The 72,089-nt window shown below is 45.0% G+C and overlaps 1 protein-coding gene across 3 annotated transcripts; it reads right to left on the bottom strand.

Annotated features, from left to right (window-relative positions):
* Window positions 1-4,815: 4,815 nt before the first annotated feature.
* On the bottom strand, window positions 4,816-37,603 carry TFAP2C (transcription factor AP-2 gamma). 3 transcript variants are annotated; one of them, XM_081867901.1, is made up of 7 exons: window positions 37,443-37,603; window positions 22,139-22,618; window positions 19,880-19,931; window positions 17,234-17,456; window positions 15,431-15,549; window positions 11,675-11,816; window positions 4,816-6,948 (listed from the first exon to the last, which is right to left on the bottom strand). In XM_081867901.1, exons 1-7 carry the CDS (start codon window positions 37,470-37,472, stop codon window positions 6,663-6,665), a joined length of 1,332 nt encoding a protein of 443 aa, XP_081724027.1. In that variant the 5' UTR covers window positions 37,473-37,603; the 3' UTR covers window positions 4,816-6,662. The 3 variants fall into 3 exon arrangements, with proteins under 3 accessions (XP_081724027.1, XP_081724028.1, XP_081724026.1); XM_081867902.1 differs by lacking the exon at window positions 37,443-37,603 and adding an exon at window positions 28,171-28,435 and having other exon boundaries at window positions 17,234-17,423; XM_081867900.1 differs by lacking the exon at window positions 37,443-37,603 and adding an exon at window positions 28,171-28,435.
* Window positions 37,604-72,089: the final 34,486 nt, after the last annotated feature.

Here is a 72,089-nt window from a genome sequence, read left to right on the forward strand (position 1 = left end):
CCTTGCTCATTCACACAAAGCCATGGTTTGGATTAGCTTTACATGCAACTGGGCCATGGCGGTTACTAATATCTTATCTCCTACATGGACTATTCCTGGTGGTAACAACATTATTTAATTACGTAACTGTGGCCATGTTTGGACATCACCAACAGCCCTTTTCCTCCTCAGGTACAACTGCAAGGAAGAGATGAGACACTTGATCTTCCATTTCCGATTAACCACGGCTTGTTGTGTCTCCCGTACCAAACTATGGTTAATCTTCACCAGGGTTATCTTGAGATCAGTTGCCTTCAAACCATGGTGTAGGAATTTGGCTTATTTCAACAAATCATAGTTAAGACTAACCACAGTTTAGAGTTTGGAAATAATGCTAAATTGCTTCCAGTCTCCTCCTTGTGACTGTGCCAGAGGACTCATGCACCAGTGTATGAGTCCGGGCTAGACTTGTTCCTGTCACAATAAACCATTGTTTACTGTGACATCCGAAGGCAACATTAAAGAAAGAGTGGGAACTTGAATTTGTTTCTTTTCCTAGTTCTTCCCTGGCTCATTTTTCTACATGACAAGCCATTATTACAGAATTGCTTTGAGAGTAAGGCAAAACGGGAGGCGGGGGGGGGGGGAAGGCTGCTTGAAAAATCCCTTTACAGCAGTGCTGTAAGAAATAAAATTTCTAATTTTTTTAATTAGCAGAGTATTTCCTCTTCTTCTATTGTTATTACTTTTAAGAAAAACAGAATAAAAATGAAGCCTCTTAAGTATGAGAGTAGACGTGGTTGTGCTATAATCTATATCATTAGCACAGTCATGCATATTAAGACGGGGGTGGGGAATCTCATCTATACAATGCACCAGTAAGTCCCACTAGATAATCCACTGGCTTGGCTTGGGTACATCCTGAAATAAATGGAAACAAGCCTATTCCTTCTGCCAGACGGCAACCGCAGTGTCTAGCTTGATACACTAATAAAAAGCAAGCTTTTTCTGTTCAGCTAATTTAAAATATTGTACTACAGTATGATCAAAGTCTCCTCCTCTCTCTCTCTCTCTCTCTCTCTCTCTCTCTCTCTCTCTCCAGCACACAGCAATTTGAAGAGGGACAGAAGTTCCTTCTTAATCTTTTCATGATGCTCGGTTTTCCTTATGGCCAGCATTTCTCACTCTGAATGAGAATGCCTGTTCCTCAAGCAAGATTTGGATGTCTTCCTTTTATGTAAATCTACAAAAAGAAGTTAGAATCTCATCCTTCTTTTTCCATCCTTCACCACTGACCTACTACAAAATATTAACTAATGGAACTTCTTGGCAGTTCGTAAGTGTTTTAATTGATCAACTATACAATCCTTTACATGTCTGCTCAGAAAAAAAGGATCCATTGAGTGTGTACAGGGCTGCAGCCTAAATTTTCAGCCTTTGGGGGGTGGGGGAGTGCAGGGGGAGTGCAGGGAACATATACCTGTTTGATGATTTATGCACTTGCCACAGGTGGCATCACCTTGCAAGGGGTATTCCTTTAGCCTCCTGTGTGTGAGAAAGGAAAATAGATCCTCAGTGACTATACCTGCCATCTGAAGAATGCCTGTTGAAGATAACTAGCCTTTAAGGTAGCTTCACCTAGGAGAACTATGTCATAGGTCTAAAAAAAAAACAAGGTAAAGGACCCCTGACAAGTAAGTCCAGTCGCAGACGATTCTGGGTTGTGGTGCTCATCTCACTTTACAGGCCGAGGGAGCAGTTTTTCCTGGTCATGTGGCCAGCATGACTAAGCTGCTTCTGGCTCAATGGAACACCGAAACCAGAGCACCACACGGAAATGCCATTTACCTTCCCGCCGGAGCAGTACCTATTTATCTACTTGCACTTTTTGGCATGCTTTCGAACTGCTAGGTTGGCAGGAGCAGGGACTAAGCAACGAGAGAGAGCTCACTCCATCGCGGGGATTCGAACCGCCGACCTTCTGATCGGCAAGCCCAAGAGGCTCAGTGGTTTAGACCACAGCGCCACCCACATCCCTTATCATAGGCCATGGGTCTACTTCTTGTCATAGGTCTACTTCTGTGTAAATCCTGCAGTGAAAAGTGTACCTGGAGTGCAATTTTCCCTCTAATGATCTTGCTTAGTGTGAAGCTTTCAGAACACACATCTTTTTAGTATCAGTTTCATCTTTCAGTTTAAAAGCAATTTTCAAGGTTGAATTCTAGAGGAGGCATGTCTTGCAGTCATCTGACTTCAGCTGCTAAAAATGGTGGAGTCAGGCTACCTGGTGAGTGCTCTCTTGCAGACCTTCCTTGCCACAAAGGTACGCTGCCCAGAGCACACCCTCCATAAAGATGGCAGCAGGATATGGGGAGAGGAGGTAGCGCAGGCTGAAGATTTTTACGAGCTTAAAATCAGCACCTTGGATCCAGGAGGGCAAACTGGTTTGGTTTCAGCTCCGACACGTCAAGCAAACAACTCCGTTGCGTTAGAAGGCTCCTCCTGCAATCCCCCACAAATCAGGTCACCAATTTGCACTGCGCTCATCAGGCACTAAAACAGGTGAACTAACTCACATGGCTTTGGAAAATTACAATTTGGGTTCCATTTTAAGGGAAAGTGAAAAGCTTCCTTTTGGCCTGATCTGCGGAACCAGCACTGAAAACTAGACAGAACCAAACCTCTGTACTCCAAACTCTTTCTCCTCGGCCCTCCCCCCCCCCCCCCCGAGAAGGATGTGTGACAGGAAGATGTATCCACCTAGCAGGAGCCAGATCTCTGTATTTTTGTGAGAGATAGTGTTCCTGCTGTGCTTCCTTAATGGAAGCTGGTCAGGCCAGAGCAGTAACTCAGAGAGAGTTGCGACAGAAAACAGAAGACAATTCCTGATGCGTCCTCGCAGCAGGAACAATTCAATGATCTGAGCACTTTCAGTGCCAAGGAAATGACTTTTTGCCAGGTTAACAGCTAGCTGGAAGGGGGAGCAGGGAGAAGAGGGACAGTTAATCCTCCAGAGGAACTGAAGGCAATCTGGTGCTTGGTTTGCTACAGGAACAGAATTGATGTAACTAGGCCTTTTCCCTCCCTTGCAGACATTCAGCCACCTCTGTATCTTCCCCTTCCCCATCTTTACTGGGATTGCAGCCCCCCTCTCCCAGTCCTTGGCCCAGACACGTAATTCCCGAAACCTGCCTCTCTAATCACCCAGATACAACGCAGACAAAGAGAGACTGATCCAAACATCTCAACTCAAAGCTACCCCACCTCTCACCTGGATTGATGCAAACACTTCCCCATGTCTAGTTTGGCCATATTTCAAAAAGTAAAAACCAGGACACCCCAAAAGTTGCTGAGCTTTTCAAACAGCTGATAAAAGTGGCTCCCTTGCCCTTGGACCAGTCCTTCCAGGGTCCCAAGGTGATGTACAAAATATAATAAAAGGAGCACAAAGAACCAAAGATGGGTTTTTAAGGGCAAGATGAAGAGGGTGCCCATGGCAAAGACCTATTCATCCAACTGGGAAAACTTGTCAGAACAAAAAAAAATGTTCCATAAAGTATGGATCGTGGGCACCTGACATATCTCATCAGAAATATTATTCCATGGAGCAGGGGCAGCCACTGTGAAAGCCGTGCTCTGAGTTGCCATAGAGTGGGAAACTTAGAGCAGACCCAGGGCCTTACTGGGGATGTAAGAAATAAGGCAGTCTCTCATGTAACTAGATTCCAAGGGGTGCAGGGCCTTATAGATCAGTTGGTGGTAGTTTGACCCCACAAGCACATTGCTGTAATCCGACCTTGAGGCTTTCAATGCATGGAACTGCGGTTACGCTCTCCCATTTCAGGAATCGCCACATTAGAAATTGCTGGGATGGGCATAGAAACAAAACATGCACCATAGGCCTGTGCCTTTGGAACCCTCAGATTCAATTCACACAGAGCCAGCCCAACCATTGGACAGAGGGAGACAAGTGCCTCAGGCGGCAGAAGCTGAGTAGTGGCAGCAGCACCACCTCCCTGGCTGCTCCCCTTTGTTGGAGGGCAGAAGCCAGGAATGCCCTGTACCCCCTAAACTAGCCAGCAGGCCCCACCCCTCATATGGTGCAGGGGTTTTTCGCTATCCTGTAACCAGTGTTGAAGCTGGCCCTCAGTCACCTTCTGACCGCGGGAGGGAGGTACCACCTTCTCCTCTGCCTCAAGCAGCAAAGTGCCTTGGGCCAGCTCTGGATTTATATGCTTAAGTGATTAGACAGAGCATTTTATTTTATTTTATTATTTTTAAAAGGAAGCTTTCAGGCTCCTTCTTTGCCTTGGCACATCGTTATCCGTGAGGACGGAGGTAGGGGAAGAGAGCAGTCATGGCAATAGAGAGATGGTTCCTGATATAATTGAAACCATTAGCTGCGCTGGCACTCAGCTTCACATGTCTGTTCCATTAGTTCGATGCACTATAAAGAACTGTGTATTCAATTACAATGTCCATTTTCGGTATTCTGCTGCCCATCCCCCATAAGAAGCAAAAACACTCTTCCTCTTCCCGCCCCCCCCCAACCCACTTCCAGTTAAACACCATTCAATACTTTCTATCCAGAATATTTTTATTATATGGATTATCCTATACAATGCCTTTTAGGTAACAGGAAGACATTTACAAGTGAAGTGGGATGTAAGTTTTTTTTTATGACTTCCATTCTTCTCTCCCCCCCCCTCTCTCTCTCTCTCTCACACACACACACTCACACAAGCACACTCCTTTTGAATGAATACCAAGTACACAAAGTTATTGCTTTGTCAATACACACCTCAGATCGGATACAAAAATCTACAGTGGCAAGAATTGAGGATTTTCATTTTTATTTTTTTGTAAAAAGTCACTTTTAAATACCCAGCATAAACAAACCTGTGTAGCAGTGTATTTGAGCTTACCCATTACCTTTTTGGGGGAGGAAAGGGGGGGATTTTAAATTTTGAAGCCCATTTATAAAAAAAAGTATTAAAATGTTCACCATTATTTACAAGACCCATTAAATTACACATAAATAAATATATACATTCCAACACACTGTTTTCCCTTATACACATAAAAACCTCCCTGGATATATTTATATATATTTATATATATTCATATATATATATATAACTTTTTGGCCTATATAGGCAAAAAAAATTTAAAAAATGTGCCTATTCTTTCAAGTTTTTTTCCTATTTTAAAAACACAAGACCTGATGACATATATAAAGCTGCAATATCCTGGCATTTAAAAAACGGAAGCAAGTTTATTTTGCATTTATTTTTTTTTAGCTTGAACTAGTTTTTCCTTGTGTAAGAACTGCTACAGTACGCTTTACTGCAGGGATGGGAAGCCTGTGGTATCCCAGGCACTGTTGGACTCCAAGTCCCATCATCCCCAGCCATGATGATGGGAACTGTAGTCCAACAAGATCTGAGCAGCTGAAGGTTCCGCTTCCCCACTTTAGTGCTGGCTGCTCTGTGTTCATTTGAGTCCAGCAGAAGCTTAGTCTGCATTAGAATAACTTCCAGGATTTGTGCCTAGAAGTCTGAATCACTCTCAAAAAGCCCCCAAGAGGTTGCAAGGTGTTCAAATAACCATCAGACAATTTATTTCACTTTATACCAAGTTCAACTTCCCTTTGGATAAAAAATTCCCATTACATTTATAGTCCTGGGTGCCTTGTCAAGGCTTCAGGTACCCTGGGGTTAATACTGAGTTATGTTGTTGCTGGTTTCCAAAGATTTCCAGAACGAGGGAAATCCTGCTTATAACCCTGTTGATGGTCCCATTCTTCTCTTCTTAATCTCTGGCACAGCCATGAGAAGGAAACTGGAAGCATTTGCCTTCTGTTTAACACTAACCTTAGTTTATTGTGACATCTCAGAATGATAAACAATGATTTGTGTGTAAACATGTGATTTATTGAAGCAACCCGGGTCGGCGTGGGGTTTATAGTCCTGGATTGTTATTATCAAACCATAGCTTGCACCCAATCTTGATGCCTTTCAGACATTTTGGATTACAACTCCCATAATCTCTTACCATGGGCTGATGGAAGCTGCAGCCCAAGACAGTTAGAGAGCATCAACTGGGGCAGATTAATTTACACTAATGATGGTTTGTCCTTTTTTAACATACGGATAAACTATACTTGGTGTCAGGCAGGAAGCAAACGCTTCCTATCTCATCCTTGCAACTGCAAAGAGGGAGGTTCTCGATTCCAGGGCTTAGGTAACATTAAAAAACCACGGTTTAGTGTTCCATCTGAACGCTGCTATCAGGATGTACGCAATGAAAAAGAGCATCTTATTCAAAGTTTTGAGAAACAGCACTAAACAGACTTCCATACAAGGGAAAAAAAATAGCACCACTTTGTACTGTTTAAAAGATGTTTTTTTCTTTCTTTTAAAAAATGAAATTAAAAGCTTGTACTCATGTTTATCTTCGGTTCCCTGGTCCCACAATGAATGGATAACAGCAGCTTTAAAGAAAGGAGAGAAAGAGAGACACATGTATCTCATGGAGGAGCCTGAAAAGGATGCTTAAAAAATGAAAAGCACGCCCCGAAGCAAGTTGTAACAAGATTATCTACATGCCCTCTAGGCAAGACGATCTTAAAGTCTGTGTGCGAGAAACAGTATACAAAAGTCTGGCTTCTTCCTCTTTCTCACTCACTTCCGGTGCTTGTCCATTTTCTCAATGCTTTTATTGGTTTCCGCAGGGCTCTGGTCGCCGGCGTTCATGTACGTTTTGTCTGCTATCTTGAGCGCTTCGTTCAGGTAGTTCTGGACGGACGTCATGGCAGCACAGATCGCAGCGCTCCCGAAGCCGTGGGTGATTAGGCTGAAGTGAGTCAAGCAGCCCTGGATGCCAGGGTCTAAGATGGGGCTCGGCCTCGCATTGCCAAGAGGGGTGCGGTCCTGAGTGAGGAGTTCAGTAAATTCTTTGCAGATCTGCCTGCAAGAGACAACACACTGAATTAACTTTCAACAAAACCATCGGCCACCACAGTTAAAAAAGGGGCACGGCTTGCCAAATCAAAGTCAAGAGTGATATTACAGTGGGCAGGTGTGTAGGTGGGTGTGCCTAATCACTTCCACATGTATACTAAAACACAGAAATATATTGTAAGGTCAGCTACCTTAGTGTTTAGGGACGTGGGTGGCGCTGTGGGTTAAACCACAGAGCCTAGGACTTGCCGATCAGAAGATCGGCAGTTCGAATCCCCACAACGGGGTGAGCTCCCGTTGCTCGGTCCCTGCTCCTGCCAATCTAGCAGTTCGAAAGCACGTCAAAGTGCAAGTAGATAAATAGGTACCGCTCGAGCAGGAAGGTAAACAGCATTTCCGTGCGCTGCTCTGGTTCACCAGAAGCAGCTTAGTCATGCTGGCCACATGACCCGGAAGCTGCACGTCGGCTCCCTCAGCCAGTAAAGCGAGATGAGCACCGCAATCCCAGAGTCAGTCACGACTGGACCTAATGGTCAGGGGTCCCTTTACCTTTATCTTAGTGTTTCTCAGACTTGGGTCTCCAGCTGTTGGTGGACTACAATTCCCATCATCTCTGCTAGCTGGAGATGATGGGAGTTGTAGTCCAACAACAACTGGAGATCCCTGCCCCCAAGCATGAGGAACACTGAGCTAACTGAAAGAAATGAAGAACGCAGCTGCCATTTCCTGTGTCACACAAGTCAGCTGTTTGTACAGCTCAGATCAGTGTGTTTGTTATCCTCAGAGCAACCCTACAAGGTAGGCTGAACAAAAGCAGTTATCTTATACCGAATCAGACTGTTCTTCTGTGTAGCAAAGCTCAGAAGCTGGTAGGGGAAAAGAGGTGGTAAAAGAGACGGCAGGAGCGAAGGGAGGCTGGTTTTTCCCACCAGCCACCCCTCCAGCACACTAAGAGCACCACCAAGGAAGGAAGCAAAGCAACCCCAGTAGAGTGCAAGTGTGGGCAGAGCCTTTTGGAGGAGGGGTCTAAGGAACAGGTGTTTCTGACATCACCAACGCACTTGCCATTGGCACCTTCAAGACCACCTCAAGAGGGCAGTGAGAAGCCAGTATTCATTTTATTATTCCTAGAGAAGGCTACAATGTCATACACTGGCTCTCAGAATTTTAAGAGGAAGGGCAAACTACTTTTGTGGGGGTTTTTTAACTGCTTATTTTGCACCGTGTTATCAATTTGAGACCGTTCATGGCTAAACACTCTTAAGCGCACCGTGAAAGTTTCATCAAGGCCCTTGGGGGCCTTTGAGTCACTCATTCCCGCCGCAAATCTGACCCCACAGTTGATGCGGGTCCTGTGAGGGCCTTTAGAGCACCATCTGCTCAGAGTTTGAAATATGAGCTTCAGTTATTGAGGCCCAGGGATGTGGGTGTGCTCTCTCGACCCTTGTGCCCACTATGGCTTTTATGATGTGGCAGGGAAGGTCTGACTGATCCAGAGAGTAGTTAATGCCTCATTTAGGAAGAAGGTGCCCATCGTACTGAAGGACTATCTTCCTCAACAGGACACCAAGTTTCTATGCAACTGCTGCCCTGCCACACACTCACAAACAGACAAAAGCACCCTTTCTTGGGCAAGGGGTTTGAGATCCACGGGGATCCGCCTTGTTTCCCATGTTAGTCAGCGTGCATATGGAATCACTAGGAGATGTCCTCTGGGGATTTGGAGTGCAATGGCTTACAGGTGACACCCAACTCTATCGCTCCATGCCACCTGAATCAGAAGAAGATGTGCAAGTCCTGGACCAGTGCCTGTAGGCAGTGATGGGCTGGATGCAAGCCAACAAACTGAAGCTGAATCATGATTAGATGGAGCTGCTGTGGGTAAGTGGCTCATGGGTACAGAAATTAGTGAGATGGCCTGTCCTGGATAAGGCAACACTCCCCAAAGGAGCAGCTGCATAGATTAGAGGAGTATACTCCTAAGCTACCTGTGAACTGCCCTGCAGATGAAGGGTAGTATACAAATTTAATAAATTTAAAATTTAAAATTTCTCTGAAAGCACAGGTGGGTAATGAAAGGGCCTCAGCTCAGGGGTGGAGTGCGTTTAAAAAGGCCCCGGGTAAAACCCTTGGCTTCTCCAGAAAGGTCTGGGGAAAACTGTTCTCCCAAACAACAAGAAATTAATGGTCTGACTTGGTAGATAAGAAGCTGCTATGTTCCGTGACGAGCACTTCCTGGGCTGGGACAGTCAGGAATCAGTGAACCAACCTCTTAGCTGGGCTACTGCAATGCACTGTGTGTGGCTGCCCTTGAATACAGTCCACAGGGTGCAGCTAGTGCAGAATGCTGCTGCCAGGGTATTACTTGGGCAGCAAGAAAAGATTGTATTACGCCAATCCTTATAACTTGGCACAAGCACCCACATAGCCACCAGGCTCAATTTTGGAGGGTGGTACTAGTGTACCAGGCCCCAAGTACTGGAAGGAAAACCTTCCCTTCTGTATGATCTTCTGCCTAGACCTGCTTTATTTAATCTGCTTTTAAGGTACAGTTGCATGACAATTTCCACAGCTTTGGTTTCGCAGAAGGTATGGAAGGCAACAAAACAGAGACAGTGAATTTAGCTAGCTAGCTCTCACTGGAAAAATAAGTTTAAATACCTACAAATTCCAAACCATTCACCAAGTTTGCAGGCTGTAAGTGGAAATGTGTTGCTGGATGCACCTAAAATGCTTTTGGATGTTTCACATCTTAAAACCCCCACAGGGATCACTGTATTACTAGGATTTGATGAATCTGTGCTCCAAAAGGCACGTGTTGCCTTTTGATCTTGCAAGCATTCGCCAAGACATATTAAAGCTAAAAGGTCCTTATTTCCTCCTATTGACATTTTAAGCACCATTTAAAAATAAAAAGCGTTTTCATCCAGCCCCAAATGCAGAAACATACATAATGCTCTACTTTGGAAAGCTGTCATCCTGAAACAATAGCCTACATGTGATGCATTCTGGAGCCTTCAGATTTCTTCTAAAAATCCTTTCTCCATTCAAAGAGAATTTCATCACTGGATTCAGTAAAAATCGGGCTGCCCTCCAAACCTCAAAATGCTCTAAGCAGACACCATGGTACCCCAACCAGATTTTGGCACAAATCACCATAAAACTCTATTGTATCAGGAACTAGCTATGCAATCCTGAGGTCCATCCAACATTTTTTAAAACACAAAATAGCTACAGCCTCCTAGAGAAGTCCACTATTCCATTAAACACACACACACACACACACACACACACACACACACAAACTTAGGACAAAACAAATGTGGAGAAACAAAAAGCGAAAGGTTGGTTTAAGAATACTCAAAATAAAAATATTTGATAGATTTAGACATCAGACAAAATTCACCTCAAACACTTTCTTTTACTACCCTTCAATCTGCGAGTGTCACCCCCAAAATGGAAGTCTTTTAAAGAACTATTGTCTTGAGCTGAATGGTGATTTTGCATGGATGAGAAACACACCCATTTGCACAAGGCGAGTCCCACCAATTTTCTAACATTCTCCACCGAAGCCCTCTTACCACCACCACCAACCAAGCCACATCCCATGCTGTGCTGAAAAGGTCTTCCCAAACCTTGAGGAGCAACTTGTTCTTGGACTAGAGATGGTGGGTGATCAGCAAAAACCAAACACAGAAGCACCTTTGAATGCTGTGCATGACTTTCAGTTGGGGAGGGAGGAGAGATGAAGCATGCAATTAACTCCACCACTCTAATTTGAACTAAAGCATTCACTTTGGTGAGTTTGAACCCAACTTTGCTGAACTTTGGAAGGAGCACAGGAAACAAGCTGATTCGGAGTCAGAGCCTTGCCCAGTCTCAATGAATAAATTGCCTACAAGCAGGGATGATGAACCTGCTGTTTGACTACAACTCCCATCTTCAGTAGCCACTGGCCATGCTGGCCGATACTGATGGGAGCTGGAGTCCAAGAACATCTGGAGCACCACAGGGGGTCAATGGAGATCAACCGACAGCAGCATTTCGTAATGAGTCTTTTTCTACCCTCCCTGGAGCTGCCAGGAACTGAACAGCCCTGACCACCCAAGGAACCTTGCATGTCAAAAAGCATAAGAATTCAGACAATTTGCTCTGTTACTATGAAAATCGCCCCGATATTCTGTAGCATTGCTTAAGACAGTATCAGGCAAACATATACATTCAACATCTTCAGAAACCTAAGCTTGCTTTAATTTAAAAAAAATGCACTGATGCGGGAGGGGACCCATCTGTGGATACTAGGCAGAGGGCCCTTGAACTTGGAACCAGCCCTTGTAGGAGCCTATAGGCTGTGGACAAGGAAACTTTCAGGTAATTGTTCGATTCCCATCAGCTCCAGCTAGCATGACCCATCCAGCAATATCAGGAAGCCTTGCCTTAAAGCAAGCCTCAACAACTGCCACCATCCTCTAAATCAGGCATAGGCAAACTCCGGCCCTCCAGATGTTTGGGACTACAATTCCCATCATCCCTGACCACTGGTCCTGTTAGCTAGGGATGATGGGAATTGTAGTCCCAAACATCTGGAGGGCCAGATTTTTGCCTATGCCTGCCCTAAATCTTTTAACATGCAGATCACAGTCCTCCTTTACGTAGAACTAAGGGTTATGATACAAATGCTAAAATACACACTGGTCATCCAGGATGCTCATGTTCAAAAAGAGAATACCTACTTTGCAGCCAGCAGCATGTTCTTCCTGTTAGCCATCTCATTACGCCCCAGATGTGGCCGAGTTAAGTATTCGGCCACAGCCTTGGAAGGAAACTCAGTTTCACAGACGTAGCCAAAATCCCGGGCAAGATGTACAGCTTCGCCTGGAAAAGATGAGAAAAAACCACAAAAATAAAGCTGTGATTATCATCCTCTTCTCATTCATTTTATTAATTACCCACCCTTCACGCCAAGGTCCCAGGGTGAGTTACATTAGATATTAAGTTAATATCTAATATTAGTTTAATACCTCCCCTCCAAAAAAACAAAAGCAGTTTGCAGCACAAATTTTACATAATACACCGTTTTCATGATATGCCCTACTTAATACCATAAAGTCCAAGTTAATTTTACAGCAGGCTCATAATTTACGTTAAGTGCGACTCGATATCAAAATCTGTCTAGAAGAAACCTGAGCAATTCTGCCTTGATATCCAAAGGCTGCAATAGGGGTTTCTTTGTTCTTAGTCTAAACCAGTGACTGACAGATTTCTGTCACAGGATAACCCTTGGGGGTGGCCTGTCAGGGGCTGCGTGCGGACAGGGGACCAAGCTGGTGCAACCAGTGGCCAGAGTCAAATATAGGTGGGGTGTCCTCCATTTCTCCTTGCTGCCCAAGGAAAATTAGGCCAAGGCCTCACAAACCTCACCCCCCTTGTTCTAGCTAGCCTATTGGTTTGTTCTAGGGTATGGATCAGCTAGTCTAGGAATGGGAAACTTTTTCACCATCAAGGACTAGAATCTCTGGGGTGAAATGAGTAATACATCGAGAGCTACAGGCTGGCACAGCCAGACCCAAGAGTGGACAGGGCCTGTCTCTTTGTGAGCGCACCAACTTATCCCCCTCCACACACACACACACAAAAACACACAATGCAGAAGAGGAAGTGATTTTCAGCGGGGAACAAGAGAAGGTTCACACCATCTTGAAGCAATCTACCATTTGGACTACAGTTCCCATCAGTTTCACCCAGTCTCTGATCCATGATGGGAGCTTCTGTCCCAAACATCTGGAATGCACCAGGTTGACTATGCTAACTGGGTTGCAGGCTGACCTAATGAGGGTTTCAGCAGTAGCATTGTCACCCTATAAATATGTGGAACTAAGGCGGCGCGAGTCCTCACATACCATACCCTCCAACACAACGTGGCCCAAATCCGGGACACCATTTTCCAGGTCCAAAATCCTGCACAAGTCACGTGAGCCACGCGAGATCACAGGCTAGGAAAAAGTATTTTCTTCGGGTACAGCGCCAAAAACACATAGACATTTGGGGGTGCCTTACAAGATCGTGGACTCCCCCCCCAAAAAAACCCCACTTTTCGGGGGGGAGATCTTTTCCCGAAATCATGCAAGAGACCAAGGTGTCCCAAATGGCTGCCATGCTCTCGTGGGGGGGGGGGGAGATGGCCTGGTTTTCCCATGGCATACATGTTAGGCTAATGGTGGGTCCAGACTCCAAAAAGGGTGGAGACTTATTGAGCTACTCTATTGATCAAACAAAGCTCTCTTGAAAACAAGTTTCAGCAAGAAACCCTTTTTGGACATTTGTCTATACAGAAACATCCTCTTCGGACTGGAGCTCTAGGGATTTTGTTTAGGATTGAGGCAGAGTTTCTTGCATCATCCTACGTCCCCGCCCCACCCCCACCACAATAATTAGCCAAATTCTACCTTCTCATCTGTAATTGGCCTCTGTTCCCAGACTGTTTTTGGAAGATGTCAAAAGAGATTGCAAAATATTACCTCACAATTAAGTAGCTTGGATGAACACAAAATTCCGAGGCGCTTAGATATTTGTAAAGCCGCACAGCGACAGAAGCTACCACGGTTGGGTTACAAGTTTGGCGCATCCCCTCCCATACGGTTGGTGCAGCTTGAACCAAAAAGACACTCATCTAAAACTTGAGGACAACTCCCATCAAAACAACTAGCAAAGCAACTATTCATTTTAATGGATCCGGATTCCACCCAGACAATCCAGTTAAACAAAAGATGTGGGATGCAAAGCATATTTCACCCATTTGAATTCAATCGACCCGGCATTCCGGTGATGGAACACATTTGCTCAGAAAATACAGGATGGTTCACCTATGTTGCAATAAAAGTGATGAACATGCACCAAGTGATCTCTTGCAAGTGTTGAGTGAACCATCATAGATTAGCTGCTACAGACAGGTGGTGCATCATCTCAGACATGCTTGTTTTCAATGGACGCCATTCATACATTCATTTTCCATTCATCAAAGTTAAACATCCATGCACATGTGAACTAGCTCAGCCCCCCCCCCCCGAGTTATTTCAGTTAATTATTTCAAATGGGTGTACACCATGTGCTTAAAGACATGGAACTGCAAATCCATCTAATCCAAAATTTGGAATCTGTGGCCCTGCAGATGTTGTTGAGACTCAAACCAGCCCGAAATAGGATGGCTATCAGTCATGGATGGTGGGAATTGTAGTACCAACACGTTCTCCCTTCCTCCTTCATGAAAACGTCGGCTATCCAGATCTTTTGAGAAGCACTGCCATAAAAAATTCTATGAATAAAAACTTGGGATTGTTGATTACTCAAGCACAGATCAGCTGCTTGTTCACACACAGATGAGTCACAAGGATGGAGTTACAGCAGCTCAGTTTCCAGTTTAGAGTCTGCGCAGTCTCAGATGAACGTTAACCCCCACAAACACGCACAGCCTACATCCAGCATTACATCAGTGGCCCCACCCCCAATTTAATGCTTGTGAAATTGCACCCCCACATTTATCTCTCTCTCTCTTTCTCCCTCCTAATGATTTTGGAGCACTGGGCTTCAACAGGGATGGGGGGGCGTGCAAGTCTCAACAGCAGCACTGGCACACCATGCGGTAGTGGTAAAAAAATAAAAAACAAAAAAAATCAAGTTAAGCACACTTAGGGTAGAACCAGATCCAAACCATATATCTAAAGTACATCCAGTGAATATTTATAGAGCACACTCCTGGGAACTGTAATTAGTTAAGAGTTTTAGGGACGCTGGTGGCACTGTGGGTTAAACCACAGAGTCTAGGACTTGCCGATCAGAAGGTCAGCGGTTCGAATCCCCACAACAGGGTGAGCTCCCGTTGCTCGGTCCCTGCTCCTGCCAACCTAGCAGTTCGAAAGCACGTCAAAGTGCAAGTAGATAAATAGGTACCACTCTGGCGGGAAGGTAAACGGCGTTTCCGTGCGCTGCTCTGGTTCACCAGAAGCGGCTTAGTCATGCTGGCCACATGACCCGGAAGCTGTACGCCGGCTCCCTCGGCCAATAAAGCGAGATGAGCGCCGCAACCCCAGAGTTGGTCACAACTGGACCTAATGGTCAGGGGTCCCTTTACCTTTACTGGGGATTTGGCTCTGCAAATGGGGAAATTCACCCTTCCCAGGATTCTTTGGGGGAAGTCAGGAGTTTTTAAAGGTGTGCTGGATGTGCTTTAAATGCATGGTGCGGTTCTGCCCTTCGTCCTCCAAATCATTTTGGACCACAACTCCAAGCAGCCCCAGCCAGGAATTGCAATCCAGAAACAACTGGAGAGAAACCATGTTGGCAAAGGCTGAAGCAAAAAGTCCAGATATGCGTATTTGGGCTAAAGTCTGAAAATGGAACAACACTGCTTTAGAGGACATGCTCATCCAAGTCACCTCATTTGTCCTTTACCCAGAAAGGCTCTTTTTAAAAAATAAAGAATTAAGACTGACCTTCCACCAACGATGTCAACAAAGTCACATTTGCAGCTTTCCTTCTGCCAGCTGGAAGGTTGAGACCAATTTTGTCCAGCTTCTCCCTTAGAGATCGGCCACCATTTTTAGATTTGGCTCTGCAAATAGCGGGGGAAAGAGGTGGACAGTGTTTTATTTAGCCGCACCCCCCCGAAAGAGGCCACATTTCAAAGCAATTGAGAAATGCCAAATTACTGACATTCAGTGCAGTTCTGTTGTGTTGCACGGGGGTGGGGGGGAGAGGAATCGAGGGCGGGGGGGTCAGAATGGAAAAACAAGCTTTGACCTACTTTTTAATGCTGCATCACATAAACATCAGAAAGCAAGATCAAAAAGAAAGGAAGCGGGGGGGGGAGAATACGCTTTGCCTTTGCATTCACACTATCAAAGATCATTACGCTTACGGCAGGCGTAATGAAAATTGAACCTTTTACAAGCATGGAGCATCAAGTTGACCATTTGTTGCGGCACAAGCATAGATATATTAACCAAGATTGCAATCCCAGCCCAGGCCTTCGAAATCAGGAGTACCATTTGAGAAGGAGGAATATTGGGGAGGGTGGGTCTGAGCTGGATTCACCAGCACACCCCTTTGGTGTTTCAAACCACATGCTTTTGATTATTCCTCAAGGACGCCAATAGCTCTGGTTCTTTTTAGAAAGTAACCACAACAGATGCTCTTAAAACACTCTCTGTGTGTGCTTTAACCTATCCAAAAACCTTGCTCAGAAGATCTCTCCTCTCTCTATCCAAGTTTGAATTATCCATGGGTGCAGTTAGAGGTCGTTTTTAGCCCTAGACTTCATGATCTTGGGCAAGGGAGGGTCCAGTCTTTAGATAACAATCTGTGTTAGTTAAAAATACAGTTAGCCAGGCATAGGCAAACTCGGCCCTCCAGATGTTTTGGGACTACAACTCCCATCATCCCTAGCTAACAGGACCAGTGGTCAGGGATGATGGGAATTGTAGTCTCAAAACATCTGGAGGGGCGAGTTTGTCTATGCCTGCAGTAAGCCAACTCTAACTGCATTGGAGACCCCCTTGCTTGTTCCACTGAGCAGGAGCCCTGGACATCTTTCCAACAAAGTTCTGCTGCCCTGATGATCCCCCTAGGGGTTGCCAGCTTATTGATCTGTCTCTGTAGCTGTGCCTTTAACAGCAGCTTGGTGCACAGACATTAGAAGGGAGCATGGCTCACTTTGCTTCAGAAAGTTTCACCCGCCGGGTGTTTCACCTATGACTTGCTATTAAAGACACATGGGTGTAGGCACGTATCTATGTGTGTGAGAAGTTTGGCCAGTTGGCATCCTTAACAGCAAACTGGAAATTGTACCCTTGGGTTGAAAGGTGGGAGAGGAATCAGCCGATTATTAATTTATGTGAACGCCATTTAAACACTGTGGTACACAGGCGGCCGAGTGAGTAAGAAAACCTGAAAATAATGGGTGCAAGCTTCTCTTTTTGTAGACTGAGAAGCAACGTGTCATATTAACAGGAAAAAGAGAACTTGTTTCTAGACTTGTTATAGCACTTTTCATTTCTGGAAATGCAAGGGGTGCTAAAGAGAAAGAAGAGCGTGAACACAGAGCTTGGAAATAAACTGCATTAGGATGCAGCGTTTGGGTTTCACTCTCTCTCCCTGCGCAAAATTGTTGAGACACAAAAATGGTATTTACATGCCGTTTGGCTTAAGAGGTGGTATGAGAAGCTCTAGTCACTGGAATAGTTTTGACGGGGCAGGGGGGAGGAGAGAAGAGGGGGGTGGAAATCACAGCCTCCTACCTTCGAAGAACCCCTCCCAGCAACGAAGCGTTGAGACATTCCGGAGGAGAGAGCCTTCTCTGAACCTCTGCTACTGTCACTTTGTATTTAGACGTCGAACTGAGAAGAGAGAGCCGCCCAGGAACAGAGCAGAATACTTCGTTGGGGTTGATCACGACGCCGATAAGTCCATCCTTCTGGCAAGGGAGACCTAATGCATTGTTTTTCGTTAATGAAATAGGACCTAGGAGAACCAAGATATACAGGGGGGGAAAGAGGATGGTGTGTTTTTTTCCCCACTTTGGGGTTTTCCTTTAGGGAAGTCTAAATCGCTTAACATTTAATAGATCTATTAGACGTCATAAATCCACTGTATTTTATTAACCCATTAAGATGCATTTCCCAATGGGGTTCTCATGAAACTTTTAACTGCAAACTATACAGCAAGAAAGTGAAAAATGTAGAAGACCATCCACATTTGATGCACTCCTACTAAGATTATTTAATGATAAAAGAATAATACATACATATATATGCATGCTTAACTGGTTTTCCAGTTTGCAGCAATGCAGCCTATTTTTCTCTGGCAGAAATGCTCAGTTTTATTGTTGCTATAAAATGCAAGCTTCATTTAACTAAAGGAAGTTTCCTTTTTCTGAAACCTGAAATGGCATTGGGTGGCTGCATGCCCTACTTGACAGGGGAAAATCCTCTGTCTGAACAGCTGCTCCGTCTTTAACAACAAAAAACCGTAAGGTGGGAGAATATCAACCTGGAATCTGCCCCTCACCTGGATTACAGACTGAGCAAGCATAAAGGTCACCGTATTTCCCACTATCATGAGATCATTGCATTTATTTAACTTACAGTAATAATTTCTCATATCTACATTTGCATATTTCATGCAAATCTATATCCTCTTTCTTTAGTTATGCATTCCCTGCTTTTTTGCGTGGGGAGGGGGGATTTGTAAGCAGCCACCATAAATGCACAGTTGCATTGCAGGAATTGTAGTAAAGTAAGCAAGTCAGTAGAACTTATCTTACGTGTGCCTGAGAAACAGTCATGTTTTGCCAAATCAAAGGCCGGTGTCCCCTCCCCCCCCTCCTTATAATGTATGGACCAGGAAACGGTTTAACAATCAGGCCCAATACTTTTCTTTATCAAAAGAGGAAGATTCTCTAGCGGCATGAAGCTGACAGCAAAAAATAAATTAAAAAAATACTTCTGCCGTGAGCTAATTCTCAGATCGGCACAGATTACAGCAAAACAACATTTCTGCTTTTTCTCAGTCACATTTTTCCTTTCCAAGTCACCCTGGGGTTTTTCAGGAAAAACTCTCCTTTGATTATTATTTTTAAACAAAGTAGAGGGAAGGAAGGGACAGAGAACAGGATTCAAGGAGTTCATCTACCCTGGTATCCCCCACATCAGTCTCCCCCCCCCCAAAAAAAATGCCACCAATGAAAACTTTTCACTGTGGATAAATCCTAAAGCCCATGCATTTAGAAGCAATAGGGCAGCAAGGTTAACCCATTCCTCCCTGCTTAGAAAGCCTGAAGGCAATTTCACTTTTCTCCCTCCATGCCTGCCTGTACCTATCTGTGTATTTGCCTGTATCTTTCAACAGAGATCTCCCCACCACCCAGGTCATTAATGAAAGTAGTGACAAGTCTTCCCTTTCTAATAAGGAAAGGAAAGCAACATGAGCAAACTCGTAGATGCAGGAGAGAATAAAGACCTTTGCTTCAAAACAGTGGCATTCCCTGGTTAATTTGATAACAGGCAAAAGCTCTTAGCCTTTTCTCCAGCCTGTATTGTAATACTTAGGATCCACATCTACTCTTCCCTGGATTAGATCAATAGAACATTCCTTCCCGCTACCCAATCAGCTTTTGACAATTCTTCATTAATTCACCTGCCTTGCCAAACACTCCTGCTTCGCTTCCAAAGACCATATGAATAAGGAACCAAAAATTCAAAAAGTATCTGCAATAGCCTTAGATTTTTGCCTTACACGCTCAGGGATAGAAGCTCGTTCATTTCAGAGACTCTTGACATAATCATACTGTAATCTGCACAATGCAAAACCATAACTTGGTAATAATCTTAAGAGGGGAAGCAATCACTTTCCCATAGAATAGAATATTGAGGCTTAAAAAGCAACAGTTCACCCATGTGAATGTTGCATCAGGATATTTTTTTTCCTGGTATGGCAGGTACAGTTATTTGCTGTTGCTGGGGAAATTACAGCTCAGACTAGTTTTTAAAGTTTCCACAAGAAAATTTAATAACCCATTTTATTAGTCCCAAATTCCACATCCTGGATTTTTTTTTTAACAGCCTTTAAAAGCATCTGTATGTAAACAAATGCACACTCCAGTCAAACCCACAACCTACTTACTTTGGAGTAAATGGGTTACAGTATATGGAATACAGCCTCCGGCACACATGCTAGCTCATGCAGAGAACTGGAAAGGAGTAGGGGAGCTCTATTTTTCATTTACAGAAACTTAGTTTTTTAAAAAAGAAAAAAGCCACACGGAAGAAAATCTTTTTTCCAAAACAATCTACCACTATGAAACTAGCCTTTATTGGTTAGAAATTCTTATCTTTTTAAAAAGAAGACAAGAGGAAAAACCAACAGGAGAATGCAGATTTACTGACCTTTTCTAATGACTGTCTGGTCATGCATTAATAAATGCTGATCTTCCACATGCTGGAGAGAGAATGTGAAATTTTTAGAACACAATTGTGGAATAAAGAAAATACACACACACACACACACCCCACTACACGAAATGCACATACACAATGCTATTTTCCTCCAAATGGCTATTAACCTACGGATTAACTTTAAGGCTAAACCCTAAACATATTAATTGCAAGAAGAGCCTTTTATTCCAATAGGATACCCACGTAGTGACCAGAGACCAACAATCAGGTGTACAGTCTTCTCTTCAGAATGCATATAGAGGTGCCAGCCCTACTGAAATCAGTGGCGCTTTATTTTTATGCAAGTTAGTGTGTGTTGCCCATTTCTGATGCTAACTCAGAATTCAGTCCCATTAAGTTAGCTTATTTCTCAGAGGGTATCTGCGCACATTTAGGACTGCAGCTCCATGCACTTAACTGCACACCGATTTCACCAGGACTTCAGGACGACTAGTAAGAGATAAATTTCACCCAAGGCTTTTACGGATTGCAGTGTGCACAAGAAATGAAACTGCAGTTCTGCTGCCCTAATTTGGCTTCCGAAATGGGGACCATTATAAAGTTTTGTGGACTGATTACCTTCTCTTCAGTCCGGAAGAAAAAGATGTTGGACAAAAAGGAAGGCGAGCCACGCCATACCGTTAAATTATTAAAGGACACCTGACATACCGTACATTTAAAACACATGACTTCCCCCAAAGAATCTTGGGAAGTGTAGTTTGCCCCTCACACCGCTACACATTCCTAGCATCCTCAACAAACCACAGCTCCCAGGACTCTTTGGGGTAAATCATGGGCTTAAAATGTGCATTAGGTGTCCTTTAAATGCATGGAGTGGATCTGTCCAGGGTTTGTTCTGCAAATTAGTAAACGGATCTAGCTTCTTGCTGAGCAAAATGGTGGGCTCCAGTCTCCAGTGTTTCCCACCCCCCAAAGAGCCTGTTCTGTATGGTCTATTCATAGCGGTGATATTCTGCAGATTTTGGAACACAGTGCAAGAAATGGAACTTTTAGGTGACCGGATTTAATCTATAAGACACTGCAGTCTCTGTGCGTTGGTCAATAATGCAGAAGTGGGTTCTCTTGCAACGGTTTTGTATAACGACCAAGCATGCAACCCTGTGTGTGCTTAGCTGGGAGGAAGTCCCATTGAACCCAATGGATCTTACTTCCAAGCAGGCAGGCATAGGGCTGCTCTGTAAGAGAATGAAGGAGGGACTCTCCAAATCTCTCCTTGCAGTGAACTCACTAAGCCAGCCACTCCTCAGCAATGCAGGGATAATTCTGACCTAACTCAAAAGGCAAATTATTGAACTAGATGTGAAGTGCTTTGAACTAGGGTCAGGAGTGGCTGTGCTCCTCTAGATCATCCTCTGACCACTGGCCATATTGGCAGGGGCTGGTGGGAGTTTGAGTCAATGAACAAGTTCTCAATTCCTCAGTTAGGGGACTAAAACCCTGTTCACATATCCAACCAAGTAAATCATCCTCTTCCTCATCATCACTGAAGCACTCTATGGATGCCAACCATTTATGGAACAAGAGACAGGGCACATGAGTCTCCTCCATGGCTCTTCCATGCAAGAATGTGGTGTGGCGACCCTCCAGACATGTCTAGACTCCAGCCAGTATGGTCAATGGTCAGGGAAGTTAGGAGCTCAGCAAAATCTGGAGGGCCACAGATTCCCCCAACCCTGACCTGGAAAGGTTCAGATCCCTGTTCAGCTACAATTCTCATGGAGTGATGTTGGGCCAGTCACTATCTCTCAGCCTAACCTACCCCAAAGGGTTGTTGCGAGGACAAACTGAGGGAGGGGCATGTATGCTGCCTTGAGCTCTTTCAAGGAAAGTCAGGTATAAATGAAAAGCATAAAGAAGGATCAGCCCTTAAGTTTGCCACGTTTGACTGATGCTCACATTCCAGGTGTTTGCTTTTCTGTTGGGCCTCATGGAACTTAGGAAGCTGTCTCAACAGAGTCAGGACATTGGTCCATCTAGCTCAGTATATTGTCTACAATGATGGGTAGCAACTCTCTAGGGTTTCTGACAATATTTTCTCCCAACCCTAATTTGGTGGTCCTGGGGACTGAACCTGTGGATGCTCGACCACCAAAGAAGACTCCCTTTGGTGAGGCAACCAAAGCTTTTCTTCTAGGCTACAGGGCATCCAGAACTGCAGAGACACCATTTATCACTTTCGCCAATCTTTACCTGCACCTCTTCCATCTGGTGGGCCATTTCATGCAGTCCTAGGTTCTCTGCCAAGCTGGAAGCATCGAGACCGTGGCCGTGAGGCAGGAGCAGCTCAGATCGCCTGTAGGTTTCCCTTCTCACCCCAGCAGAGCCGCTTTCCAGAGCCGGGAGATGGGGCACCAAACCAGACCGAGCGTGGTGGGACAAACTGGAGTGGTCCTGGCTGGTCTGTCGGCTGGGCCAACTGGTTTGCTGCTGGCTGGGGGGAGGCGGTGGTGGCTGGTGGAGCGGGTTGATGGAGAAAGGATCGCCCAGGTGAGAGTAAGGATCACTGGACTGGGAGTAAGGCAGAGGCTGGTACGGGGGCGGGAAGTAAGGGGGCTGGAAATCGGAGGCCCCCGAGTGGGAAAGGGGGGGTGCCGGACTGTACAAGTGCTGGCTGACGGCTGAGAGGTGGGGCAGTCTGGGGTTCCCATTGCTGCTGCTGTCGTGACGGTCCTATAGAAAGAAAGATGCTGTGTCAGTCCAAGGCATCATAGGGTCTGGACTGGGTGGGAGAAGCAAAGAGGAGGAAGTTGATTTCTATAAAAGAGGTACCAGCCTGAAAGGAGGATATTTGGAGAGGGAGAGGTCATTGGTAGCCCCACTCAAGGAGCCAACAGCACATTTGCATCCCAAGGGAAAAATCAGGAAGCAAGGTCCACTGTAAATTGACAAGTCTCAGTGTTACATTCTGTAGCATTGCAAGTTGGGCTGCAATGTTACACTTACCTGGCATCAATGGATCTTACTCCTGAGTAGACGTGCATAGGGTTGTGCTTCAAAAGCCTTGCAGGCTTCAATTTATTATTCTTTACTTGGCACACAAGGATTTGTAGTCATAGTCCTCCAAATGACCCATTTGAAGTAAGAAAGTAACAAGGAAACTCTCTGGATGAGTCTAAAATATCCTCTCCGCCCCCCCTTTTTTTAAAAAAAAGAACTTTACTTTGAAGCAAGCAGTCTGAAGACTGCAATCTAACCCTGAATGAGGTAGGGGGGATTATATGCTAGCACCTGATGGACCAAAATTAAATTTTATCTGAGGACTGCAGCCTCACTCACCCACTTAAAGTTCAAATGATCTTATTTTCAGCAAATGTGTTTGGGACCAGTTTGGTTTTTAGGAACCTCCTGCCTCATTCATAAATACAAATACTTTTTAAGTCAACACACTAATTTAATTTAAGTTCAGTTTCAATTCGATGGAGATATAGGGGAAAGAAAGGGAGGTAGGAGAGTAAAGCCAAGTCACCCTGAAATCCTTAAATGTGCGCTCCAAACCTACAACTTGTTTACTCAGAAGTAAGTGCCACAGAGCACATGGACTCCCAAAGTGTACATAGGATTGCACTTTGGGCTTCCTGCCATAGAGCTGGGAGGCTTTTTGCATTTACTTAGATCAAAGTGCATGTCCTTGAAGGAAAACCCCATTTATGTCAATGTATCTTACTTCCAGAGAAAATTTGTTTAGTACTGTAAATTTTGAGTTTGTTTTTTATTTAATTTGCTTAGATTTGGTGGGGGATAATCAATTTGTTCAATACTGTGGAAAGAAGGAAATTTCCCCCATTTGATATAAAGAAAGATGTACTCTCCTTACTACCTAAAAAGCCCAGAATTGAAATTTGGTGACTACAAGTTTGATGTCGACTGTATTAGTGTTCCCTTCCTTAAAAATAAGCAAATGCTTGCCTTCACATTGTCTTAAAGTACAAATCCACTGTCTTGGGAAATGTCTTACAACACTCCTATGCCCATCACAGAGTTAATTTAAAAAATACCCCCCTCCCGTGGCCATTGAAAAGTTAATATAACTCACTACCCAGGGCGCCTGTTAAGGAGGGAGAGAACAGAGTATTAAAATCTGCCAAAAACAAAACAGCTACCTTTCCAGTACTGATTTGTTTAAAAAGCAAACATGTAATCTTGAAACCCACCGAATCATTTAGCAAAAAAAAAAATTCTCCTGGACCTCAACGCAGCATTAATCAATGAATGAATGAAATTAAACTTTTCGACAAAAACACCAAGCAATTTAAAGCATGTCTAAACCACACTGATAAGCCTGGGGTTTTTAAAAGCCGCTTCTCCCTCCACGCTCGTTAAACTAACAGGGGCGGGTTAATCAGAAGAGAATGGAGATCCCGACCGGGACCCTGCGGGAAGGGAAGCGGGGGCGGCAGCGGATTCTGGAAGGAGACAGAGACGCTGCGGTGTGACCAATGGACCAGAGGAAGGAGGGAGACGCTGCCACCTTCAAAGGCATCAGAAATAGAATGACTTGGGGGGGGGTGATTGAAGGATAACCTGACGGTGCCATCAATTATTTTATATTTATTTATTTTCTTTTTTATTATTACTATTTTCGTGTCCCTCTGCACATTTCTCTGGGCGTTCAACAAAACCTGATCCCAGGGAAATGAAATAATGCCGAGAAATAATCTGTACCCACTCCGAGTTATCTTTGCTTTTTCCTCTCTCACCTATCGCAGGCACCCAAAACAGAAGCGAAAAACAGCGCTTAGCAAAGACTTGCGCTCTAGAACTCGCGCTCAGGATTTCATAGATATTGTTAAGCCAAAGCGCACTTGAGATGACTTTTAGATGCTGGATTTCACCGAAGCCTTCAGGAAGGAAGCGAAAGCGGACCTCATTTCAAGAGGAAGAGAAAGTTGCACACCTCATCTTCCAGATATCTATCCAGGCGACCCTGCCATTTTCTTATACTGTACCAATAGTAGGGCAAATCCTGGCCATGTCCACTCAGAAGTCAGCCCCGCTTAAATCCACGGGACTGAGCCCCAGGTTCAGTGTGTATAGGATTGCAACTCCGGCTGCGCTCCTTTGCACTCTTTACCATTGCACGCAGAGTAGGGCGAGAGGGATTTACTTCCAAGTAAGCATGCCAGAGGCTCGCATTGCCCCTTGTCCCTATCTGGGACTCGCTCCGAAGCTAAAAGTGAATTTTAAAAGAGGCGCAGCTCTACGAAGAGATCAGGGGATCAGTTCAAATCCGTAGGATCTCCCTCCTGCAACAAAGACTGCAGAAGCCCACGGGATGATTTTCCGCTTCCCCGAGAAAAGGCCATTTCAGATTGGGATGCGGACTTTGCAGTAACTGGCCTGGGGCTAAAAAGTCCTAATGTGGCCTTTCAGCTCCCCCAGCTTAATCTCAAACGGTGTCCTCCTTGATTCCAAATCCACCCTCCCCCTGTGCACCGATCAGCCAGAGGGAAGGCCTCGCTGCACACGGGACTTACTCCCGAGTAACGCTGTTTGGGCTCTTGCTGCAAAGGTTCTGTGCACACTTTACTGGGAAAAGCCAAGCAGCCTCGTCGATTGCTGTGGGGCAGACGTGTTAAAGAGGAGCAGGCTACTGGGCGTCCCTTAAAACGCCCAAACAAATTCCACCTACATGAGCGCCTTGTGGATCGCACCTTTTCCTGCAGCCTTCTGCATCATCGCTGGGAAGGGAAGGCCTGAATTCCCAGTGCAATACACTTCGCGCTCCGATCCTAAATGGGTTTACACGAAATGTTTACATGAAAAGCGGGTGGGGGAAGGAGATAGTCTCTCCTAATCTATCGCAGCCCTACGTGGAATGTAAGAGGGGGCAATCCCGAAAGGGCTTTTTAAAAAAGAAAAAGCGCTCTCCTTATTCTGGATTAATTAATTCGGATTAACTGCAACCCGAGCTCCTCACAAGGCTTTGAGAGGATCGGAACACACCAGTTTCCAGCCATAGAATTGCAGAGTTGGCAGGGCTCGCAAGGGTCATCTAGTCCAACCCCATTACGCACCCCACTTGAAGTTGGGACAAGGCCCTTGGCTAGAAAGTAGGGCGGAGTAATTTAACCACACGAAAAGTGACTTTAGGCACCAGCCCGTTGTCCTCCCCCCTTCACATTTTTGAGGGTTCTTTTTGCAGGGTGGATAAGAGCAATGTACAAAGCTTCTCCGGTTGAACTTCTGCCCGCCGCGCACAGATTTAAAGGGGAAGGAGCCCTGCCAGAGTTCCCACCAAACCCTCCGGGCAGCCGTCCTCGAAGTATAACTCGGCTGCGTGGGCATCCATCTCTTTTTCTCTCTGCGCCGCCCCCGGGAGGAAAAGGAACCGGGCCAAGCTGCTTTTCCCAGAGGGCACGGGCGCCACTTCGATGCCAAGACCGCCGACTTCCTGCCATCCCCTCCCGGGGCCTCTGTCTCTCTCCTCCTGCCTACCTCGCTGCCTCCCCGCATGGCAAAGAAGGAGCGAGCGGCCTCCCTTCCGCGCTGGGCAGAACCCGTCCGACAGGCTGGAGCGCTTGCCTCGCCGAGGGAAGATCTCCGGCGCTCGCTCTTCCCTCCTTCAGCCCCCCTCCCCCGGCCGTGGGCGGACTTCCGACGGGGCGCGCACGCACGCACCTCGGCCGAAAAAGCGTGCGGAAGTTTGCACTGATTTTCACCTCGGGGAGGAAAAAAGAACGGCGAGCAGGAGCAGCTCGGAGGGGATTAAGCGTTTCCGCTCCTTCCTGAACGCCGCGCTGTCGGAGCACAAAAGGGGGAAATCACTGCTCAGTGTTTTCTGGGAGGGCAGATCTACCCTGTCCTGAAGTTTTGGGGAGACCAGGGACTTCTTTCTGCTCAAACAGGGTACACACAGAGGTGTCTACTCAGAAGAAAGCCCCATGACTTCCAGGGGACTCACATCCAGGATAGGACCACTACCGTCGGAAAATGAAGGTTTTGGAAGGGGGGTCGCCCACCACTCAGTTTTAGAATTATCTAAAATGCCATTTCAGCCTGAGCGCATTGCGACTGCCAGGCTTTAAGGGCGCACCGAACCGCAGCCGCTTAGGATACCGTCTCCAGTTTCCGCGCTCTTGGAACGAATTCCAGACGCTGCGCAAACGCGGCTATCCACACTCTGGACCTCGACCATGCTGTGCGTTTTTATTGCTGGGGGTGCAACGCACGAGAAAAATGTCCCTCAGGGACTCACTTGAGTTCTCCAACTACTGTACTTGAAGGAACCGTTTCTCTCGGGGGAAATCCCGCTAGCTTCAGTAGGACTACTCTAGAGTAAGCGGGAATTGGGGTTTTTTAAAAAAAACACACAAACGAAAAAATATTGGGTGATTTAGGCATAATCCCACTGAATTCAATGGTGCTGCTTAGTTACTACCGAGAAAGTCTGCGACTAGGACAGTAGCCACATCCTCCAAAGCGGAGAGGGGAGGTGCCAATCACGTCCCCCCCCCCCCGAGGCAGCTTCTCCGCCAGCTTTGATGACCTTGGTTGCAACATCTTTTTTATTATATGCATATACAAAAGAGAGAGAGAGAGGATTGTTCGGAGGTTCTTGCTATTTTAACACACAATTCAAGGTCCGGGACCATTAACTTGCGAGTTCGAAGGGTCCAGAGAGCAGAAAGCTGCCAAACACTGCCATCCTATTGCGCAAATTCCACGTAAAAATGCTTGGGGTTCATTATCTCATTAGGGGACGAACACCTCAGTCGGCTCCCGCAGCAAAGCTGACTCATTCCATGCAAACTTGCATCTCATCTTAACTTGATCCAAGCACCAATTTTAAGTTTTAGAGCGCCCCATTCTATAATGTCTTGTTGCACCCCCTGCCCCGCGCAAGATGGTTTTCTTTGAATTTAAAGTCAGAATGCAATAAAGGCATCCAAGGTATTAAACTGTAGTTCGATCAATTAATTCTACAATTTATGCCTCAACAGGACTAGCGCCTTATTTTCCTTTATGAGCAAATCAAGCTCCACCGATTTTCAATTATTTGCTGCCTGGCCAGAGTGCCTAAGCGGCCTCTTTTTGTTCGAAATAAACTCTCTCTAAATCCCTTGTTTCCATCCTCACATCTTTAAAGGCTCCAATCCAAGCACCCCCCCCCCATTCCACCGGCGGATGCGCCTACCGCCTGCCCCTTTTGTTTCCCGTCCAAGAAAAGAAAGCCCCAGCCAAACCACTGAGGACTAGCCCCGTGCACAGCCCTAAGCTCTCACCTCACAGTCCTCTTCGTACTTGACATTGTCTGCTAGTTTCCACAACATGGCGTCCAGTATCCCCCAAAAATTAAAATATAAACCAGAGAGGGCAAAAAATAAAAATAAAACAAAAGGGCGTCCCAGCCCAAAAGTCGTTAATCCAGCAACTGCGGGGGGGAAGAGCAGCTCTTCCCCGCCACCTTCAAAGGGCTGTTTTAATGGGCAGGCATATAGGCAGACTAGGGGAGAGAACTTCACTTCCCGGGAAGTAAGTGACTGAGCCTCTTTTCACCGGCTCCCCTTAATGGCAATCTCATTAGCATAGCTCCTCCCCAGGGACGGCCCGGGACGCGGGGGCTTCCCCTGACAGGCGGCGCCAAGCTAGCCAATAGCGAAGGAGCCGCAAGCCGCTTCTCGGCAAGCCGCGCCCCCCTGGCGCTCTCGGCTTTGGAGCGTCTCCAAGGCGCACACACGCGCGCCTGGGAAAGCGCCAGGCTGCCCAAAGGCGCACACGCATGGCTAGCAAGGGGGCGGGGAAAGGGCCAAATGTCTACCCAGGGCGCGCGCACGCAAACGACGGAGAGCGCTGCAAGCTGCCATGCACGTTTGGAGCTGGAGCCGAGACGCGGAAGGGTCTCCAAAATATTGTTTTATTTAAAAAAAATTAAAAGGCCAAGAAAAAAAGTTAACCCTTCTTTGGCCAGAAGAGGATGCTGGCAGCACAGCAAGCCAACCACCGGATGGAAAGAGTTGGAAACTGCATTAAAAGGAGAGAGAGAGAGAGAGCAAGCGGAGAACAAGAAAACCGAGGCAGCAGTAGCCCCCGCCTGCCTGCCTCCCCGCCCCAAAAGGGAGAAGGGGGAGTTTGCTCTGGGTCACAGAAGAGAAGCTAACATAGGTGTTAATAGTTCCCAGAATACACGGCTAGATGAGAAACCACAAAGGGAATTTATGTGGGTCGTTCGCCTGCTCTCTGCGAAGCCATCCGCTCCTTTTTTTAAAGGCCTTGCGCACAGCGCGCTACTTTTAAGTCTAGTTTTGATGTGCTTCGTGTTTTAATCTCGAAACCCATAAACTAGGGCAATACCCTTCCACCAGGCCGGCTTCTCGCCACAATTTAGCTGCCGGTGTTTTGCTCAAGAACATCTTACGTCTGATAAGCTGTCCCTTAGGGAACCAGGAAAGCTTGGATCGCCACTTGACGATATTTTGGTTGGTCTAATTAAAGGCATTACCCGCTTTTGAATTTCAACCACCACCGCCACCCAGAGACGGCTGCCTTTACTTTTTATAGTTTGCGAGTGGCTCACATTTTACCGCCGAAGTTAAGAGCCGTATTGCAGCCTGATCCTATGCAAAGCTAGGTCGCCGTAACCAATTTTGCTGGGCCCCTAGGATCGTGCGCGCTTGTTACAATATAATCCCATGAGTGCTTACTCGGAAGTAAGTGACACTGTTCAGCGGGGCTCGCGCCTAGATAAATACTCAAAAGCTTGCAGCCTTAGGCTGTTGCCACAAACACAACAAGGGATTTTTGCGGTACGTTAAAGACAGATTTATTATGACATGAGATTTTTTTTTTTTTCCTCCCTGGGCAAGAAACGACTATCATTATTTGGGACCTGGCCCAATTGAGACAGGAGCAACTGTTCACGATTCCTGGGTCTTTCTTACAAATATGCCCACGGTCTGGATTATCAGCCCACGGACATCAAACGGGACTATTGCCTTGATCCTAAACTCATTGACTAGGAAAGAAAAGGGCAGCGTTTCTGGCTCGGAAGACTGCAAATCTTATGCACGTTTACACAAGAGTAAGGCGCACTAAATCCCGGGGAAGGCCTTTGTTTGTAAAGAAATAGAATCCTAGCAATGGTGGTAAACTGGTTTGCAAAAATTCTATTCGGCAGCCCTGCTGTAGCAAACGTAAAACAGTACATGTACCTTGTGGCGCACCGCGCAGGCTTCGAATGGCTAGAGCCCACTTTCACAACAGATCTGCTAGTCCTACAAGGTGCCACCACACTCCCTTTTGTTTTTCGTTGACTCGAAGCGCGGGGTTTTCTTTCTCCAACTGATTTTTGTACAAGCCTGGGCGGATGCTAAGAGCTCGCCCTACGGTAGAACTAATCTCCGGCAAGTGGCCTTAACGGCAGCCTCCTGTGTTTGCAGCGTGGGTTGATTAGATGGAGAAATCTCGACTTAGCATAATAATAAATATTAACAATTTAAGCTTGCGAACGAACAAAAGCATCCTTTGTGCTTAACGCCCTTCCCCTAATGCACCGCGGAATTCCTGAGATGGGGACAGTTACAAAAAGGGAAAGATACTGACAAGATTAACAGTTTTTTAAAACAAAAAATTGCATAAATGGCTCGCAGTAACCTACGATAATGCCAGGCTCACCATTGTGCCTACAATCTGCGCAGATAAAATCCAGTCACACTCTTAAGAGCGATGACATGAATGGAATAGACTCCCTAAGTAGAACTTTGAAAGTTACCTGCGCTCTCTGCAGTAGAGTATAAAACAGGGTCTTGTGGCATCTATATCCGAACACATTTATTATGGCTGAGTATACAATCCTCTTAACAAACCCTAAAACACCTCTCTCGTTCTGCATGCACATCTTTCTTTCTTTTTAAGGGATTTGCTAAAGCAAAAGGGTTGAGCGCGCCTTTTTAGAGACAAATAAGCTTTCCATCAAAGGTGTTATTTATTGTCCTGAATTTGTATTTCTTACTAGAGTCTGGAAGCGCGCGGATCTGCAGCGCAGTCCTAGCCGTGTCTGCTCAGGTGTAAATGGGGATTTCTCCCAGGTAAACGGAGTTAGGATGGCAGCCCAGCGATATAGCGAAAGGCAAACTACACTGCAAAGATACTGGAAACACAGATCTAAATCCACGAAAGCTTATGCCACAATACGCATGCAACTTTTTAAAGGCGCCACTAGACGGCTGTTTTTAACTGCTTCCTTACTTTTAAAACTACAAATAAAATCGTACGCCACCTTTTCTGCACTGACTGACGTTCCCGGTGTTTTACAGAATATGAAGTTAATATTCATGGCCTTTCTCTCGAATAATAGGCTGGTCCCTGTCTCCATTGCGCTGAAGGAAAACCTCCTTTATCTCAATGGAGGTTTCCATAAAATGTGTTCGGGGGCACGTGTTAGCTTCCTTTCTCCATTCATCCACTTTCGTTCCAAACAAGGTATGAACAGGTTGTCAGCTGGACCGGAATGTGCCCCACATGCAATTCTAACCATAACGTGCTTCCTTGGAAGTCAAATGCTACAGAAATCAGGGAACTCACTTAGGTACCAGCTAAAATAGCTACGATCCAGCTACATTTACACTTAACTCCATTTCAATCAAGTTCCATACGCCGGAAACTCAAGCATTGACCTCCGATTTGGATTTCCCTCTCCGGGATTTTATAAGCTTTTTATGGCGTGGTCCACGAAGTTAATGGGGCATCTAAGCGATTTACGGCGCATGTTTGCTCAGAAATGGGCCCCACTTTAGTCCAACGGGGCTTGCTCACAAGGAAGTGTGCATAACGATCGCACCTCCTTTCAGATTAAATAATTTTTTAAAAAGTATTTAAAGTGTTTAATCTGGCGTCTGGAGGATGAAATACACTTTTTGTAAACAAGGGATGGTGTTGTTTTAAAAAGGCGATCAGTTTTCTCCTCTGTTCAGTCGCGCTCCTGTATCTACAACTCAGCCTTCTTGACTGGAAAGGGAGGCGGGTAACCCACTCGCCCCCGTTACCTGCGGGTAAAGCGACTGAATACAGTAAGATTTAATTCTGAGCAGACCTGGCAGACATGCATAGGATTGCAGCATTCTGACCTAAGCAGTTATCCTCATTCATTCCACACACACACCCCTTCAGCTTTTTGGACTTAACGTGGAGAGGGGAAATTTAAAGAGCTCTTTCCAAGTATTTAAGAACTATGTAGTGGAATCGTCCTGGATTTCTCTGACCTGGGCGAGGGGGGGGGGAGTGCTTAAGGTGCCACACTAAATAACACTCCCTAGACCTTTTATTGAAAACTTCCCCTTTAGAATAAAACTGGTCGATTTACATTGTTCAGCTGTGCCTTTTTCTTCTCTTGGGATCCCTCAAATGGTACGCGGAAGTGGTCCAGTCGAAAGGCACGCTGTTCAAGTGAGCCTGCGATCTGGCTCATAGCTCCCCCTGCCCTTCCAGCTTTGAAACTGACCAGGTGAAGATTCCCAGAGCGATGTCACTGACCAGGTAAGGAAAAGGAGGTCGGGGTGAGGGGGGGGGGCGGAGAGAAGAGCTAATCACAGCATGATTCTCCCCAGCCCTGTTATCTGTCAATCTGGCACGCAGGTGCTGAATCCTAGCAGTGACAGGGGCCCAGCAAGGGCAAAATAATCCTCGTTTAACCGTAAAAAAGGTGAAGCTCACTCAGCTCCTACGTCTCTCAGGCAGTTGGCGTCATTAAGGCTAGGCATCTCAGCAAGAAAGACACAGGTAGTCTTAAACCCCCCTCAGAAGTGACACGCCATCACCACCATCATCCCCTTAAGATACATTTATTTTGATCTCCTGCAAAACAGTCTAAATATGAGAAGGGGGGACTCCTAAAGGTTGCCATTTAAGTAGAACCAAATTAGGGGTGCCAGTTGGCTCTTCTTTTTAAGGGGTGCTTCAAAGTTCAGAGCACCTTCGATCGAGTATCAATCCTTGCTGACGTTTCAAAACTGAGCGGGGTTATAGTTCAACCCTATTTTAAAACAAAAACCAGAATTATGTTGCAGCTCCCAAGCACGTTTACTAGGGCGCACACAGTGGCATTTACTTCAGACTAAGCATGCGCAGGAGGCATTCTTGCAGTGCTAGCCTATGCATGTCTAGCCCCACTGAGCTCAATGAGGTTTATCCCCAGACAAGTGTTCATAGGACTGCAGCCAGGCTGCAATCCTCACCCCACTTACCCTGCCGGTCAAGTCCCACTGAAGTCAATAGGACTTACTTCTGAATAGTGGTGGTTAGGATTGTGCTGCTGGTTTCCTTTGAAAGGTTGAAGGAGAATTCCTCACCTTTTGAAAACTCCCAACTTGAATTGAGTCCCACTCGTTTCAAATGAAATCGCCAAAGACTGGGAATCTCTGTATGCTTACTAAGCAGTAAGATACCCATTGAAAGTATGGTGCAAACTTTTGTGGGCTTGCGTGTGAAAACGGTGACTATTGTCTGTTTTTGCCAGAAGATAGGTAGCCGTGTTGGTCTGTCATAGTCAAAACAAAAAATTCCTTCCAGTAGCACCTTAAAGACCAACTAAGTTAGTTCTAGGTATGAGCTTTCATGTGCATGCACACTTCTTCAGATACCATCTGAAGAAGTATCTGAAGAAGTATCTGAAGAGGTATCGGAAGAAGTGTGCATGCACACTAAAGCTCATACCTAGACCTAACTTAGTTGGTCTTTAAGGTGCTACTGGAAGGAATTTTTTGTTTTGCCAGAAGAGACAGAATGTATTTGAAGAAAAAGCAAAGATATCATTCAGTAGCTAATTCGTTTCAAATTAAAACCAATGGCGCTTGCTTCCTTGTAAGTGCAGTTAGGCTCAGAGTCCGATATGTTGTTTTTAAATTGACATGAAGGTGAAGCAGAAATGTGTTAAAACAAATGCCTCTAGAGCTACCTGTGAAGTTATAAAGTGGCTTCAGGAGATTCAACTATCATTATCAATTGTAAATCAAATTGTAAATCATCTCAATCCTACATTCAGAAGTAAACCCCACTGTGCTCAATTTCTCCCAAATCAGTGTGCATGTAATTCCATTTTAGGAGTGGAAGCCGGCGCTTCTCTACTTGGAAGAAAGCCCCACTGAATTCAGTGGGGCTTCTTACCAGGTAAGTAATCTTAGGGCTGCCCACTTCAGCTCTTAAGTACATCCATTCAGAAATAATCCGCACTTCTTTCAATAGAACCTTCATATGTGTGTGGCACAGGCAAAAGCAAGTTCATTTTTTAAAAAAACAAATCAAGTAAACTTTTCAAGATGAGAACCTAAGGAAATTGGATCTTTTGGTCAGAATTTAGAACATGTCCCCCAAAACTCAACCACCTGAATTTGCAGACCCTGCCTACACACTGGAGAGGGTGGGGGGAGAGGGAGAGAGACATAATATCCGCGGAAAAGAATTGAGAACCAGTTTTACGTTTACACAACAACTCCCACTGTTTTTAAAACTTTGGACCACCGGCTGCCTTTTCTATACCTTCTCCGGTAGGTTTGAAGATCTCGACCCCACCCAAAGTACCTCTTTCCTTTCACTGCTCGCTTGGCTCTTTTCCAGCACAACCCCACCATCACCCCAAATTAAATTATCCAACTTGTTCTAAATGTATCAGTGACGAGTGATTGAATTAATGCTGGCGTTCTTTCTCCCATTCATTCCCAAATTCAAGAGTTAAACGTTAACGTTTCAGCTCTAAAGCGATGGTAAATACATATAGGAGTTGCCTGAATCAGAGCCATCATTTGCGTGCTATGGGACAGGAGCATCCTCAATATATTTATAGCTCCGTCGCAGCTAATCCCATTAATTATGATACACAAAGAAACTAAAGCACTATGCAAATAATGGGTGGGGGGCAGAGAGATTCTTAGTAACAAAGTGGATGTTGGATATGTATTCAAGATAAAGACTGCAATTTTAAGCACACTGAAGTCCCATGGAACATATTTACACCAGTCAAAAGCCTCTGACAGTGCAAAAATTCTAGCATATTTTAAAAGCATCTGTCACAGTGATTTTTTAAAATAATAATAATAATATTGCTGTAATTATGCTGAAGTATAATTAATATGAAGATGTATCTTTTTACACTAAAGGGTTTGTGCTTTTGACATGCAAATGTAGGCCCATGTGCAATGCATACCTCTATACATGTCTACTCATAAGTAATCCCCACTGAGGTCAATGGATCTGGCTGCAATGGTAAGCAAGCCTGGGGTTGTAGGCTTAATTGCGTACAGTCGCACAATGAGTTGGCCAGATAGAGACGCTCCTGTGGAATAATTCTCAAGTTCAGGGAGGGATGGGTTAATGTTCTCCCCTTTCTAAGTGATATGCTTGGAAATTTTATGCCCATTGAACTAAAGGATTCAACATGGACGTGTTGATACATTAGAGGATAATTCTTGGGCGGAAGGACAGTCGCTTTTTGAAAACCCACGATGGATTTGAGGGTGAAACCGATATTGGGGGGGGGGGGTGAATTAATGTCAATAGTAAACTGGGAGGTTCCTAATTCAAGGGAGATGCTCCTCAGTTGCAACAGGTGAGTGACCATGTGCTTAAAAGAGGTGTTCCAAACGCCATTGCTATTTTCCTGCCCTATAGAAAGAATTGGGGATTCCCAACCAAAAATACTGCGGGCAAAGGAATCTCTTAATGGTTACCTCCCTGACGAAGATATTTGTTTGGTTCAAAAGCTTACCTAGTCTCCTTGCTCCAGTTATCACTAAATGCCCATCTTTAGGGTTTCTGAACGAGCCCGGCTCCTGCTATGCAGAGCTCATAATACATACAGCCTGCTCACTCCCGTATTCATTCAGAATTAAGGCTACAACCCTAACCCCCACCTACCTGGGAGTAAGCCCCATTGACGTCAGTGGGCCTTACTTCCGAGTAGGCATGGTTAGACTTGCACTCAAGTTACACCAGAGGAATTGCTCTAGTGCCCAGCATTGCAACAGGAGTCGCTTCTCCCCACCTGCCTCAGGACAAATTTCAGACACTGAAACACCGGGCTTCAGGCTGGCTCGAGAAACGCAGGAGCAGGGCCGAGAGGTGGGGAGGGGAAAAGTGGTACACCCCTCCCTGCTTGCTCTGAATGTTAATTCTCTATCGATCGCAGGAAGCACTGAAATCATTTCGTAGAACAAGCCTCGAAATAGCTAGACTGGAGGAACGGATTTCCTTCTGGGAAAAGATCGAATGGGTTCAGACACTGGAAATCGAATGATACATCGAATTCCAGAAGAACCTTCCCAATTCCAGACAAACCATCCTTTTGCTGTCTCTACAGAGGCTTTCCGAGGCGCGCATGGTTTTTAACTTCGGTGGTTTCTTATGACTAACTGGTTTTTTTGCAGTAACCGCTGGAGAGCAACAAGTGTCTTGGGGTCACCTTAAGGACTAGCCACTTTATAGCATAAGCTTTCCTGGACCAGTCAAATGAAGTGGTCTACACGTCTTTTCAGAAGTTGCGCTTGTCCAGGATAAAGTATGCGTACACGCATTCCTCCCCAACTCTAGCGGGATGGCCCTGTTACAGGGCAATCCTAGCCGTGCCTACTCCGAAGTAAGCCCTATTGAATTCAACGGGGCTTACTCCCAAGTAACTGAGGTCAGGGCTGCGGCCTTGCAGTTTGTTGCAGCAAAACCAGAAGAAAAAGTCTTGTGGCACCTTTAAAAACTAACAAATGTATTATGGACCAGTAAAGCTTGTGTCACAATCAACGTGTTACTCTTTTAAGATAGCTCAGCCGCTCCGGCCCATCCACAATTCTCTGGAACCGGAGACTTTTGGCTTCGGGCCGATCTGAGCTGTCATTCTGCAGCGTGGCTGAGCGAGTTGGGGGCACCGCAGAGAACGTGGCGCCCCCTGCCCCTGAAGAAGAAGGCTTGCAGGCAGGAATGCAAAGAGGCTTAAGGCTGCAGCCCTGGGCAGGCTTACTTGGGAGTAAGTCCCGATGAACTCAAGCGACGGCTTTTTTACGCGCGTTTACTCCGAGTCAACGGAGTAAACAACGCTCCGAGTCGTACGCGCACCGGATCGGGCGATGCCTGAGTACCACAGGACTTGCTCCCGGGTAATGGTGTGCAAGGATTGCATCTTTCCGTGAAAGTTAGTCCTCTCCTTGTTTTTTCTCAATGCGGTGCGATGCTAAGAATATATATGTGGGCGCATTGTTAAACACCAGGCTGTTCAAAGCGAAATGGACCAAACTTTCTCCCACGTGCGCGAGAAGTTCCTCGGAAAGCCACGAGGTTCTCCGCCTTGGGAAAGAAATTCCTCAAACCCCTTTCCCTTCCCCAACACAGCCCGAGCTCTTCTGTGGAGCCTCCAAGGAACTTCTAACCTGTGGAAGGCTCAGAGCTCCAGGAGCCGAGCAAGACCCTTGATCATCCCCAACCAACTCCTACATTCTGAGCCACCAGCCAAACCCCGCACCGCCTCCATAACTTGCAAAGATCTTGGGGGGAGGAAAAAAAAGCAAAGAAGGCGACTTACTTGCCAGTCGATCCTCCCTAGCAGAGACATGAGCCACCCGGTGGGGCTTTGAGCAGGAACCGACGGCAGGAGGGGGCGGGGGGACTGAAACCCCACGCAGCTGCCTCTTCAAGTGGAGTCCCAGCCAAAGCGCTTCACCTGGGCGCACGGCGAGGCTGAACTAGGCGCCTGCGCAGATACCTGCTCGTCTACTCTCTCTCTCTCTCTTGCTCTCTCAATCCCTCTCTCGCCCCCCCCCCCCCTTTAAGCAGGAGCATTCCTCGTTTTTCCTGCTAGCTCTGATTCCTTCTGGTTTCAACTCCTGGGTAATCATCTGGCAGCCTCGTGGCGAGTTGATGGATATCTACCTGGGCTGCCCTGTCTCCCCTCTTTCAGTTTAAAAACTCAGGTGGGGGGGGGCAAGAAGAAAATAATACGGCATCCGCGGAGTTGTCAAGTTTAGCCAGGGGTGCCAACTTGAATAAAATATGGGGGGGGGCAGGTAAGCCCCACCCTACATAACTTGACACACACACTATTTTAATGGGAATTCGCCTCAACTTTGGCGCGGGGGGGGGGCTTAATAATTTTTTGGGACCTCGGCCCCTAGGAGTTGGCTCCTGTGTAATCCGGGCTGATGTCTAACAGGCAGAAGTTCTGGAGGTTGGGTTCGGAAATACGGCAAAGTGGTGGGGTAAGCCCACCTGATAAATTTCTGCCTCCCGCTGCGTCTCCAGCCCAGATCAATTTGTAACCTGCGACGTTTTCACCATTTTTGAACAGAATGTTCAGTTAGAAGCGCCTTTCTCCCCTTCTTCTCTTTCACTTTAACCCGCTGGGTGTTGAAGGCAGCATAGCCGACAGAAGTTCTACAGGTGAAAATTGCCCAAGCCCGGGGCTTCACCTGCTGGATTTCTGCCTGTCATTGCACTTTTGCTTTAATTGCAAGGACCCCTTGCAATTGTTTGCCGCGTGGCTACCCAACTTACTTAGGAGGTCTTGGATGACCTTAAAGAAGGTCCTTTTAAAACAAAGGGCAGCTAAAGGAAGGAGGTGGACATCAATGGAGAAAACGCAGCGCTTCCACATTCTAGCCAGTATTTTTCATTAAAACTCCGTAACGTAGCCTTTACTGTTGATGTTGATTTTAGATCTGGAGGCTGGTCTATCCCTTATAGACTAAGAACCAACCCTAGGCCTCATTGATTAGTTAGTTTATTAAAGCTTAGTAAGAACTGGAAGAGAACTTAAAACACCAGCTAACTTGGGACACGATCCAGCCCAGTGTACGCGCTTTAAAGTTCTCTCTATTGCAGAGGGAGAGAGGTGCACCGGATCCTCTGCATGCTTGCTTCAAGCTTCCCTGAATTATCCAGTATGTGTCTACTCTGAAGTAAGCCCCATTCAGTTCAGTGGGACCAGGCATAGTGCAATCATAACCAACCCATGGCCACCCAAAATGAAGTTACTGGATTTACGGAATAGTGAGAATAGTCTTGCACCTAGAAAAGAATATATATGTTTGCTAACCCCTGATACCAATGGGGCTAAATAGTTTTATACTTCTCCAGGTCAAGCCAAATGCAGTGTCCTCTTATTTTGCCATCTTTACCGATGAGTGGGTCTATTCAGGGCTTCCCAAGGTCGCCAGCGGTTTTTGGATTACAACTCCCATCATCCCTTGATGACAGGACCAATGGTCATGGGTGATGGGAGTTGTAGTCCAAAAACCACTGTTTGGGAAACCCTAGGCTATATAAATATAAATAATATTCTTAATAGAGTTTTCGATTGAATAAATGACCAAGTCCCAAGTTCAGTGGGACTCACCTTGATGAAAACCCATTCAGGATCCCAGCTATTCACTCTGAGCACAGTGGGGCCTACTTCCATAGGATTATTCTTTAAAAAGCCTGAACTGGAGTCTAACTTCGGGTGCTAAATTTGGTGTTTACCTCTACATAATCATTCAGGGATGGCTGTGGCTAGAAACAAGCCCAGCCTCCTTGAAATACGATCAATACGATCAGACAGGCATGGTTATATGGACATAACATGCTTTAGCATAAAGCCAGATTCGTCTTCTCATTTACACTCCCCTCCCTAACAATATCCTTATGTTTATGTTTAGCACTTAGCATTAATTTTTTTGCAGTGTTCTAGCAACACAAGTACGTCATCTCAATTATCCTGAAGACCCTTGACAGTGCAACACTGTAAGGCTGCAGTCCTAAGCCTTACTTGGGAGTAAGCCCCCATTGAGCCCAATAAGGCTTACTTCTGAGCAGCTACAGTTAGGGTTGCACAGTAAGTCAATGCTATTTCTGTGCTCTATGCTAATCTGGCATAAACACCAGAAAACTTGAAAGCCTTTTTATCACTTCATGCGCTTGCTACTGCAGTTGACTTGCCTACTCTCAACAAGTCCCCTTCCCTGATCCACTGTAAAGAGGCAAGCGATGAGAGGTTGCTTCACCTGCACCTAGGCTGAGCTAGAGCTTAGAAACTAGGAGCCTGTGTCAAAGGTTTCGTGGAAAAGCTGGGTTTTAAGGAAGGAGTTGAAGATAGTAGTCGGGGAGCAAGCGAGGAGGGGGCACCTGTGCTTTTAGCAACTGCAGAGGAAAAAGAGTTCCATCTTCTGCAGCTTTCAGTCTGTCTAAAGCCCCCTTTCTATGGCATTGCAAACCAAGTCATGAACTCAAATTCCCCAGGGTTTTTATTATTGTTATTGTTACTATTACTACTACTACTACTACTATTATCATCATTATTATTATTAGTGTGGGCCTTTCCTTTAGCTGGGAGGATATATGGCAGGTGCATTGATCCTGCACCCATTTAACCCCCACTGAACACAAGGGGATTTATTTCTGAGTAAACATGCCTAGGATTGGGGTGGGCGAGTCTGAGAGCAGAGCCCTAGGCAGGTCTGTGCAGAAGTAACGCTCATTCATTGAACTCAGTGGGACTTATTCCCAGATACCTGTGCATAGAGGCTAAACTCCGGATTAGCAGTGCCCAGGTTCAGTAGCACCTTCTGCCATCGGGACGCTAGCTCTCAGCCCCCGCCCCAACTCAACAGCTCGCATGAAAATCGCCTGGTACAGTCGCAAAGCAGATTTAAACCGTTTGGACCTGTGTGAGTTCTGTGGGTTTAGAAACCGCTTTCTTACAGAAAGAAGGAATGTATTATTTCATTAACAGAGGAGCCAAACTTTTTAGAAGGGGTGTGTGTGTGTGTGTGTGTAACTATGGGGCATGATCCAGTCAAAGTTAAGCAACTCCAAGCCCCTTTGAAATGAATGGCATTTGGGAAGAAAGAAAGAAAAAATCTTGCTTTCTCATCTCTGCGATCGGGCAGAGATAACTCAATCTGCAATCTAGTCTGGAGGACGTAAGAGAAGTAGATAACCAGGCAGAAACTAGATACAGAAGCTAGAAACTTGTTTTCTTTAATGGGGTTGATGCTTCCTGCTACTCTCTAGGTTTGCCTTTTCAGAAAACATGCAAGGGAGAACTGGCTCTTCCCTTACCAGTTCGCAGTGTGAGAGGAATAACGCTGACCTACTTTACCTGGGTGTTGTGAAAAGATAAGAGGCGAAGCAGGCGCAGCGTTAGAAAACCTTACATAAACATACGGACTAGCACCTTGAAAACAGTGTCGAGTTTGATTTATATCGCCCCGCGCCACGTCGTTTTACTTATCATCGCCCTCAAAGCAATATAAATCCACGGTTATTAATTATTACTTTGTTTACATGTTTAATTTTCTGAAACGTGATAGGACAGAAGTGGGTAATTTACCTGTCTGAGGGAAGGGGGGAGGGAATGGATGCTGAAATGTGTTCTTGATTTCTGGAAGGAGGTGGGCGGAGGGAACCGTCTGCAAGGCTGAGCCTAGTAAGCATACTGTATTTGAGTTCTTCAAGACTGGCTCCATCCTATCAATGCCTAGCTAGGACTGTGGCTTTAAAGGCCGACCCTATGCATGCCCTACCCTCCAGTCCGTCTCTCAGCTTGCTCCAGCGAGCAGAGTTTTATCCCAAGGAAAGGAGAATCCGATCTGTTATTCCTGTCATTTCCTGATTGCAGAAATTAAAGTGTACAACCCAGGCAAAATATAGGAATTCCCCCCTCTCCAAATGCCATTCATATCCTTGCTTAATCTTGCTTGAATCCGGCTCCGTAGTTTCACATCCCCTCCTCTGAGTTCTAGAAAGTTTATGTCCTCAGCTAATGCAACAGCATTTTCCCTTTTCTAAAAATAAAAGAAGAAAAGGGGAGGGGGGGAGAGATCTTTTTCTAAATTCAGACACTCCTCGCCTCACAGTCCGACCGTTTTAAATTTGCCATGATGGAACTAAACAATTCCCATCCAAGCTGCAGCTTTGTCATGAGTCTTTTAAAAAAAAGGGAGAGGGAGGGAGAAAAAGAGCTTATGTTCAAATACAATGTAAATACTTCATTTTGTTTACAATACTTCAGTTTTCATCAGGGTACGTCTCTAGCCAAAAAAGGACGCGGGGGTGGGGGAGGTGGGGAGCCCAATTCAAACCAGATCCCCTCTCTCTCACAATCACCATTCGCATATACACAACACATACTTTCAAGCGGAAAGTTGTTGGTGTTGTTTTTTCTCCCCTTTTTTTCAAATTGTACTACACAGTGTGTTTTAATTTTCCATTATTGTTAGGCACCTTGGACTACATTTCAGGAAAGGCAGGCTTGGAAATATATTCTCAAATAAATAAGGCTGAAATTCTGTACCTGCTCACCTGAGGGAATGCCCCACTGCAAGTAAAGTGGGGAAATGAGTAGCAGTTTGCAGGACAAACTTACAGAAATTAGTTCAGCTTTCAATTTATTTATTTATTTATTTAAAACAAGGGGAATAATTTGGCGAAAAATGAGTGCTTTTGAAGCCTGGTAATATCCAAGTTTAACTGAGGTGTGGGTTTCAATGCAACTCACATACAGACTTAGTTCTCACAGTGACATCAGTAGGACTTTCGAGTGCTCCACTGTGGTTGAATGGTGTCTTGTTTCATTTAACAAAATTTATACACCATTTAATCAGAAAAACCTCTCAGCCAATTGCATGAAATAATATAAAATAATCATAAGGAAATATCAATAAAATCAAACTTTAATTGATAAGAAAATACTGACACATTGACATAACAAAAAATGATCAAGTGTAGATAAATCCAAGATCTTAAAAGGTATTTATTTTACTTTTCCCCTTTTAGAAGCACAAATCACTTCAATTAGTTATCCTTTCTACTGCTGAAGTTCAAACCACGATGTCAGTTTCCCTGTTCTTCACATTCTTGCTAAAATGCATTGGCTGCTTCTGCACTCTGATGCAGCTGCACTGCCCAAGTAGATTGCAGGGAAATTTGAAGTGTGGCTATTCCCAGGTGTGACCTTACCACTGAAATCTTTGTCACCTTTTGTGTTGAGTAGATAAGCTCTCACCACTGCAGTCTGGAGCTAATCCACCTGTCCCACAGTTGCGGTCCTACAGAACCATCTGAAAGAACATTGTGGACCACTGGCGATGCACAGATCGCAATTTAGGAATTGCTACTTGCGTGTGCTTTATGGAATATACAGGAGTGGACAGATTCCAGGCTGGTGGGATCTACTTTAACTTTCACTAGAATTCGGAGATTTATCCAAAAGATTTATGCAAAAGATGATATGCTCAGAATTAAAGAATTATGTTCTAGGGGTTTTGCTTTGAGTACCTGAATCAACAGAGCTCAGACTGAGAAAGAACTCTAGTTTAAAGGCTTGTTGGAAAAAAGGTAGTTTAGTGAACAAAGGTTAAATTTATATTCATGTGGGTTCTAAATACATAGTGGCCCAGTTCCCTAGCCCCCAACCCCAAACCAATTTGCCAACCTCACAATCTGAATAATACCACACAGATGCAGAAATAAACCAAATCTCTGTGGAGACTAAGTCCCACTGCCAAATAAGGATTCTTCTCCACAGGGACCAAAAACAGTGAAGTGATTCTATTTAAAAAAAACCACTATCTTTGAACAGATGTGAATTCATCACAAATCTCAGCACAGTTTCACACATTTCTCTGGCCAGTCATTTATAGGGATGCCCATCCGCTTTCATCACAGCCGAAAAATCAAAGAACTGTCAGACTATGGAAGAAGTTGTAATGTCTGGGCAAATATCCATTGAGGTGAGGTGGATTGTGCCCCAGGGGATGAGACGGGATGAGAGGATCCTCAAAGTTCCTTTCAGACTGATGATTCTTAAATAAGTACCCCCATAGCTCTGTTACCATTAATTGGTGAATGAGCAGGAATGAGGTCCTGGCCTAGAGAAACTTAGAATACTCAAAAAGGACCCTCCAGGGGGATTAAGCATAGATCATAATGTTCAGGCCTATGCAAACAAATCCATCCTTCATTTGTTGAACCAAAATATGTGGATTTCAGCTTGACTAATCTGTACAATGCTAACCATGTCTACTGCAGAGTGAGCCTTATTTAATTCAGTGGAGTTTACTCCCAGGCAAGTGGGGTTAGGATTGCAGCATTAGTTCCACTACCTTCGATGGCTCTAAATACCCAAGACTGAAAAGAACATTCTAGGAAACTCAGTATCGTGGTTGGAGTGTTTCTCAAACTTGGGGATCCAGCTATTTTTTGCACTACAAATCCCATCATCCCCAACCACTACTGGTCTTGTTAGCTAGGAATGATGGGAGCTGTAGTCCAAAAACAGCTGGGCTCAGTTTGGGAAACCCTGATTAGAATCTAGAAGAACAGGGTCCCAATCTCCACTCAGCCGTGAAGCTTCACTAAATGATCTTGGGCCAACCTCAGTCTCTCCATTTGGCTTACTTTACAGGGTTGTTGTGAGGATAAAATGAGGAGGAGGGAAACTATGTAAGCCACCTTGAGCTTGTTGGAAGAATGTTGGAAGATAAAGGAAATAAGCAAGCAAGCTTTTTGGTGGGCTGGGGGTTTTTTTTGTCCGCCATGTTGACTTCTAGCTGTGGCTGTCTCACATCAGCATAGGCTAGTCCATTTAGGCAGATGAGGCACTGCCCCATCGACCTCAGTCTGCCCTATCCAGCCCATCCTGCTTGCCTTTTTATTGACAACCAGTCCAGGGGATGGCACTATTCATCAACTCTCCTCTTTAGAGTCAATGTTGCCCCTCAGCAGGGAGGAGGATGGGTGTTCAACTCGTTGGCTCCGCCTCTCATTGGCTCTGGCACCACCTACTGGTGAGCTCCCAGACTTCTACCCTACCAGTCTTGGCAGACAGCAGCCGCCACCACCACCCAACACTGAGCTACAGAGAGACCCCAGCTTGAGGGAAAGGCTGTGGCTCAGAGCTAAAGCACTGTTCTTGGTATACTGTTCTCTAGTGGTTTGAACCACTAGAGAAATGTGCTATGTTCTTATGTGGCAGACAAAGAGGAGATGGGGGGCCTCTTGAAAAGCAGCCACCCTGGACCTCCCACAGAGGCCAACCCTGGGAACTCCCCCCATCTTCCCTGCCATCTCCCAGGCACCAAAGATGATGGCAGGAGGATCAAAAATAGCACGAAGGGGGAGTGGGAGGATGGGATTTTTTGCACTGCTGGCAAAATTTACATCAATCAAAATGGTAGACTTAATTCTCACTGTCATATATAATCACACTAATAAGGTACCAGTGATGTGCTGTCAGCATCATAAAATATCAAGTGCTAGCTATTTAAGAAGAGAGAAGGGGGGGGGAACCCCTCCAAGCCTGCTTCTCACTACATTTTTCCTGACAGGTGGTAACATAATTGTGTTTGCAAACAAACACATGACTCTATCAATTCTATCAAATCTGTTTCAGGGCTACGTTTTAGGAATAGAGGAGGTGAGTCAAGAAACAGGCCCCAGTGGCTCCCATCAGTGGCGTAGCGTGGGTTGTCAGCACCCGGGGCAAGGCAAGTAATTTGCGCCCCCTAACCCGTGGATTTGCCCTAACCCCAGATGTTGCGCCCGGTGCGGCCGGCCCCCCCTGCACCCCCCACGCTACGCCACTGGCTCCCATTCCTCTCTCCTCCTCTTGTGGTCTGTAAGTTCTGGGTCCCCCCCCCCTCCCAATAGACAAGTCAGTTTCCTACTCCTTTGAATCCCTGAGGGGAATTATGAATCCACAAGGCAAGTTTTCTGTGGTTGGTTTTTGCTAAATGCAAACACAATTGTTTTTCAGTCTCATTTATCTGTGAGAATTCCTGAAGGTTCCTCATAAGGTAACCACATTTTATATTTTTTTACTCAATTTCGATTCCCACCCCCCTCTGAGGTCTTTTTAAAAAAACACACACAAAAAAAACCCTGAAGAGTTTTGGAGTGGGTGTTTTTTCCCTCTCCAGCCAGCCCAGATGCCAAAGACAACAAGCTTTATGCAGCTTTAAATTCAGCAGGTGTGGTTTGCATGACAAGAGACCTTGCCCCATTTTGTAACTGAGCCATCTTAGTTAGTCTATTTACATGTTGGGGGGTGGGGAACTCAAATCAACATGAGCTTATAGCATAAGCTCTCATAAACTAGAGTCAGTGGCAGACACTGGGATCTCAAATTTCAGAGGTACCCTGTGTGACACCAAAGTTCAGTGTCCCCACATCTCTCGCCTTCCATTCTGCATCATCGATGTGGTGCCCCTGAGGCTCCATGCCCAGTAAAGGTAAAAGCTAAAGGATCCCTGGACAGCTAAGTCCAGTGAAAGGCGACTATGGGGTTGTAGCACTCATCTTGCTTTCAGGCCAAGGGAGTCAGCGATTGTCCACAGACAGCTTTCTGGGTCATTTGACCAGCAGGACGAAACCTTCTTCTGGAGCAGCGGACACCGTGACGGAAACCAGAGCGCACTGATGTGCTTTTGAACTGCTAGGTTGGCAAGAGCTGAGACAGAGGAACGGGAGCTCATCCCATCGTGGGGATTCAAACCGCTGACCTTCCAATCAGCAAGCCCAAGAAGCTCAGTGGTTTAGATCACAGTGCCACCCGCGTCCCTTTTCCATGCCCAATACAACCAAGGTGATCCTGCTCCCCTAAACCCACCTCTCCTAGAGTCCTCCATCAGAAGATAATAGACCAGGCATCCCCAAACTCGGCCCTCCAGCTGTTTTGGGACTACAAATCCCATCATCCCTGACCACTGGTCCTGTTAGCTAGGGATGATGGGAGTTGTAGTCCCAAAACAACTGGAGTTTGGGGATGCCTGTAATAGACACTTCATCAAACTGAGGAACAGGGGGCATACACCTGGCCCTTTAGGCCTGCATACAGAGGCTACTTTCAGACAGGTGTTCACAGTTGTATTCTGTCACATGGTCTTCGCACAATGATAGTGCAGGAGTGATGGATTTATTCAACTGTATTATGATCTGCAATGCTTCCCCAATGCAACCATGTAATGCCGTCTGGAACAGAAGCAGGTGAAAAATAAATCAGAATGTTTATGCTATCAAAAGTTGCAGGATTTCAGTCGGAAGTTACGGAACACCGATGAGAAAGGAAGCGGCATGACTTCCCTAAAACTTTTGCAGGGGCAAGTGGTCTTGAAAGCGGCATTGCATGTGACCCCCCCCTGATAACATCATGAACAAAAATCATCATGGATCCACAATGAAAAGGATGCTGGGTGGGGTGGGTCCTAAGTTTGTTGCCCCAATCCTAAGCACATTAGTCATATTTAAAAGTGCATATGCTATATGTATGTACTTGGAAGTCCCATTGTGTTCAGTGGGGCTTAAGTGAGTGTAGGGCAATATGTGGCTAAAGTCAACATATCTGACATTCTCTAGACTGAGGCCAATGTCCCAACTTCAAGGGTCACTGCAAATTGTTAGAGGTTGTTAGTGCATAGTGTATTCTTCCTACGCTTCCCAAAGGCAAAGAGATAGTCTCTGTTTTGGTGTTTCATGAGGGAGCAGCTCCTCACAGTGGTGTAGCAAAACAAGAAGTTACAATGGGATCTGGTGGCTTAACATTCTTATTCATCACATTGCTTCTAGCTAGCTGCCCAGTGTTGAAAAGGTAGAAATTATTCCAATTTATTTATCCTCAGTTTTGTGAGGTGGTCTTTCCAGAGTTGAGTCCAACCTACTAACCTCAGATGTGATGAAGTTAGAGTGAGCTCTTAGTGTTCCATTAAAAGAGTTCTCCACTCTTCTTGTTGAGATGGGAGCAGATGCAAAAGAGAACAGAGACCCTACACCTTTAATGAATGTGTAAAATTAGGTATAGCTTGTTTTTAAAATGTGGGGCTTTCTGTTCCCCAGGCATCAGAGTCTGTAATGCTTCGGAATACCAGTTGCTGGAAACATCAGGAGCGGAAAGGACTCTTGTGCTCGGGTTCCTGTTTGTGGGTTCCCTACCATCATTTGGTTGGCCACTGTGAGAACAGGATTCTGGACTAGGTGGGTCACTGGCCTGATCCTGCTCTATGCAAGAAAAAGTAGTTCCTCGTCACAGGGTGAAGGTGGAGAACAGCACAGCATGAATTTAGGAGGAGTCCAACACTGAAGGAAGTGTTGGTTGGGAAGTCAACTTCTATTTAGATAAAGCTATCAAATAATCTTTACTGCAAATGTGCAATTCTATATCACGGCCATTGAAAAGAGGTGTGTTTCTATTGATGATACATTTTAAAATTCAAAACTTGCCTTTCAAGTGTAAATTTACACATATGTATTTACAATTTGCACAAGAATGTATGCGCTCATGATATGTTTTAGCTCTAGAAAATGCACTAGAATACACTTATTTGTGCCTGATTGAACAGGAGGACTCAAGATATTATACAAATGCACTCTGGATCATAGCCAGACGCTGGAGAGACCTGTCAGGAGTAAGCATGGATCAATGGTACCAAATAGTATGGGAAACAGCTTTATTAGAAAAGTAACCAATAAACTGAAACTGACACAGGGATATCACAGCCCAAAAAGACAAGGACAAGAATCCACCAACAGCATATGAATCAATATGGCTCACCTGATTCAAAAACACCCACCCACCCCACTCACACATGAAAACAAAGCTCACAACAGCCAATCCCAAACAAACAAGCACACCCTAGGCCAACCCCAACCTCTCTCACCACCAAAGGAACACAAGTGAATAGTAAAAAGAATCACTGACACAAAACCCCACACATACATTCAGAAGAATAGAAGCATTGCCACCCGACCCCACCCCCATTCACCATGCCCCCCTCCACTTCTTTCCTCCTTTTCTTCTTAATGTAACACTAATGTCTCAACAAATGAAACTGATCTGTAGAAAATGTAACTTGAAAAAAGAGACATTGCACATACTTTTGTAAACCAAGAAATCTTTAATAAAAAATATGTTAAAAAACAAAAACAAAAAAACAAATGCGTTCTGGATTTTATTTAAGTCTTTTTCATTTTAGTTGAAATCACATACACTTTGACAAAAAAATTACCGGTACCAGTCATAAGTACACACGTACACCATGTGTTGAAATTGCTCGTTCTTATGTTGCTACCCTTGTAGAGGAGGCACAGGAACTGATCTCAGGGTCCAGGTAGGTTCATATAGAGAGAAAGGGTTCTTGAGCTATTGTCATCCTGAAGCATTAAGGCTTTATGTGTCAAAACCAGATGGTATAAAAATACTTAAATATACAAGCATAGTCTTACCAACAGTTCTCATTGGGTGGATATATAGATGTATATTTTGGACAAAACTGCAAGTAACAGGTGAACATTTAAAATAGGAGTGCAGATATCTGCTTCTGCAATTCTCAATTTCTTGTGGTTTTTAAAGGGGTTTTCCCCTTGCGTAGACAAAACTATTTGGTTCTGAATGCAGCTCTAGACCCAGAAGTGTGGGCGCAAGGCATCCCCATCTGGAAACGGGGAGGTGGGGCTGGAATTTCGGCTCTCAGAGCAAAGCTCCCGGTCCCCTTCTTTTGTTGGAGGCTGGCATCTCTGGGAGTCAATGGACTGTTACCTTGTTAAACCAGTCTTGCAGAAAACTGTCTCCAGTCAAACAATAGTGATCTCAGCAAAAGTGTCAGCTCATCCCCTCCCCTCCATTCACTTCAAAGCCTCCTTGGGGCTTATGTAAATGCAACCATTATTAGACAGGGCAATCTACATTATTAAGCCAAGCAGTCTAAGCACTACTTATCCCCATGTTTTCTTTTTGTTTGTTTTAGGGTTTGAGTTGGGGTGTGTGTGTGTGTGTGTTACCTGAGTTAATTATAATTTCATGTCAGTGAATGCAAATTAGTTAACCCACAGGATTTGGTAGGATTTCTCATCTGAAGTGCTACAGCTTCTTAGAGTAACTTTTGCACATTGTTGTCATATATACTATGCACTTGGGATCTATGCAGTATTTCTCAGGTTTATCGTGGCAAACCTTGCATTGCCCCGAACTGGTAGGCCAAAATTATTTATTACTGTATTGTCCGCAGAATGGAAGATAGCAGGATCCTCAAAGACTGTGCTCTATGGGGAGCTGGCTTCTGGCACCAGGCCTATTGACAGACCAACTCTGCATTACAAAGATGTCTGCAAACATGACATGGAGGATGGCAACATCAGCCCTGCCACCTGGGAATCCCTTGCAGATGACTGCAGTGCCTGGAGACAGGTAGTCATAATAATAATAATAATAATAATAATAATAATAATAATAATAATAATAATAATAATTTATTATTTATTACCCGCCCATCTGGCTGGGCCTCCCCAGCCACTCTGGGCGGCTTCCATAGAAACCAAAAATACAGTAAAATCACACGTTAAAAACTTCCCTGAACAGGGCTGCCTTAAGATGTCTTCTGAATGTCAGGTAGTTGTTTATCGCTTTGACATCTGATGGGAGGGCGTTCCACAGGGCGGGCGTTCCACTACCGAGAAGGCCCTCTGACTGGTTCCCTGTAGCTTTGCTTCTTGCAATGAGGGAATTGCCAGAAGGCCCTCGGCGCTGGACCTCAGCGTCCGGGCAGAATGATGGGGGTGGAGACGCTCCTTCAGGTATACTGTACCGAGGCTGTTTAGGGCTTTAAAGGTCAGCACCGACACTTTGAACTGTGCTCGGAAACGTACTGGGAGCCAATGTAGGTCTTTCAAGACCGGTGTTATATGGTCTCGGCGGCCGCCCCCAGTCACCAGTCTAGCTGCTGCATTCTGGATTAGTTGTCAGGTCATGCATCCATAGACCAGAGGAGAAATGAGCGCTGGGAGGAGCACAGAGAGAAGAAACGCCATGGTGCACCTGCAGCAGGACAAGTGGACACCTTCATCTGCCCCAGATGCAGCAAAATCGGTCTCTTCCGTGCTGGTCTCTACAGCCACTGCGACCTTCCAACAGCTTGGCCTCAACCCAAAGGTGCATTCCTCCATTGTTTCCCAGGAGAGCCAACCAAACACCAGCAGGGGTGAGCAGTGGAGATAACAGTAGCTTGCCTACAGGCAGCAAAAAAGAAACACATTCTGGCCTCTGCAAGAGTCTATTGGTTGCCCCTTACCTTCCAGGAAGAGCAGGTGTGTATAGGGTATTAGTGGAAGGTTGTACCTCTGGTGGGGGACACATCATGCTCCTTCTGGCATAGTTTGTCCACCTTTGTTCCCCACCCTGCACCCAGGTCTCACCTGTGGCTCCTAGAAACTATCATCATGAGACAGCAGCCACACTCCGGGAAATGGTGTTGATTGACTGACTAAACCAGGTGAGGGTAGCTGATGGGTCTCAGACCCTTGGTGAATGAGGGACTAGTGCTGTGTGCAAAGAAGAAGAAGAAGAGGAGGAGGAGGAGGAGGAGGAGGAGGAGGAGGAGGAGGAGGAGGAGGAGGAGGAGTTTGGATTTGATATCCCACCTTTCACTCCCTTTCCCTTCCTTCCCCACAACAAACACTCTGTGAGGTGAGTGGGGCTGAGAGACTTCAGAGAAGTGTGACTAGCCCAAGGTCACCCTGCAGCTGCATGTGGAGGAGCAGAGACGCGAACCCGGTTCACCAGATTACGAGTCCACCGCTCTTAACCACTACACCACACTGGCTCTCAAGACAGGCTCCAGCGGATCGAGTGGGTGAGACCAATAGTCATGAAGGCAGTTTCTGCACATGCCCATAGAGGGAAGTGAGGGGCAGGTGGGGCCTGTCAACCTAAGAAGGTAGCCCTAAACATCTGCTGCTTTGCGGGATATCTTCAGGAGAAGAAAAGGCTAAGGAGTAAGCCCTACACAAATCCAGAGTGGAGCCCCTAAGACAGTTGCATGGCATCTTGTATTCCTCCTTCCAGCAACTTCTGCAGCCAAGCCGGTGTCAAACATATTGCTCTACTTTCCCTTGGGCCACATCAGTGAGGCTGAGAAAGGGGGCCTTGTCATCTGGGCAGCCCAGGACCTCCATACACACTGCCCAGGTCTGCGTTCTGGGGAAGTCCCTTTGGTGCTGCTAATGCAGCAGTTTGATTTCACTCCATTGTGTCTCAAGAGACAGACAGATGCAAACAACAACAATAGAGGCAAATGTAGAAATAGTTATTATAATTTAAATGGAAATGCATCTCACCATAGCAGAGAAGTCTGTGTCCAAATGAGCTCAGGTGCTAAATGTTGATGGACCATATCAAGTCCTTACCTGTTCTCCCTTCTTAGGGTTCTTTAAACTGGGCTTGGACCAAAGAACTCTTCAGACAGAAGGCACCTTCCATTAAAGGACTGTCCTTTAACAGCCATTCCACTAGAGGACTCTAAAGTAAGACCCATACTATTCTGGTATTGTCATCATGTTTGAACTCAAGACATTAAATGATATTATGGGGATGAGTGTGCCAGCTTTGCATTCCTCACTATTGTTTCCATCTTTTTCCGTGAGCTGGAGTGAAGCTGTGTGAGGTGGAGATTCCCTGCACACTTCAGACTTCATTTTGGACCAGTTGAAGCTTCAAACCATCTTTAAAGGCAGGCCCACGTGGTGTGTGCTAATTTTATTGAGATATTATTTTACCTGCATTTTAAATCTTCAGTTTGTATCCCATGTCAAATGGTTTGACTGAAAAGCAAGCTATGTACACTGGCAGGTTTGCACATAATGCTAAGCCATGGCTGAGTAAGGTGTGGTTTATTAAACTATGGTTTATTTGATGGTCCCCACCCACCTCAGCTGCTTAACCATGGTTTGTTAACCACAAAGAAACTACCCCTATAAGCCATGCTTTGTTGTTGGTTTAGAAACCTTGCCTTACTTTTAACCAGGGCGTAGCATTATGTGTGAACCTGGCACTTAATAAATATATTTGAATTTCCTTGTTTAGAATAAAAATATTTTATTCCAAATAAATAAATAAATAAATCACATACACTACAACGAAAATGAAACAGACCAAAGAAAACCTAGCTTGTAAAATTAAATATTTAGCTTAAACAGAGAAATACTATATATTTTCTAAAAATCTGCAAACCTGGAGACAAAAGATTTACGTATCTTTGACATACAATTATCAGCTCCCCCCCCCCCCCCAGTCTTGCTCTGGTTCGTTTCAGAGCATCATAACACACACAATCTTAACAGGTGACTTTTTTTCCTGGCCTGCAGACACAGTGACAATGACAGCGACAAATGTCAGATGTTGTTGTACATCCCACAGTAATGTTCTCAGGACCTTATACAGGAGAGAACTGTGATGAGAAATGTCTTTTCTTGAATTCTTGATAACCGTCAGGATAACTTAGCAATGAAGTGAGGTGAAAAGACAGATCAGAATGGATGAGCTGCAAAACACAGATCTGTGTACCCTGACAATATGTATTTGCATTATTTAGGAAATATTTATTTTCCTCTAGCGCAAGGGTGAGAGGAACCCTTTTTCAGCCCAGGGCTACACTTTGTCATGGGGGCAACCTTGGGGGTGGGGTCACATGATAGTAGTGGGCGGGGCCAGATTGAAAATTGGTTGGGACCTTTAACACTTTCCTTTTAGACATGAGGCTACACAGCCATGCAAATGTCAACCACACATGCATCCTGCTCCAGCCACTCCTCCACCCCCAGTTTTCTTGCAATATACATTAAGCTAAGCAGCCTGAAATTTTGGTGTGTAATTTCTAGGATCCCTCCCCCTGGATCCCCCACTTTTTAAATGGTGTTATGCCAGTTGCTTTCCACTTTTCAGCTGTTGAAACTGATCTGAGGGATAAGTTAGATAATATCAGCATTTTCCCATTTCTTTGAGAACTCTTGGGTGGATGCCACCTGGACCAGGCAATTTGTCAGTTTTTAATCTTGTCTGTTTAGACCTAGAACTTTGTCTCTCATCACTGCTATTTGCTTCAGTTCCTCAGGCTCCTTTCCTGGAAAAGTTAGTTCAGGCACAGGGATCTACCCTTCATCTTCTGCTGTGAAGACACGTGGAAAGCATTCATCCAGCTTCTCTACAGTCTCCTTGTCCTCTTTTGACTTCCTCTCATCCACTAGAAGAGGATACAGAGTTGGTGTGGTGTGTGGCCTAGGGGAAAGAGGAGTGACTTGTGGGGAATGCCAAGGACTGGAGAGAGAGAGAGAGAGAGAGAGAGAGAGAGAGAGAGAGAGAGACACGGAGGGAGGGAGGGAGAGAAAGAGAGACCTGAAAGGGTTCTGAGCCTGAGGTTCTCCGCTGATACACAAGCATAGGTGTTCTTGGAAAGGCTAACAAATTCAGTTGGTTGAAGTAACCACAACAATAAAGGAGGACGCTTTCAACAAAACAATTGTCTGTTTTATTGCTCCTCTGATTCCTAGACAACTTTTCAGTAACTTCTTTCTTCTTCTTTGGCGATCACTCGTAGCTGAGTAAGACTGTTTTCCATGAACACAGTTTTAACATGGGTGGTGCTGTGGTCTTAGCCACTGAGCCTAGGGCTTGCCGATTGGAAGTCGGCAGTTCAAATCCCACAAAGTTGATGTTGAAGAATCATTGCTTTGACACTGGTGATTTTTGCTTCTTCCAGTACACTAGCATTAATTCACCTGTTTTCCCAAGTGATGTGTAAAATTTTTTGGAGACACCATACCCAAAAGCAATTTTCCCCCCACAGGAATACAGATTTGAGAAACCATCATTTGATCAAATGGATGAGGGGTTTTTTTCTTATTTTGTGTGTGTGTGTGGGGGGGGGTTGTTTAAAAAACACTGCCTTCTGTAACACCTGACCCATATTGTACAAATGTCTTGGTGTCCCTCCCCCCCCCATCTCGGGCTGCCACCTTTAAAAACAAACAAACAAACAAACAAACAAACAAACACAGTGCATTTAGAGACATCCTGATACACTGGATGATAATCAACCAAGGCATACTCAAACATGCCAAAATTTAGACATTGATTCTATGAGTCTACTCTGAATACTGTATATAACTAACATTGGATATCACCTACAGCAACCTTCATCACCCTCCTGTCCTCCCATTAGCCTTGCCAGCGCTGCTGCTGAGAATTATAGTGCAAAACATCTGAAGGGTGCCATGTTGGCCAAGGGTGGACCTACAGGTGGCAAGCAGGTCGTGCTACATACCAGGAAAAGTCTTGGCTGCAAAATATCTGTGTGCAAAGAGGTCATTATATATATGTGTGTGTGTGTGTGTGTGTGTGTGTGTGTGTATGTGTATATATATATATATATATATATATATATATATAGTGGAAAGTCTGACTCCAGTTTCAGCCTGTCCCTTGGAACAGCTCTTATCACTCCTTAAAGGGAAAATAGTCCTCAGGTTCCTTGCTTTTGTAGTCATGCCATAATTAAAGCCAGCAGATTCAAAGGATGCGATGCTACTTAGTCATCATCACAGCAGTTTCTGTATTTCCAGAGAGTACTTAATAATAAACTACAACCCGTAACCCATTCTTTCCAGTGGAACTAAAATCCTATCCATATCTACTCAGAAATAAGCCTCATTGAGTTCCATGGGACTTATTCCCAGGTGTGTGCTCTGCTTAGGATATTAGCCCTTTTTTATGCATACCATGGATTGCAGCCATTCTGAAAGCAGTTTTCATATTAAAACAATTAAAAGCAGCAGGAACCAACTTTCTTCTTAATGCCCACCACCACTATTCACAATTTGACTTTTTTAAAAAAAGGTATTGCTTAATATGTTGTGTTTGAATTGCTAAAGCATTTTTGAAGCTGTTTTTCATCCCCACGTCCTGAAAAAACAATTTGGATACAACATATTAAGAAAAGTTTTCAGTAATCAAAGAACATCAGAACCTAACAAAAAAACCCAATAATTGATTTTTTTCTGAATGTTAAACTACTAGAAAAAAATCAAATTGTTTTTGATCTGGTAATTAATTGTCAAAAACTCCCAATTTTCTTTATATATTTTCTTCTTTTTTTTAAAAAAAAAAAAAGGCACTGTGGATATTAGTTTTAATATATACAACAAAAACTACAACCAACAAATTTCCCCCTCCCCCTATACAACTGGTCTCTGGTATTAAGGTGAGAATTTTATTATTCTCTTCCCCCCTCTCTCCCCCCCTTACAGCAACTCAGTGTCACATATAAGTTGAAAAAACCCTCATTTTAGATGGATTTAGCTGTTAAATATTTCAATTTAACCTATGTTGATAAACATAGGCTTGTAAGCTTAGTAACAGAAAGGCAGAGTCTAAATAATTTAAATAAAATAAACACTACAGTTTCCATCCAGGTTTTGTGTATGCATAATGGGAATTTCTTGTATTCATTTTTCTAAAAAGAAAGTCCAAAAGTGTGATCCTAACCATGCCTATTAAGAAGGAAGTCATATTGAATTCCATGGGTCTTACTCCTAGGTAAAAGGGATTAGGATTGCAGTTTCACATTGACAATTTGCATCACAAAAAAAGATACATTTCAGCTTTCGCCCACACCCTTTCCCCTCTCAAAGGACTAATTAGCATACACTGGGAAAGTTTCTCTACCCCCTTTAAAAGTCCAGTGATAGAAACTGGTTGCATCCTCCATATCACTCAGTTGACTCACCAGAGACATATAGATTAGATTGCCCATCAATGCAACTGAAGGTGGCTATCACATTCAACACTTCCATCCTTTTGAGATGGATGAAACTGGCAGCATTCCAGCAGGCATGAGAACTAAATGCAATGGTGCTTGATGAATTCACAGATAGGGGCACCTGAAAATTCCCTTCCTGAAAATTCCCTTCCATGGGAATTCTGTAGGAATGATTTTAGGGAGTCAATCTTATATCAGAATTGAATAGGTTTACGCAGAAGAAGAGGAGGAAGAAAAAGGATCCTTCCAGGAACAGACTCAAAGGGATGTTTTCGCCACCTAAAATGGAGCAGCTTTGGGAGGATCTTAAGAATGCACAAAAGTCTTTGGGGCAACAATAGGGGAAGTTCTGGAACCCTAAGACATAGCTGTCAACTTTTCCCTTTTCTTGCGAGGAATCCTATTCGGAATAAGGGAATTTCCTTTAAAAAAAGGGAAACGTTGACAGCTATGCCCTAAGAGCTTCCGGAAGTTACCTTGAATAAATAAGTACTGAGTTGCCTTGAATGAATAAATAAATACAGAGCAAGGAAAAATGCATTCTTGTTATAAAAATCCCTTTCAAGTTGCTCCAGGTGACCTGATACAGGTAATTTTTTTAAACCTAGTTTTAGGTCTCCTGTTGCAGTTTAAGCATTGTGTAGAAGATAAGATTATGGCAAGAAAAGCTGCCAACTTTTTTTTTAGTGGTCCTTCTTTGCCTTTAATAGCAGGTATAAATTAAGCTGCTGACACTCCCCACCCCCTTATCTCAATCCCAGGAAAAACTTCCTGGATGCAATTTCTGCCTGATAGGGCTGCCATTAGTAACTCAGGAGCAGAGCCAGCAAGTATGCTTCTGGCAGGTGCAACTTTTTCTCTTCAGTGCTGCAGACATGATAAAGAGTGGCACCTGCCAAAATTCCCTCTCCTAAACAGCAATTAAAATACAAACCCTGCCCCCCTCCACTTTACATCTGGTCATTTGGGTGATAAAATCTCAGGAGTTGTGGAAATTGAAGCACCAGACCTTTCTCACACTCATTCGTGAAGTTCTGCAACATCACCAAGACAATAAAGCAAGAGTCTTATCTGAGCCAGGCCTTTAAGCCTTAGACCTGTCTTGCAGCCAGTGGTGAAACCTCCTGCCAAATTCCTCTGCTGCAGGTTCTATGGACATCTTTCAATCAGACCTCCCTGAGTTATAACCCACCAAACTGAATGCCATCAATTGTAGCCTGCCAGGTACGTGACAACTCACTCCTAGGAACGTGTCACAATACCTATTTCACAGAAGAAGAAGAAGGAGGAGGAGGAGGAGGAGGAGGAGGAGGAGGAGGAGAAGAAGAAGGAGAAGAAACTAAAGATGCTCAGATACCCACTACTGGGGGGAAAAACCCTACAAAAAGAACACCCCTCACATACACCCAGGAAATTTCTTCAAAATTACAACCACCTCCTTGAAAAAGTCAGGCAACCCCCTATGCAAAAGAAGGCAGATAGTACAAACTGTACAACCTGTAAAATATAATGGACTGCGGTGAGATGTATGGATCCTCCAAACCAATACAGTGGTACCTCGGGTTACATATGCTTCAGGTTACATACGCTTCAGGTTACAGACTCCACTAACCCAGAAATAGTACTTCGGGTTAAGAACTTTGCTTCAGGATGAGAACAGAAATCGTGTTCCGGCGGTGCGGCAGCAGCAGGAGGCCCCATTAGCTAAAGTGGTGCTTCAGGTTAAGAACAGTTTCAGGTTAAGAACGGACCTCTGGAACGAATTAAGTACTTAACCCGAGGTACCACTGTACAACCTGACCCCTATGCAGATAGAATACTCTGCAAACAAAAAAGGATACAAAACACACCACCATCCAACCATACAAACAGAAATACACACAAAAATGCACCCAATGAACAGGGAAAATACCTTGTGAGAGTCACTCCTCATCCCCTAAAATTTATCAGGCTCCAGCAGGCTCCCTTTCCTCAAGAGTTTTAGGCTGCCTCGCTGCCCCTGCCACCAGCTGCTCCATGTCCTTCTTTTGCATTCCCATGCTCACATGGCGCCCAGAATTACCTGAGATGGAAAATGGAAAATGGTAGACAGCTGCCTATAGTGCTCTTCTCAGCCAGCCCAACTACCAACCAAATATTAAAAATCTGGAGGTGCTGGGTCTTAGCAACCACTTTGGGAGAAGTCTGGGGGTGCCTTGGTGCCCCTGGGCACTGTGTTGAGGACCCAACAGCAGCAAAACATGGGATTTATTGGGTACCAAGTTTACAAGTGTGTGTGCTAGAATGAAAATGCACCTTGTTCCTGATTTTACTTCTGGGATGAGGGCAAATCTTTGACCCTCCGGATTTGGGTGGACCCTCCTGTCATTCCTGATCATGCTGGCTAGAACTGATAGGAGTTGTAGTCTAACAATATCTGCAGTGCCACAGTTTCCCCAGCTCCTGAAAAGGTCAAATAGGAACACTACCAACACAGTGTTTTACCAAAGGTAGGTACCAGAAAATAGGCTCCATCCTTAGCAAATAGCAAATATGCTGGGGCATATGAGTCTATATAATCAAATACAGTATTTTAAGGAAGCATGTGATGTCAGTGTGATAAACCAAATCCAAAATAACTCTCCTTTTCATTACTGTACATGAAAATAATTTGGTGATGATAATATGATACAGAAAATCTCCAAAGTGCCAAGGGACCTTGCTTATATTTATTTATTTGATTCCATTAACATATAACCATAAAAAAAATCTCAAAGTGACAATAAAAGCAATTTCATAGATAAAAACAAGTTAATGCCTAAAAAGAATTAAAATCCAGAACAGATACAGACTGGGGTATAGTAATTGCAAGATGTAACACTGTCTATTTTGTTTTTGTAATTTTAAAAAATAATACACACACAAACACACAATGAAGCAGTGAGTGTTGCAATGATTACAATCTTAGCTCAAGCTGCAACCGGTATGATTTATTTGTTTTATTTTTGACACAGCTGCTGCAGCATTGCTAAGATAATGGGCCCATTGTGTCACCTAACAGTATTTGCTGAACAATGGAATTCTGACACATAAAAGATTGGGCGAGGTCTCTGAAAGTAATGAATTTGCATGACCCACTCACAGCCCCACCAACCCATTGATCAATCTCCAACTGTTAAAAGCACTCTGAATTCAATCACCCCATTGAGAAAGTATTTGATGCTTAAGTCTCTGGCTGTTAATAAAAATAAATAAATCCAGCCAGTAGCGTCTAGGCTCCAGAGAAAGTACTGGCAGAACTGTTGAATAAGAGGGTGCAAATAGTTCGATTCCACAAACTGAAACTCACCAAGCAAGAGAGGTGAGATCAAAGCAGTGTGAAAATTAGAGATGGGGAAATGTGTGACTATCTGTCAAGATTCTAGGGCTTTATTCGTGGAGGGAGGTGTTAACGTAAGCTGAATGGAGAATGTGCATAATTCACCTGGTTATTATGGACATAATTCACCAGACGTTGTTGTAGAGAATGCTTATGCAGTTGGAAGGCGAACAGGGAATATGCATGACCTTCGAGTGATCTTCCAATTTTACATCATTCATTAATGGATGCATTTCACACATTTGACTGGTGAACATGCATTGATGTCCAATAGAAGAATATGCAATGTTTGCAATGCCCTGTTTAATGCTGTCAAGCTGTACACATTCTTCAATGTCATTTGGAAACTATGCACAGTAACCGGACAATCTGTGGTTCATATCTGCACATTCCCCACATGACTGGTGTCTTTTTACATGTTCTTAATGAGGGGGGCAGATTTCAGGCTTGCCAGATCTAGGTTTTCTTTTGTTTTGTTTACTAGAACCCTCAAATCTCTGAAGCGAAGTGATACAGCACAGACAAAAGCATAGGTAAACTTAAAAGTATTTGCTACCAAAAGATGTAGTGAGAGTGGCCAACTTGGATGGCTTTAAAAGGTGGGTTAAGGCTATCAGTACCTACTAGCTTGCTATGTGCTGTCTCCAATGTCAGATGCAGTATGCCTCTGAACTCCAGCTGCCAGGGCAGCATAAGCGGGAGATAGCTATGGTGCTCATGTCCTCCTTACAGACTTCCAAATGGCGTCTGCTTAGCCGCTATGAGAATTGAGTAGTGAACTAGGTGGGCTTTCAGTCATAAGAACATAAGAATAGGCCGCTGGATCAGGCCAACGGCCCATCTAGTCCAGCATCCTGTTCTCACAATCGCCAACCAGATACTTGTGGGAAACCCGCAACCAGGATTTTTTATTATTATTATTATTATTATGCCGCCCATCTGACTGGATTGCGCCAGCCATTCTGGGCAACTTCTGGGAGCCAATGTAGATCTTTTAGGACCAGTGTTATATGGTCCCAGCGGCTACTCCCAGTCACCAGTCCAGCAGCCGCAGTTTCCAAGTCACCTTCAAAGGTAGCCCCACATAGAGCACATTGCCGTAGTCCAAGCAGGAAATAACCAGAGCATGTACCACCTTAGTGAGACAATGTGCAGGCAGGTAGGGTCTCAGCCGATGTACCAGTTGGAGCTGGTAGACAGCTGTCTTGGACACAGAATTGATCTGTGTCTCCATGGACAGCTGTGAGTCCAAAATGTCTCCCAGGCTTTGCACCTGGTCCTTTCAGTTACCCCAGCCAGACCACCGGATTTGAGCAGCAGAGCCCTCTCCCCTCTTGCAATTTCCAGCAACTGGCATTCAGAAGCATCACTGTCTGTGATCACCTGTGGAGGCAGCACATACCCATCATGCCTGGTAGCCATCCATAGACTTCTCCTTCATGAATTTGTCTAATCCTCTTGCTGAATTTGTCTAAATCCACCCGGGCTCTTCTTAGAATCATAGGAGGGAGGGACCCCAAGGATCATCTATCCCAACCTATAGTTAGATTTTTTTTTAAAGGGTGCTTTGTAGAACATTCTGAACCTTGGAGTTTGTTTTCAATGGTGGGATTGAACTCATAATCCTTTCCACATAGAGGTCCTTTCTTCATTTCAGCATTCAGGTGGGGAAAGTTGTTTCGCTGTGACATTTTTGTTGTTGTTTCATTTATGAATTGCTTCCCATGAAACATCTGAAGCAATTAACAATAAAAACATACAAAAATAATTTCAGATCAAGTACCAGTGCAACCTGTATCCCACCTGCAAAACACCAAGCATCAAGAACTGCCTTACATGCCATTGAAACTGTTAGCTCCTTAATGGCCTTGATTCATTCACAAAGATCCATTCATCACTAATCACAACTGCCCTGTGATAAACCAAAAGTTTTAAAAGACTGGGGCAATTCAGTAGTACCAGGGGTGGGGACTCTCATGTGTCTGTGACCCTCAGGATTCTTCCTCTGCTTTGTGCCCTCTTATGAGTGCTTTTATCTGGCTGAAATGTGTCCTTAAACTGTGTTAAGATGGCTCCCCTTTTCAGCAATGGCAGGCGGAGATCTGGGACCTCGCAGTGACCCAGTAGTGGGTGGAGGAAGTCGTTAGGACTCCCAGTCATGTCATGCCCCCATCTGACCAATCGGGTTAGCCAGGGGGCATGGCCACATGCCGTTTAAACTGCAGCGCAGCTGGGAGGGGGCAGCCTCCATTCATCTCCTCCGTCAGATTTCCCAGCCCATCCACCCTCTTTTCTTGTGTGGGTTGACTATGGCCTTGCTATGACTAATGTTGGTTGCCTAGTTGTTGGGGCCGGGTAGGAATTTTTCCACTTGGCAAATTGGCTCCAGCCATTTGGTTTTCACCTACCTAGTAGCAATTGTCACAACTTTGTAAGGCTAGGCATTGGGTAAGCCTAATGGGGAGATTATTGCCTGTTTGCTCCTCCACGCTAAGGGTATCCCGTTAAAGGGATCCGGGGGTGTGGTTCCTGTCTGAAGCCTGGGCGTGGGCTGGGGCCATGCCATGACCCCATCAGTGACCCTGGGGGAGCTCTTAATTGATCATAGGGCTCCCCCTATCAGTGGTTGACCCTTTGAGACTTCCTGCAGATGTGCAGGAGACAGGATATAGTCTTGCTTCATCCACTTGCCTAACCCAAACCACTCATATCTGTAACCAATAAAGTTGTGGCCTAATTTATCCCATTAACCCAACATATTCGTGACTGTGTGTTTATTTCTGAGGGAACTGCGGGGCCCGGGGACTCACCACGCAGTGCTTCTTGCTTGCTTGGACAGAGGATATAGATCTGTGAGGCTACTGATAAAAGCCTCTGTCCTTTAAGGTACTTAGGTGAGAATTTGCCTGTTGCTCCACTCACTTCTTTCTCTGCCCCCACCCACTGCTGGAAAGCAGCCTCCTGAAGGCTGCCAATGAGGGGAATGTGGCCCTCAGACTGAAAAATGTTCCGCACCCCCTGAGCGATACTTCCTTGTTGAGCAAAGTGCAATGGAGGTGTTCTTCTCATCCCTTCATAAGGTCTTACGTTCATGACTGATGACACAAAGTGGTCATCATGGCAAGTAGGCCTTTTGGTTTCTGGAGGTGTACTAAACTATTGCATTTTTAATCAGGTAAATGCAGTCCGTCAGAGAGGCCTTTGGGCTGAAAGAAATTTGTCTGTGTGGTGTTGCTGTTTTAAATATAAACCAGAGAAGATGAAGTTAAACGAGGGTAATAGTACAACTCCCAAGCAAGAGGAATTTTTCAAACGGTTTCTGAAATACAGTGGTACCTCAGGTTACATACGCTTCAGGTTACATACGCTTCAGGTTACAGACTCCACTAACCCAGAAATAGTGCTTCAGTTTAAGAACTTTGCTTCAGGATGAGAACAGAAATTGTGCTCCGGCGGCGCGGCGGCAGCAGGAGGCCCCATTAGCTAAAGTGGTGCTTCAGGTTAAGAACAGTTTCAGGTTAAGAACAGACCTCCGGAACAAATTAAGTACTTAACCAGAGGTACCACTATATGCTTGCATGCAGTCTTTCCACTAACAGGCCACTGTTTGAAATTACAGTCATACCTCATGTTACGTTTGCTTCATGTTACGTTCTTTCAGGTTACGTCCCGCGGCGACCCGGAAGTACCAGAAAGGGTTACTTCTGGGTTTCGCTGCTCGCGCATGCGCACAAGTGCCAAATCATGCTGTGCACCTGCGCAGATAAGGCGCTTCGGGATGCGCTCTTTTCATGTTGCAAACGGGCCTCCGGAATGGATCCCGTTCGCAACCAGAGGTACCACTGTATGGTTTATGTTTCAATGAGATACAAGGCAAAAGGGAGAATGGTTGGAAATGGAAAAGGGAACTGAGCACATTCAGGTTCTGTGGCCTCTGAAGGAGATAATTCTGAGAGGGGAGGAGCCAGATGCCAGGTAGTCCAAGCCAGGCAGATGCTTTAATTTGTTGGAAGCTGCCCAGTCAGATGGGCAGCATATAAATTACAAATGGTTGTTCTTGTCATTGGGTGTTGCTGTCTCACCTCTCCTAACTTGGTGGTGTGGGACCTTAACAGTTCTGGGAGAGGAGGAGCCAAGAGTTGGTTAGATCAGGCCAATGGAGGGCCTCATATCATGGGGCTTCCAGCTACCCCAAAACATATTGAAAGCAGGAGGGACACAGGACACACGGACAAGTCAGACTACCTGTTGATGCCCCGCCCTGGCCATATAGTTGGCCAACATGTGAAGGAGCTCCAGACATATCAAGATGTATATATGTTCATCTTGCAACAGGAGACCATGATCTGACCAGGGAGTTCCATAGTTCAACTTTCCTTGGGTTAAATACAGACTAGTTATGGAGGTATCATGACTTAGAGTCCCCATTTCGGGTAGAATTTGCTGAGTTAGAGATTGCTGGCATTTACCTAGACAGGGCTCAGGTGGAGCAGGGCAGCACTGAGATGGAGGCTGCAAGGATGCACTGGCAGAAATGGTGGGTTGGCTCTGCAGATGCATCCACTCATCGAGGTAAGGTGCAGCAACACCAGTTTGGGGAGGTACCTGCGGAAAACAATATTTTCCTATGAGTGTCTCAACAATCATTTTCATGGTGAAGATCTCAACTGGCGGCGCCATCAGGTTACATGGCCCAGGCTTATTCAACTAGCTTGAAGACCCTCAGATTAATTCCATGCCCATTCCACGTAATGCTTTAATTTTTTTTGCAGCAGAGCTTAACATTTTGAAAATCCACACCTTGACATCATAGATTAAATATTTAAGTATACATACCAGAGATCTTAGTATGCCAGAATGTGTGAGACTGTGCTGTAGATAATAAGTGAAGAGTCTTGCAATTGTGGAAATTTCCTTCCCCTACAAAGGGTGGGTGGGGGGCAATAGTCACCAAATCTTCTTGAAAGCTAGACAGGAGAGATAACTTGCCCCAGCAGAAGCCATCAGGTGGACTCCTCCAGAGCTCCTGGTGGCCCTTTCAAAGGCAAATGCGGCTGTTTCTTTGTAAAAAAAGCAACGCAAACCACCCATTCAGTGTCATTGAAATTTATTGCGAAATATTTTATGCTGTTAATTAGGTACTAATGATGGATGGGGGAAGAACATTTCCCGGCTATTAAGTCAAACCTTCTGACCTTTCAGGTCAGTATCGGTCACTGGGAAATTACTGTTTTTTAAAAAGGGGATGAGTTAAAAGGAAAAGAAAGACATTACCTTTTAAGGTTTTTGAACCTTGCCCATGCTTTTAGTTGCAAAATCAGTCACCCTTTGCAGAAACTGCAGACCTACTGGCTCACTGTAAGAAGCCGCCCAGGTTTTTCTTTTTGCATGCCTACTGTTTAGAAAAGCAAGACGCAATGTTCTGCTATGATAACATATAATCCGTCATTGTTTTCATGGCAGATTCTGTCTGTGGAATAATCAAACTAAGGAATTTCTTCACTGCAGGAGTTTGGACTAGATGACCCCCACGGTCCCTTCCAGCTCTACAGTTCTATGAACCATAGAGAACACCTTTGTTACTTTTTTGGTTGGACTTAATAAAGGTATTGCCTTACTGTGGATTTTGGGTTTCTATGATGGATCAATAGAGCTACATCTCTCGCTGTGTGCAACCTAAAAAAATTCCTTCCAGTAGCACCTTAAAGACCAACTGAGTTAGTTCTAGGTATGAGCTTTCGTGTGCATGCACACTTCTTCAGTATCTGAAGAAGTGTGCATGCACACGAAAGCTCATACCTAGAACTAACTCAGTTGGTCTTTAAGGTGCTACTGGAAGGAATTTTTTTATTTTGTTTTGACCATGGCAGACCAACACGGCTACCTATCTGTAACTGTGTGCAACCTGTTTGAGAAGGCAATTGCACCTCAGTTGTTTCTGAAGTGGGGCATTTGGCTTCCTTTCCTGGGATGGGGTTGGGAGGAGTGGAAAGAACTAGCAAGGGAAGGAGAGAAAGGAATGCAGCTACCTGGTCTTTCTGCAAATCAGGCTGCAAAGGTAAAATGGGCAGGCCAGTTTAAGATAACTCCCATGGAAGGCAAAGGGAGATCAGGAAATTGCGGTCAGGTCACCTCCATACAGTTGTCATTTTGCAGGAGCGATTTGGGCAGAAGCCTTGCCTAAGGTGGTTGTGGAAGCCCAAGCCCAAGTAATAGTAAATAAATAAATGCCATTTGTGAATTTCTTCCCACTGTGAGCATCCCAAAACGATTTACATAACATACATAAAATAGATTCCTGCATCGCAGGGGGTGGGACTAGATGTCACCCCCCCCATGGACGCGGGTGGCGCTGTGGTCTAAACCACAGAGCCTAGGGCTTGCCGATGGGAAGGTCAGTGGTTCGAATCCCTGCGACGGGGTGAGCTCCTGTTGTTTGGTCCCAGCTTCTGCTGACCTAGCAGTTTGAAAGCACATCAAAGTGCAAGTAGATAAATAGGTACTGCTCTGGTGGGAAGGTAAATGGTGTTTCTGTGCACTGCTCTGGTTCGCCAAAAGTGGCTTAGTCATGCTGGCCACATGGCCCAGAAGCTTTCTGCGGACAAACGCTGGCTCCCTTGGCCAATAGAGCGAGATGAGCATACAGCCCCAGAGTCGTCCGCGACTGGACCTAATGGTCAGGGGTACCTTTACCATTTATGGTCCCTTCCAACTCTTCAATTTCATGATTCTATGAATTTAAGACAATACGTAATTGTTAATATTGAAAATATTTTTAAACAATAACACATAAAATCAATTCAAATTCATGACAGATACCCACTGGGATAAAAATTTTAGAAGGCTTGTTGAAAGAGGAATGTTTTTAGCTGGAAATACAATAGGGAAGGCACTGGTCTGATATGCTTTTGCCAAGGTGATGGCAAAGCAGTTGGGTCCTGTGTGGTGTAGCCAGTGTGGTGTAGTGGTTAAGAGCAGTGGACTCATAATCTGGGGAACCGGGTTCGCGTCTCCGCTCCTCCACATGCAGCTGCTGGGTGACCTTGGGCCAGTCACACTTCTCTGAAGTCTCTCAGCCCCACTCACCTCACAGAGTGTTTGTTGTGGGGGAGGAAGGGAAAGGAGAATGTTAGCCGCTTTGAGACTCCTTCGGGGAGTGATAAAGCGGGATATCAAATCCAAACTCTTCTCCTTCTTCTTCTTCTTCTGGGATTCCCACAGGTATCTGATTGGAGTAGCTCAGTTGGTAGAACATGAGACTCTTAATCTCAGTGTCCTGGGTTCAAGATTCCTGCATTGTTGGGGGCTGGACTAGATGCCCCTTGTGGTCCCTTCCAACTCTACAATTCTATGATTCTCTGATCACTGTGGGGACAGGATTATGGACTAGATGGACCTCTGGCCTGACCCAGAAGAGCTTTTCCTGTGATGAGGTGACCAATTACTCTTGATTCTTATTCTGCTTTAAGGTGTACATATGAAAATCCTAATGATCTATCAGTGTTGAAAGCTAGTTGAAGCCTCCATGCTCAGGAAGAGTTTACCTGTACCAGTTTCTGAGGACAAACAATAGATGAAGGCAATCACCTGCATGTGATCTTCCCAGAGGCATTTGGCTGGCCACTGTTGGAAACCATCCTGGATCTGATGGACCTTTTGCCTAATCCAGCCGAGAAAATGTGCATTAAATCACTTTTGTATTGCCACAGAGTAACCAAGCTGTCAACTTGCCGAAAAAAAGAGGTCAGAGGTCCAACCTGTTGACTTACTTGTTTGAAAAAGAACCTTCCCCCACAAATTCTTTGCACATATCTTCAGTTGTGTTTTTTTTACTGTCACTGTAGCAAGCGTTGTCTCCCCAGCTGCAAGTTTTATGATGCGGCTGTTTGGAAGGAAATATTGCAAGAATGAGATCTCTGCGAGATCTGGAGTTGCCGTAAACATTGCTTACAAGTTTTGGATATTGTTTTGTTCTCCTTTTGCTTAGGTAACAATCTGGGGAAAGGTAAGGGAGGTGAGCTGATACCATTTCCAGTTGCCGCAATTTCTGCCGATGACAGTAGATAGAAGTATGCAGGGTTCCACGTCACGCAAAAATCTGGGTTGGAATGGAAAGCAAGGGATCCGCTCACATTTCAGAGTAGGGTGCAATTTTTGCTTGTTTCTGAAAAATATAATTTCACTGTTTCTACAATTTTTTCTGCGTGTCTCCCTGAGAGAGGCAAATTAACTACAAACCCCATAATTTGAATTCCCCTCAAAACCTGTGCCAAAGTTTTGCAGTTGTTTTGCAGCAAAAAACCCACACATTTTGCAGACCCCACAAACTGAGTCCTTGATACATGAAACACGGGGTCTGTACTTAACATGAACTACGAACCCCAACATTTGGAATCCCCTCCAAACCTGTGCCAAACCTGTGTTTTGTAGCCTTTTACTGAAGGGTGGAATAGACATTTGGGGGCTTCACATTTATTCTGCAACATATTTGCTGTGGGAAAAGCCATGCGCAAACGGTGACTGAAAGGCACACATCCCAGATATAGGCATGCACGCACACCCAGCTGTTCACAGGAACTGCTGATAGGACAGTATCTACCTGAGGAGTGTACATGGGCATTTAATCATGCCTTACCTTACTATCATACCTTACATGTTTGCTGTGGGAAACTCCTCTCTCTCTTAACCTACCATCTTCATAATGTTCTTGTCGCTGGGAAGATAAGGTGGCATGAACCAGTACACATGGTCACCTCTCCCGTTATAGGATGTGCTAAGCAGCGGATGTGGAAAATTACATATTTTGCTTTAACATATATCTGGACTGCATTGTGGTTTTGTTTTGGTGGTTCCCTCATTGCGAGAAGCCAAGTAACAGGGAACCAGGTAGAGGGCCTTCTCGGTAGTGGCACCCGCCCTGTGGAATGCCCTCCCACCAGATGTCAAAGAGAAGAACAACTACCAGACGGTTAGAAGACATCTGAAGGCAGCCCTGTTTAGGGAGGCTTTTAATGTTTGATGCATTACTGTATTTTAATATTTTGTTTAAAGCCGCCCAGAGTGGCCGGGGAAGCCCAGCCAGATGGGCAGGGTATAAATAAATTATTATTATTATTATTATTATTATTATTATTATTAATCTCAAGTTGATTCACAACAGTAAAATAAAAACACAATAAAGCAATAAATATGGCCACCAGAGCAAAGCACGAGAAGCTGCTATGAATGGCTAGCTGATCGGCTTTATGCAATGTGCAGATATGAGATATGAGAGCCAGTGTGGTGTAGTGGTTAAGAGCGGTAGTCTCGCAATCTGGTGAACCAAGTTCGCGTCTCCGCTCCTCCACATGCAGCTGCTGGGTGACCTTGGGCCAGTCACACTTCTCTGAAGTCTCTCAGCCCCACTCACCCCACAGAGTGTTTGTTGTGGGGGAGGAAGGGAAAGGAGAATGTTAGCCGCTTTGAGACTCCTGAAGGGAAGTGAAAGGCGGGATATCAAATCCAAACTCTTCTTCTTCTTCTTCATGAGTCTCCAGCCTCTGCCCCTTTGTGGGCTTCTCAGAGGCAGTTGATTGGCCCCTGAGAGAAATAGGATGCTGGGCTAGATGGGTTTGTGGTCTGATCAAACATAAGAACATAAGAATAACTGCTGGATCAAGCCAATGGTCCATCTAATCCAGCCTCCTGTTCTCACAGGGACCAACTAGAGAGCCAGTGTGGTGTAGTGATTAAGAGCGATAGACTCGTAATCTGGTGAACTGGGTTCTTTTCCCCGCTCCTCCACCTGCAGCTGCTGGGTGACCTTGGGCCAGTCACATTTCTCTGAAGTCTCTCAGCCTCACTCGCCTCACAGAGTGTTTGTTGTGGGGGAGGAAGGGAAAGGAGAATGTTAGCCGCCTTGAGACCCCTTCGGGTAGTGATAAAGTGGGATATCAAATCCAAACTATATACCAACCAGATGCCTTGTGGGAAACTCACAAACAGGACCTAAGCAGAAGAAAAACTCTCCCCTCCTATGGGTTCCAGCAACTGATATTCTTGGCTCTTCTTGTGCCCTTATCAGCTCCAACCAATAATGCTTAGCATTTATGCAACATATTTCAAGCATTTCAAGGTGTGTCGCCTATATGATCGCAGCAATTCTCACAACAGACCAGTGCACCATTGTTATTTCTTAACCAAGACTCCAGACAGAGACCTTTAGGAGACAATGGCACCCTCAAATGCTCTCCCTTCTCTCCTACTCTTGTTGTTCATCCATCTCAACTTGCCTGTTGTTGCAAGCAAATATTGAAGGTGTACCATACCGTAGGGACATTGGTGTGTGTGTGTGTGTGTGTGTGTGTAAACAACGGGATGAGTATGGGGAGGGACCCTGGCTGCCTCACCTCCCATTGCCTCAGAAGATTTAAAGGTATCAGAGGTGGCAACTGCATTTTGGAGTGGCCTTGGACCAGTCGCTCTCAGGCTAACCCACTTCATAGGGTTGTTGTGCTGATAAAATGGGGAGGAAGAACCCTGTGCACTGCCATGAATTTTATGGAGGAATGGCAGAACATGGATTTCATTAAATAGATGCATACATTTTATCCTCATATTACAGGTGTGTTTGGGGGGGGGGTCGATAACGACTATTGCAGTCGTTAAGAGTCGTCAACAGGCTCATCACAGCTATCTGCCAATCACCCATTCCCACCACCCTTCTGAGTAATACCCCTCCCCACCTTCTCACTATATAGAAAGGTCTGGTGACTTCTGTTTCAGTGTATCTGAAGAAGTGTGCATGCACACGAAAGCTCATACCTAGAACTAACTTAGTTGGTCTTTAAGGTGCTACTGGAAGGAATCTTTTTATTTTGTTTTGACTATGGCAGACCAACACGGCTACCTATCTGTAATTGAGGGGGGGGTGTTATTGGGTTGTTTTTGCTTTGTGTTTTGTGGTATTATACTCTAATTTTATCCTGTGAACCGCCCTGAGACCTGCAGGTATAGGGCAGTATACAAATTTAATAACTAATAATAACTAATAATAATTACAGGTGAAGGCAGAGGAGATTGAGGTCAGATGAACAGGGCTTTGTCTAAGCCTTGTAGAAGCTCAAGTTTGATCAATTCTTACTACATCACTACACTACAGGAAAGTGTGAAAATTGCTCCTTTATTTTGGGTTAGGGTCACAGCTCCCTGGCAGAGTACATGATTTGCATACAGAAGGTATCAGGTTGAGTCTAAGTAGGGTTGGAAAAGATCCTGCCATAAATCCTGAAGAGCTGTTTTCTAGTCAGCAGACATATTGCTGAGCTAGATCACCACAGGCTCACTTGGAATAAAGCAATTTCCTATGCTTTGTACTCCAGAGGAACAAAAAAAAAAAAAAAAAACCACCCCCAAAATGTCACTCAAACACCTTCTTTTCAGGGCTGTTCAAAGCCAACATTAGAACAGGACATGAGTGAGCTTTCTGGTACTAGGAGAAATTTATGTTTCTCAACATGTTACTGGGAAATTGCCAGAGATGTACGTCTCCATGATGTCCAGATACTCAGACGCAATACATATGACCAACACACTGGACAGGCAAGGATGACCCCAAGAGTGTGTATAATAAAGCAACAAAACATTATTTATTGCCAGCATTACGGGAGAATGGGACTCCCAGGTGTTGCCCCATCCAAACACTGCTCTAGTCCAGACCTCCTTAACATTCATCACGGTTAGTGCATCATGTTCTTTCATATAATGGCCCAGACCCATGATACATTTATTTACAGGCAACTCCCATGTTCAAAGTGTTAGGCTAGCTGCTTTTAACATTTAACGTGTGTGTGTGTGTGTGTGTGTGTGTGTGTGGTTTGATGATTAAGCAATATATAAGTCTTGTAAAATAAAATGAAATAAAATAAAATAAAATAATAAAAATCTAGTTACAACATTCAGATAGCAGGCGATGATAAAGACCTGTACCTGTACCCCAAATGGGTGGGGTGTAAATAATAAAATTATTCTTATTATTATTACCTGGGGCCCTGAAGAACTCGTGTCAGAGTAGAAAATGGTTGCATTGACACTATATACAGTGGTACAGTGGTACCTCAGGTTACATAAGCTTCAGGTTACAGACTCCACTAACTCAGAAAGAGTGCTTCAGGTTAAGAACTTTGCTTCAGGATAAGAACAGAAATCGTGCTCCGGCGCCGCAGCAGCAGCAGGAGGCCCCATTAGCTAAAGTGGTGCTTCAGGTTAAGAACAGACCTCC

This window comes from Podarcis erhardii, assembly GCF_964252035.2.
Source record: "Podarcis erhardii genome assembly, chromosome: 6".
NCBI classification, from domain to species: domain Eukaryota; kingdom Metazoa; phylum Chordata; class Lepidosauria; order Squamata; family Lacertidae; genus Podarcis; species Podarcis erhardii.

Coding starts and splice junctions, on each gene's coding strand:
- TFAP2C (XM_081867900.1), bottom strand. CDS start 28,218: ATGTTGTGGAAACTAGCAGACAATGTCAAGTACGAAGAGGACTGTGAG. Junction 17,457..19,879: donor CCAGACAGTCATTAGAAAAG/GTCAGTAAATCT, acceptor TGGTTCTCCTAG/GTCCTATTTCATTAACGAAA. Junction 6,949..11,674: donor AACATGCTGCTGGCTGCAAA/GTAGGTATTCTC, acceptor TGTCTCTTGCAG/GCAGATCTGCAAAGAATTTA.